The sequence below is a fragment of the Salmo salar genome, chromosome ssa20, assembly GCF_905237065.1.
Source record: "Salmo salar chromosome ssa20, Ssal_v3.1, whole genome shotgun sequence".
Lineage (NCBI taxonomy): Eukaryota > Metazoa > Chordata > Actinopteri > Salmoniformes > Salmonidae > Salmo > Salmo salar.
In genome coordinates this window covers 69041017-69099202 of record NC_059461.1, presented here as the reverse complement: position 1 = coordinate 69099202, position 58186 = coordinate 69041017, and the positions used below count along the sequence as shown (strand labels likewise).

General features: G+C 42.1%; 1 long non-coding RNA gene across 1 annotated transcript; it reads right to left on the bottom strand.

Moving 5' to 3' along the window:
• Positions 1–18674: 18674 nt before the first annotated feature.
• On the bottom strand, positions 18675–19829 carry LOC106581079 (uncharacterized). Its single transcript, XR_001323013.1, has 3 exons — positions 19644–19829; positions 19328–19548; positions 18675–19248 (listed from the first exon to the last, which is right to left on the bottom strand). It is a non-coding gene; the product is annotated as an uncharacterized lncRNA (long non-coding RNA).
• Positions 19830–58186: the final 38357 nt, after the last annotated feature.

Sequence of the window (58186 nt, the reverse complement as noted above, 5' to 3'; positions counted from 1 at the left end):
GGCACTGAGATCGTCCCATTCTTTCATGTGACAGGTCACTGTCACTTTTAATTACTACAGAGGCCCCTCTACTTTCCCTGCTTGCACTTTTTAAGACAAAAGATAGATATACACAGTCCCCTGCTGATTATTGGTTCCCTTTGTCCTCTAGTCCAGAAGGAGCTCTATCACTTCTCTCCTAAGAAGACAATGGATCTCACTCTCACGCAGCATGCACCAGCTCACTCTCCTGGGCTTTCAATGGGCTCCAGCTCTTTGAAGATTCCTGCTTCTGCAGCATCTGCTCTTTTCATTCCCCCAACCCACTGATGCCTTTATACTTTGATTGCATATCTCTCATCGGAATCGTACAGCTAATTGCATCATTCAAATGGTTCTTTTTATGATCATATTCTCTGGTAAGTTGATGATTTACAGTATGTAGCTTATTATAAAAAATGTTGAGGAAAGAAAGTGGAGAGAAACCACTGATCTCAAGTTTGAATGAACAAATTGAGATTGTCTGGGTCCTGAGTATTGAGAGCAGAGTGAAATCAGGTTTAGAGAAGCTTTTCAATGAGTTTGTAATTCACAATAAATGTTCTTCATGTTAGGGACTATGAGAATTTGTACTGCAGAAAGATATTTATACAGTATCTACAAAGCATACTATTAATTATACGAAAATACTGAAGAAGCGAATGGAGTGCACTAATGTACTGTATATTCTATTGACGTCATGTGATTTGGCTGTAACTATTATCCAGTCAGTAAAGGAGTTTGGCCTGGTTTGGAGAGAGTAGGTGTCTCCATCTTCTTCTGGCAGACACACAGCAGTGGCACTGGAGTCTCCTCCCCCAGCTAGAAGGCTCAGTGCATCTCTCTCAGTCACTCCTAGACGCCACGTCAGTGCAATTTAACAGCTCTTTGATCCACGTCCTGAAAGTGAATGGCAACAAATTAAGCAAATTATCTGCACCACCCATGGGCATAGGGGGACCGTAATCATCAAAACGAGGTTTGAGTGTTGGGTTGTTGGAGTCTCGCCGGAAAAAATAAATAAATAACCACAGTGAACCGAATTAGGGAGTGTGTTATACCTCAACGCTCTCCACCTGTTCCGAATAAGCTGAGCTGGTCCAGTTGTCACCAGAGAGCCAGCTGAGCCACTTGCCCTTGCTGTTGTGGCTGGCATTGGATCTTGGTAAACAGTATTATAAAAGCACGGCACCGCCACAGCCTTATCAACAGGTAGAAATGAATTGAGTGTGATAAGAAGTCCAGTCTCTTTCCTTTTTGAAAGAGCTAACAATACTTGAGTCTGTTTTAGATGGTACATAATCACCCTCTCCAGCGGATATTGATGGAGTCGTTCAAGACGGAGACGGAAAACAAAATAAACAAATACATACCAATACCTGTGAGCATTACTTCAAGAGAAATCAGTCTGAAAGGGCATTTGTTTCAAATGTGCTCAACTCCCCATCAAATAAAATCAGACAGAACATAACATGCTGTCGAACAATTTAAAAGTTGCCCACATTGTGGACACATACTTGGTCTCATGTTCTGTACTTTCTGTAATGTATTGTTAAAGTATAATAATTGAAATGTTGGGATTTTGCCAGTAACTTTTCAGCCCAGAGTGAAATAATGAAAGACAGGTGAATCCTAGTGAATCCCTCCAAGAAGAGCCCTGTCTGACCGCATCAGTCAGAATTCACTCTGCTTAATGTCAATCATGTGCTGCCATCCCCATTCTTCTCATGCTCCAATTGCCCACCTGAAACCCTGCCTATTTAGGGAAGAGGGAAGCCAACCAAGGCTATCCACACATACAGTAAATTTCAAATCTCAAGGAAGTTGTTAAATTTGAACAAAAGCAGTTGTGTAAGCTACCAAATCCACATGGTATTGTCTCCTACTCATTCACCTACTCATTCAAGTACCCCTCACTCCCCTCATCCTATAGTCAGTTTCATAGCACTAGGCTCCAAGGCAATCTCAGCCAACTCTTTGCTTTATGTAATTTCAAAGTTCCTTAGCGGCCTAGATCCACTCCTCTGATCTGGTATGAGTGCAGGCACTGTACTTATTGCCCACTGCCCATTGATTGCATTGGTCAGTTCAACAAATATATTGAATTACAATATTAAATGAGCTGGACTAGTCTACATGAATATAGTATGTGACCTTAAGTGGTTGTAGATGCTTAAATAATAGATTCAAATGACATGGGTCACAAATGACATTTGTCTGAAGTCTTATGTATGCAAAAGTAATAAACAAAGTAATAAATTACATCAGTGTAATGAAAATTAATTCAGCTTTTCCAGAAATGAATTCAGCAGCAACCACGGGTGCACTAATATAGAGTTTTTAATAGGTGTATCTTCACCGCTGAATCTTAGTAATGATCATTAAATGTTCAGGCACTGATAAACGTTTAGATCAAAGAAAATATTCAGGACAAAAACAAGATAACATATTTGTGTGTGTGTGTGCATCTGCATGTGCATGCATGTGTGTGTCTACATATACTTTCTTCTAGTAAATGTCATTTTACCACCTGCTGCTGCTGGGTTGCAGATAACACACAGTAGATCTCAGGATCAAATGAACTAATTCAGGAAACATTGAACCAGTTTATTCTTTTGCATTACCCTTTGACCTGCTGGTATTTTCCTCTCCTGCAAAAGGCACGGAGCACAGTCACCCATACTCTGGAGAGGTTTAGCTCTCCCCTCTCCCCACTTACTCCCTCCCACCACCCTTTTGGATGGTGGGTGGAGAGGGCCATTTCGAGTGGTCTCCCGCCATCAAACCAGAGATGCTTGCCTTGTCTGAGGCGGCGCCACTTCAATTCATTTCAAAATGACCTCTACTTAATGTCCTTGTGTCCAATCCTCCCTCAGTCCTAGTGATGTCAGCCTGATTACTGCCAATCGTATCACCATTACATTCTCCTCACATTTGTCCAGAGTATTAACGTATGACATATCTCAGAGATTACGAAAGGTGGCTGTGCAACTATCACTTGATAAAATATCCCATTAACCTTGTGGGATTGAGAGTGCTTCTTGCTTTAGTGGTTAGGGAGCAATTGTTTCATTAGGCCATGCAGGACGAAAAACAGGAGCGGGGCATCACGCAATCCCAGAGAAGCATATGGTCTGGGTAATTCGGTGAGCAAAAGGTCTGTCGACAGCTTACCTGCCTGTATGGTTAACTTCTTCTCTTTTAATATACTGCAGGACATGAGAGGAAAGCTCTCCCTTTGAATTAATAATACAAGTCTGATTGATCTGGAGAGTGGAGCACATCTTACACGGCACTGGCACAACAAAACACTCCTCGTCTGACGTCTACCGAGGTGCTCTGGTTGGCTTGTGTAAAACTCTGCCTCTAAACTTCAAGGCTTAAAAGGGGCTGTTCACAAAATGCTTTTAAAAAGGCAGCGGAAGAATGGGACCTCCTGGTGCTGAGAAATACAGACAGGGTTTGTGAAAAAGAGTAATATAGTGTATGGGCAGCCATTATTTGAGAAGTTGTTGTTCACTTCTTTCGACCACCTTTATCTATGGGTTCAATTGAGGCTTACATCTCCACATCTTTCCTTCGGATTATTCAATCAAACACCGCAGGCAAACTGCAACGTAAGGAGAAAAACTAAATTTTTAAACTGTATTCAAAATCCCATTAACTTTTTGGACCAGCAGCGTTAGAACTACTTTACTGTTAGGGCCAATTTTCGAGAAGCTTAATAAAGTAGGGATGTTTATTCAGAAGTGAAAAAAGTATCACTACATGAACTCGCTTCATGATCAAAGCACTCAAGTTGGTTTATGCCATTAAACTAATTTGTTTTTGTTCAGAAAACCAACAGGAACCTTCCACGCCCCTCTCCTCATACCCTCTCATTGGGGCTTAACAGAGGATTATGGGAAGGCAGTAATTACATGCACACAAACTGAAGGAGTTCTGAAATATTCTGTTTAATTTGAATTAATCTGTGCAACACTACTCAAGCAAGTAAACACAGATGCCCTTTCTGTGAGTAAAGGCATGCAAAGTGTAAATATTGTCCAGTGACTGGCAGTGCCACAGGTACCACTGTATCATAAACAGAGAGAGAACGGTTGGAGTAATGAAGCGTGTCTAACTGTTCATGACAGAGGCTGTCTGCTGCCACATCTCATCTGTTCAACCAGCAGTGTTCATTCTAAAGCATTAACACACATTGTAACACTATTACTCTAAAACTATTACTCCTCATCTTATCCACCTCTAAAAGGGGTCCTAAAGGACCTGTCAGCTGGCAGAGAGGTAAAGAAGATGTGTTGTATCCCCAACGGATCTTAGACATCAATAGTCTGGTGGAGGCCCAATCATATGTTGTATAAAGAGCTACCAACACTTCATAAGGAAGGTGTTTCCGTCTTATACAGGGAAAACAGTATTTTCAGTAATTTAATCAAAATTGGGTTGATTAATTAAGAAGCTACTGAACAGTCTTTGGCAGGGCTCTCCACCACTGATCATGGAGAGCTACCCTCCTGTAGGTTTTCACTCGAACCCCAGTTGTAACTCACCTGATTCAGTTTATCAGCTAATTATTAGAACCAGGTGTGCTAGATTTGGGTTGGAGCGAAAGCCTACAGGGCGGTAGATCTCCAGGAACAGGGTTGGCATAATAATTGTCAATCTAATAAAGGGGAATGGCAAAAAAATAAAATAAATGATGCCCTCACTTCAATTTTACACGTTTCATTATTTCAGTTTTTAACAGCAGGACACAGGTACTATTAAAACGTTTAGATATGTCTCATGATCAAAACTCCCCTTTACATTTGTAGGGCTCAGTTTACTTGGATGGTTTGAACTTGATAACCCACAAATATAATACTAAGGGATACCATCCCTTTGTACCGGTCGACATGCCCAAAGAGGATCAGTCAGGAGTGGGAGACGATAGGATTACTGCAGGTCAGGAAATTGTCTTGAGAAGATTCGACCCGTTAAGTTCTAGTGCAATGCGTCTGCAGTTGAAATCACTTTCTCAGGTTCAAATCCCCATGGTTGCTGTGGGATCCTATGTCTGCTGCTTCAGACTTAGAGCAATACATAGAACACAAGCAACACACTCAGAGCTGAGGGCTTTCCTTAGAATCCAGTCTAGCCACTTTGAGCCATGTGTTGGTCTAGGTGTATTACTGTCTCAACACATGTAACGGCCTGGATCACAGGCAGTCCTTCATTCATAGTTTAACTACATGGAGATGTAGGTCTGGGAACCTTTCATACTGTAGAACATTCAAAAAAGAATTTAGCTATTAATAATTCAGCTTCATACAATCAATTTAGAGAAGGGAATGTTATAGAGCAGCAACGTGGGAGTACATTTGTCTGTGGTTTTAGTAGTATTTCCTTTGAGGAGTGGACAATATACTGTAAGGATCTGATCGTTGTTCGACAAGAAAATGTATTTGTTTTTGTTCATGTGTATTTCCTTTTGGAGACTTCCAATTGGTTTCCGATCTGGCAATGTAGAGCCTACTACCTAAGAATAGGTCAACATACCAAACATTACAATAGCAAACAGTTTCTGTTCAGTCGTCTTTCTGATCACATCCACACTTGCTTCAAATATCAATAGCGAAATCCATTGATGCATGATGAAGTATTTCTGTTGACACCTGCAGTCTTTTTTAATTAGTCCACACAGACTAATACGGTGTAGATATCGAAGGCAGAGGGACTGGAAGTTGACGTTTGAACATGGAAATGTGACATTACACTGTGAAAAAGATGGCATTTGGAGAGGCCGCAACCTGAATAGAAAATCACTTCATTAGGAAAGTCAAAGAATAGCTGCGTGAAAGACAGATTTTTGGGGAATAAATCAACCCAGATAATGTAATGTCATAGAATTCTATCATTAGTGGAGATCCTGTGAGGGCCTGTCCAGACTTCACATCCCGCCACTGTTTGACTGACGTAAACTATACCTCAGGGTGACAAAGTACTGCCAGAAGAAGTAGAAGAATTCAAATCAGTAGTGGTGATGAACGTTGAAGGTTTTCATCCAGAGAAGGATGAACTGGTTGTTGTTAAAAAGTCAGGATCGTTGTTGACATACTGAAAGCTTGACAGTCATGTCTGTCCATTTTTTGATTGAAAGTATTGCTATGAATGTGTCTTCAGAAAATCTACTCTCTTGACTTTCGTGACACTTACAATTATCTGAGAAACAACAACTGTCGGGTATACTCTATTTAATTATGCTATTTCTGGCGTATTACATATTAAAACTATAATAATTCATGACTAAGTCAATCTTAGCCCACTGGTGCACATGGAGGTATCCCTTGGTAAATAAACTCATGAAATTGATAAAGTTTTAAAGAAGGATTAGGAAATGCCAGATGCATTCCGTGATGTCAGCACTTTACTTTCTCTAACCCTACAGCGACATCATAACAACATCATGGAGAGGAGAAAGGCCCGTGGCAATTCCCTGGACAGAGAGGAAGTTTTTAGAAATGATATAAGCTCCACAAATTGATGACTAGCAAGATCACTGATACAGAACTTCAAAGCGGGCTGGAATCAGGTCACCTGCAAGACTGCATTTCCATTAGAACCTCCTGATTAGAGAGGGAAATACTGATCTGCATCATTCAGCTCTGTGAGTTTGTCATATTCCCTCTATGTGACCGTAGCATAACGTCTTTCAAAAAGGAAAGCACCATATCATGCACCAGTGAGACTGAAATACTAACAGTAACTCCTAGAGGACACAAGTTTTCAACAAGTCTCATTAGCTTTGTTTTTCCAATTTAGTGACCAAACTATGCTCCGTGTCTTCAGATTACTTTTGTGTACCGTATGCAAGCTTGTTCGTTTGCACTGATGGCTATCCATTGCTCATGTTCATGGTTTACAACACTGCTCCAGGGAGCTGCTGGACCAACAGGCTTGTAGTTAGCATTCATTTCCAGAGAAGGATACATTCACAGATAAGGACAGAAAGTTGTAATTTTAGTGAAGAAATGCAGAAGGACAGCAGCGCAATTAGCATGACGGGATGCTTTATTTCACGACTTGCTGTATTCAATCTAAGTATGACAGCAAATTGAGAGCTTTTCCCTCCTCATTTGTCACTCCAACACATACTTTTTGCTTACTTTGCTAAGCATATTGGGTATCTGGCCTAGAAAATGTTGTCTGTAATAAGAGTGTGTAGCGGGTTTCTTATGCACCACAGGAGAACCAAGAAATGAAGAGCGACACCACGGCTGTTTTATAGGCTTTTATGTTGATCTGCAATAGTATTATGAAAAGACAGGACAGGAACACATCAGTCTCCAATGCACCACCTGACAAGTTGTTCTTTCTCTCTCAGTGTTTTCTCAGACTCTCACAATCACACTCATACATAAAGCCATAATGTATAGTATAAAATAACCAGTCCTTAATACAAAGAATGTATAATCTTAATTCTTAGACAATAGAACCATACCTGCAATAGTATTATGAAAAGACAGGACAGGAACACATCAGTCTCCAATGCACCACCTGACAAGTTGTTCTACATTTTTACATTTTACATTTTAGTCATTTAGCAGACGCTCTTATCCAGAGCGACTTACAGTAGTGAATGCATACATTTCATACATTTTTTTTTTTTTTGTGCTGTTTCTACACAGGAGCATGAAGAAAGGTAAAACACATATCCTGTCTCACATCCCCAATAGATTGCTAGGTGCTTTCAGTGTTGATAGTAGCAAAATACAACAACTCATGTACAAAACCACTGCAACACAAACAAGTTACAACGTAAAATCGCCTTAGAGGGCAAAAACTACATCCCCCATAATGCAACACCATGACTAGTCGGCAGCTCAGCTAGCCGTCTGCATCACAGAAAGAAAGTCATGCTAGCTAGCAACACTTTTAGCACTCTGTAACTATATTAATAACAACAATAAAACTCTGAAAGTTACGTGTTTCGATAGTCTCACATCCCCTTATAACAATATCTACAGCATTAACCTTGGGACGTTTATTTATTTCACGTTACGGACTTCTACAAAGGAGTAATCTGCAACCCGTACCTTTCTCTCTCAGTGTTTTCTCAGACTGAGGAGAGCGGGATCTATGGGTAGTACCAGGGTGTTAGTAGGTGACGTAAGCACCCAGATAAAATAAAATACATTTAATGAAACAAAACCTGAAGATGTTAACATCATTCAGCTACTGTAGCTGCCTACCTAACATCAACAGGCATCACCAGTAGTGCAACAATTAAAATTAGAAACCAAAAGTAAAGTTCCTGGCGATCTGACTCCCCCCTTCTGTCTGAACTTGGAATATTCCTGTTCGCGGGCTTTTGGCCACTGACCCTCAACCTGATTGTTCTGTTCTGCGTTGTGTTCTATTTTAATAATTTGAAGTTTGCTGGAATAACCATTTTAACTCTACTACAAGTGGATGAAGACATTAATAACATGTTGGAGATTTACTTTTTTTATTACATTTTTATTGATTTAACAAAAATTGTCTTTTTTTTCTAAGTCTACCTTCTCAATCATAACCATCATTTTACCCAGTCACTGGAGTGTGAGAGTGGTAGAGTGTTATTATTTTCACTCACTGGAGTGTTAGAGTGGTACAGTATTGCTATCACTCTACCTGATATCATAACACTATGTTCCAGCTACTACTTAACATGCAGGGCAAGTTTGCCTGAGATGCTACCAACACAATATATCCAATAAGAGCAAGCTATACATTATACTCTATCCAATGAGAATATAACATACAAACTTTCACAGACTTTGAAACAATCTCTATACAAGGTCGCAGCTTAGTGAAGCCTGTTTAAAGTGAAGATAATTTAAAGGGAATGCTTCTTTACATTTGTGAAAATAGATTATTATGCTAAAAACATGAATTTTCCTAAATCTGTGTACTCAGGCTAGATTGAGAACAAGCCATATACATGTGACTTGGTCATGGCCACTGAGCTCTCATGACCTGTTTTCCACAGTGTTTCCACAGTGTTTCTACATTCCAAACCCACTCTGCTGTTGTTGATAGCACTGAGGAAGACACACAAGATCAATCAAGGCACTGGCTTGTGGTTAATCAATGTCTGAGCGTAAGGTCTGAGCCACTGTTTATATTAGTCCTATGTCCTCTTTGAAAATTTCCCAAACCCACTTCTGAGTGGATTGCTCTCACACAATAGAGTTGATGGGGGTCTTTCCTTTTGAGTGTGAAGCGTGATTTGGTGCGGGAGGGAAATCTATGTGGAGTATGCAGTGGAGTTGTGGAGTGTTGAATTTCAGATTAGTGGGCCTGTCTGCTGCTGCCCGGACTAAAAGTCCTCTCTCCATGGTTTTCCCTTCACTACTCAGCCATGACTGTCGGCCACACACAGACACATGCTCAGAAGATGCCAGTAATATAGAGCTGGGGAGAGGGACATCGAGAACAAAGACAGCTTCGGTATGGCACAGCCACGGGACTCCACATTGTGGAAGGAGCGGCTAGTGTTTCATTTCCCACATTACCCAGAGGTCTTAATTAGTTTAGGTTAATCATGCGCTGCCATAATTGACTACTGTTGTTTCTCCTTTTCATCTATTATTTTACTGCCTGGAACCAACTTGCAGTGAGGGGGACCTCATTTCACGTAACAACAGCGACAGCCCAATTCCCTAATATGATGTATGATGTATTTCTTTATATATTTATTTCTCTCTCTCTTTATATTTTGTCTTTTGTGGCTCTTCTTTCTTACGCTAATTGGTTCCACTTTACTTGACCAAAACGTCCAGTGTTACAACTACAACTAGTTCAAGTGTGATGGAAAGGGACATTTTTTCCGCTGAAGAGAGTTGTGCCTTGGACCAATCAAAGGCTATCTTACTAATATTTGCAGAAGAATAAGCTGCATTAGAGGAGACCTATTAAAATGATTAAGAAATCAATACTGTGTGGTCGTGATTGACTGACCACTGTTTCAAGGATTAATCTACTGTTGCTTGACATTGTAATTTGATTCCTAAGAATAATCGTGGTTTGTGTAACGTTGTGTACGGCAAGGTATTTTCCCCATATGGGGCGCCATATCGGAGTTGGGAAATTGAGCACATTTGTAGTTTAAACTATGTTTTTTGAGGCAAACAGAGAGCCAAAATGATGTAAATGTCTTCCTTTTGACTCTCACCTTGCTCCCATAGATCTTGTTAGAGGCAATCTCACAAGCATACCAACACATTCTGCTCTAATGCATCCTAATCAGAAGATACTGTATATCTTAAAAACAATAATCAGAGCTGCTAATTACAATTGGTTTTATTCCTCTCTTATTTTTTTTGTTGATCTACATTTATTTATTTATTTTCTTGCATGGATGGAGCGAGGGAAGGTGACTAAAATATATCTTCTTTGGTTCTTTGGTCAATATAAGTTACAAGATTACTTTTTGTTGTTTCTAAATGCTGAAGTTTAAACTATGCATTTGTACAAGGATATTTAGCATAGATTACACATGTTACTCCAGTTTGAGTGGTTCTATTACACACTCAAAGAGCATTGGTATGGTCATGTTATCAGAATCGCCAGCTTCTTCTATGAATTTCTTTGTCATCATTAGTCCTTGAATGTATGTGATCCATCAAGCAGTATACTGAGAGGCATTATCTAGGGAACAGTCCCCTTTATTGAAGATCATGTGCTGACAGAAATATATATTTTACATTGTTTTATTACCTGGACTAAATGTAAATCTTGGACACTCCATTAGTATGATATGTTACGTTTCATATGGTATGTATTATTTTGTGAATGTCCATAATTCATTTTGTACGATATGTTATGAATTATAATTCATACAATATGTTATGAATTGCAATTTTTAGAATATGTTACGAATTTGCTAAATGTATGATATGTTACGAAATCCAATTTGTTGTGGCTAATGATAGCTAGTGGCTAACGTTTACTAGGCTAGGAGTTAAGGTTTGGGTTAAGGGTCGGAGTTAAGTTAAAGGGGAAGGGTTAGCTAACATGCTTAGTAATTGCAAAGGTAAAAAGTAGTAAGTAGTTGCAAAGTTGCTAATTAGCTAAAATGTTAGAGTTGTCTGTGATGAGATCATAGACATTAAAACCAGTAGATAGTCATGGCACTGATGTCATCCACATATTCCTGTGGAGAAATCCTGATGGCGCATGAAGCTGGAAGTATTTGAAGTTGAAGCGTGCCATATTGGTGAATGGGTCTGAATGGCACCAAAAAATCCCTAAGGATCATGGTGAAAGTGGCCGTAACTAGCAAAGGATCATGGTCGATGTAATTGTTTTCATCCTGCCTGTCTACGGAGCCTCCTTGTAGCCTGCCAGCTCGTGATTGGTCAGTGTCAGCACGTGGTCCTGTGTGATGACAAATGTAGAGTCAGAATGGATCACTATTTTATACAATATCTCGATTTGCAGCAAACTTCAAAATAATTCACTGTGGGTATCAAACTTGATCATAATAAACACATTTTAGAGCCCTAAAAGGCTTGTCTAAAAATTGTTTGTTCGGCCTTTCTGACGATCGTAATTTACATTTCTAGGGCAGACCAGGGCTTTTGGCACCCCTAGGTTGCTACGCAGTAACCGACCAGCAGAGCTTGTAACTTCATGCTCCAGACAGGACACTGGGAGCCCGGATGAGATTCGAACACCCAACCTTTGGGTTGCTAGACCAACCAACCTACTTTCGTTTTTGCCTTAAGTAACCTTCTGTTTTATATAACCACACGTAACATATCATACTCATTTGAATGTCTCAGATTTACATTTACTATGTTACTGTGAGACCAGGCTGTGTGAAGGAATGTACGCTACTATAGCCATGACAGATATGACTGTTTCTTTCATCAGTATTTTAAACATCTCATATTCCATGTGCTGTTTCTTGATGCATATTGTGCAGTGCACTTGGTGCAGTTCTTAACATGTCTTGATCATGATTTTCGCACATTCATGATTTTCGCACATCAATGATTTGAACACATGCATGTCACCACGACCTGAAATTGTTCACATGCTTTTTTTCAATTGACACTAACAGACAAAATGGCTTTCCTAAGGACTTAGGAAGAATTTATCAAGATCAAATCAAAATTGTATTTGTCACTTTCTTTGTAAACACAGGTGTAGACAAACACTGAAATGCTTACTTACGGGCCCTTCCCAACAATACAGAGAGAAAGAAAATAGAGAAATAATAGAAAACTAAAACACATACTAATAAAAGTAATAATAGATACACAAAGAGTAACGATGACTTGGCTATATACAAATGGTACCAGTACCGAGTCGATGTGCAGAGGGTACAGTATGTGTCACACCCTGATCTGTTTCAGCTGTCTTTGTCCTTGTCTCCACCCACATCCAGGTGTTGCACATCTTCCCATTGTCCCCTGTGTATTTATACCTGTGTTCTCTGTTTATTTGTTGTCAGTTCATCTTGTCTTGTCAGGTCTTACCATCGTTCTATCCCACCTTCCTGTTTTTCAACTTCTGTTTCCTAGTTTTTCCCCAGTTCTGACAATTCTGCCTGCCCTGACCCTGAGCATGCCTGCCATCCTGTTCCTGCCTGACTCTGATCACGAACCTCTGCCTGCCCTCAACCTGCCCTTTGCCTGCTCCGTGTTTCTAGTAAATCATCTGAGAACTGTACTATCTGCCTCCCATGTCTGCATCTGTGTCATATCCTGAGTTGTGATAGTATGAGGTAATTGAAGTAGATAAGTAGATATAATTAGGCTGACAGATAGAAAACAGTAGCAGCAGAATATGTGATGAGTGCAAAAAAGGGCCAATGCAGATAGTTAAATAGTTAACCAAATAGTTACCCGGACGAACTATTTCATAGTTTTATGGCTTGGGGGTAGAAGCTGTTCAGGTTCCTGTTGGTTCCAGACTTGGTGCATCGTTACTGCTTGCTGTGCGGTAGCAGAGAGAACAGTCTGTGACTTTGGTGGCTGGAATCTTTGACAATATTTAGGGCCTTCATCTGACAACGCCTGGTATAGAGGTCCTGGATGACAGGAAGCTCAGCCCCAGTGTTGTAACCAGTGACCCCACACATTGACTCTATATTGGTACCCCCCTGTATATAGTCTCGCTATTGTTATTTTACTGCTGATGTTTAATTGCTTGTTACTTTTATCTCTTATTCATATCCTTATTTTTTTTAACAGCATTGTTGGTTAGGGGCTCGTAAGTAAGTATTTCCCTGTAAGGTCTACACCTGTTGTATTCGGCGCATGTGACTAATACAATTTGATTTGATTTGATTGTTTTTAGTCCCATCCTTCAGCTACCTGCAACCTCTCCCATCTATCTCTGAAGACCATCCAGTTTTGATTTCTATTGGCCATATATTTTTAAACTGTGCTGTTCCACAAAAGTTCTGAACCTATATACATTTTAAGGACACAGTATATTTTACATTAGTTCTCTTGTTATTTTTAGTCCCACGTTTCAGCTCCACTGAACCCCTCCCATCGATCTCTGTACATCATCCAGTTTTGATTTCTATTGTGCTGTGATGTTTCACAAAAGTTCTGAACCTTTCTATTCTCATAGTTTCGACACATTGTAAATTAAAGATAACATTTTTGCTAAGAGTATAATAATATTATTGATTGATTGACTATGACTTTTTAAATCACCCAGCAGTGCTTTTAGCAGAGTTAGCTCAAGGTAAATGTTGCAATTCTTCAGCCATTCATTAACCTGCAACCATTAACAAGCTACACATGGACAGTACCAAAACAAATGATTTAATGATTCTGTCTCTTCGCTGCAAAATCTGCAGAGCTGGGATGGTTGTATCCCCCATAACAGAGCATTCGGAAAGTATTCAAAACCCTTGACCTTTTCCACATTTTCTTACATTACAGCCTTATTCTAAAATAGATTACTATTTTATTTCTGTCCATAAATCTACACACAATACCCCATAATGACAAAGTGAAAACTGTTTTTTAGATTGTTTTGCAAAGGTACTAAAACTAAAAAACAGATATACCTTATTTACATAACTTTTCAGACCCTTTGCTATGAGAAATTGAGCTCTGGTGCATCCTGTTTCCATTGATCATCCTTGAGATGTTTCTACAACTTGATTGGAGTCCACCTGTGGTAAATTCAATTGAATGAATATGATTTGGAAAGGCACACACCTGTCTATATAAGTGACTCGTTTCAGGAAACTAGGCGTATGTCCCGCGTCACTACTTCACAGGAGAGCCATTTGAACATAAACTTTGTGCCTTAATAACTTGGCTTTATACAAATGGTACCAGTACCGAGTCGATGTGCAGGGGTACAGTATGTGTCACACCCTGATCTGTTTCACCTGTCTTTGTCCTTGTCTCCACCCACGTCCAGGTGTCGCCCATTATCCCCATTATCCCGTTTGCCTTAATAACAAACTTGTATGCCATCTGTAAATATGTATAGAATTGATAAATTACGAGCCTAGTTGGTTTAGCCACAGAAAAAGGGAGCAACCTTCATGCTAGCCATAATTGGCTGAGATAATGAGTGGGCTGGACATGATGAGAGATGAGTTCGGATTGGTCTGCAATGTAGCATGCTTCTGTCTATTTGAGCTGGTCAGTATGTGTATATAATCCTCTCTGACACTGCTTTTAAAAATATATATATATTGCGTAGTAGAACTGCATAAGTGTTACTCTCCACTTTCTGGAGGAATGCGTTTTGAAATCAGTGGAATTAGAGTATGATAGCTAAGGAGATAGAGAAAACACCTATCTCCAGATTACATAATCAAACTAAGGGCAACCATGGCATCCGTGAGAGAGGGAGAAGCGTCCACCCATGTATATGGGTAAGATAGCTACATTTTCAGATATTGCACGTTTCTAATTTTGTCAGAAAGTTGTATTCATTTCAAGTTATTGTGTACTGTTAGCTAGCTAGCTAATATTAGCTGGCTGGCTCGCTATCTAACGTTACGTGTATAATCTGTGTAGTAATATTATTTGTATCTCAGAGTCATTTGCTTTGCTAGTTATAGCCTAATGTTAGCAAGCTAACATTGAAACTGGTTGGTTAACTACCTGCATATTCATGCAGGGTAGTTACGTCAATAGTTGGGATTATGGTTCATTGTTTAGCTATCTAGCTACATGCCTTAACGTAAGACTCCACTATGCAAGTAACCATTTCAATAGAATGTTAACCTGTTGGGGCTAGGGGGCAGTATTTGCACGGCCGGATAAAAAACATACCCGATTTAATCTGGTTACTACTCCTGCCCAGTAACTAGAATATGCATATAATTATTGGCTTTGGATAGAAAACACCCTAAAGTTTCTAAAACTGTTTGAATGGTGTCTGTGAGTATAACAGAACTCATTTGGCAGGCCAAAACCTGAGAAGATTCCTTACAGGAAGTGGCCTGTCTGACCATTTCTTGCCCTCCTTGATCATCTCTAACAAATACAGGGGATCTCTGGCATGACGTGACACTTCCTACGGCTCCCATGGGCTCTCAGAAGGCGGGAAAAAGCTGAACGATGTAATTCCATCCCCAGGCTGAAACACATTAGCGCGTTTGGCAAGTGCTCTATCAGAGGGCCATTAGACTGAGGCTCGTGCATGAGGGGATAACATGCTTTGACTTTCACTCTCTTTGTAATAAAAAACGATTTTCTGGTCGGAATATTATCGCTTTTTTACGAGAAAAATGGCATAAAAATTGATTTTAAACAGCGGTTGACATGCTTCGAAGTACGGAAATGGAATATTTAGAATTTTTTTGTCACGAAATGCGCCATGCTCGTCACCCTTATTTACCCTTTTGGATAGTGTCTTGAACGCACGAACAAAACTCCACTATTTGGATATAAGAATGGATTATTTGGGACCAAACCAACATTTGTTATTGAAGTAGAAGTCCTGGGAGTGCATTCTCACGAAGAACAGCAAAGGTAATAACATTTTTCTTATAGTAAATCTGACTTTGGTGAGTGCTAAACTTGCTGGGTGTCTAAATAGCTAGCCCTGTGATGCCGGGCTATCTACTTAGAATATTGCAAAATGTGCTTTCACCGAAAAGCTATTTTAAAATCGGACATATCGAGTGCATAAAGGAGTTCTGTATCTATAATTCTTAAAATAATTATTATGTTTTTTGTGAACGTTTATTGTGAGTAATTTAGTAAATTCACCGGCAGTGTTCGGTCGGAATGCTAGTCACATGCTAGTCACATGCTAATGTAAAAAGCTGGTTTTTGATATAAATATGAACTTGATTGAACAAAACATGCATGTATTGTATAACATAATGTCCTAGGGTTGTCATCTGATGAAGATCATCAAAGGTTAGTGCTGCATTTAGCTGTGGTTTGGGTTTATGTGACATTATATGCTAGCTTGAAAAATGGGTGTCTGATTATTTCTGGCTGGGTACTCTGCTGACATAATCTAATGTTTTGCTTTCGTTGTAAAGCCTTTTTGAAATCGGACAGTGTGGTTAGATTAACGAGAGCCTTGTCTTTAAAATGGTGTAAAATAGTCATATGTTTGAAAAATTGTTTTTGCATTTTTGAGGTATTTGAATATCGCGCCACGGTATTACACTGGCTGTTGAGTAGGTGGGACGCAAGCGTCCCACCTAGCCCATAGAGGTTAATGTTGTCACTGTGACAACTGTTTATAGACGTAAATGGTAAATTCGCTCTGGCTATCTACTCCGATTTCAGAGCACTCTTGTGTGCCAGAGCACAGACTAATTGACAAATTTAACGCTCAACACCCGTTGAATATGGCCGGTGTCAGGAAATGTTGGCAAAAAGGCGTAAATTGTTGCCAGCAGCACATTTGCAGTCACCAACACTCTGGATACCACAAAAACAGCCTAACTAGCTCTGCTAGAGCAAGTAAAATGGTCAGTGTGCTCTCATTTATGTTTGGAAGTAGCTAGCAAGCCAGCCAACGTTAGCCAGTTAGATTGGGTGATTGACTGCTTTTGTTAGGAGAGAACGCTCAGATCAGAGATGGGTGGGACTAAATATTAAGAGGGTGTGAACAATGCTGAATGGGTGTAGACAAAGAGGAGGTCTCCAGTAGGTGTACCAAAATATTCAAAGGCCATTTTCTCAAAAGTGAGTTCACAAGTTTATTAACTTTCGAAGCAGAATTACTTTATCATTGTTCCTCGACTGTAGTGTATGACAATTTTTTATCCAATGTAAAAAACACAATTTCAAATTTTGCTACAAAAGACTGAATCGAGCTGGTCAGTCAAATAAGTTCCCACAGTTCAGTGGGTTAGGGTTAGGGTTAGGATTTAAAAGAAAACATGAATAATTAGTGTACAATGACACCTGTCTTTTTAAGCCCTGGATTTCTAGACCCTTGATTTTATTGTTGGATCTGATTTTAATAGCTAGTGTTTCAATGGCCATAATAAATAGATATGCCCGATAGTGGACAACCTTTTTTACTCCTCTTGACAGGATTTTTACACCTAGGGTTACTATACTTAAGCAATAAGTTCCGTGGTGGTGTGGTATATGGCCTATATACCACGGCTAACAGGCTGATTACACCGCTCGCATCGCGTGTGCAAGCGTTGCAAAATACATTTTGAAATCTATATTATTCAATTATTGCACCCTAACTGCTCGCGCGCACCAACGATATATTTCTGATATTTTAACCTGCGTGTCTTGATCGCTTTTGGTGTGGGGGGACAAAATACATTTATGCACGATGGCACACGCGCACAGCCGGTTTGGGTTCCGTGTAAGGGTTGTTCTTACACATGACGCAACGCTTACACGGAACCCAAACCGGCTGCGCGCATGCGCCATCGTGCATACCTTTATTTTGTCCCCCCACACCAAACGCGATCATGACATGCAGGTTAAAATATCAAAACAAACTCTAAACAAATTACATTAATTTGGGGACAGGTCGAAAAGCATGAAACATTTATGGCAATTTAGCTAGTTGGCTTGCACTTGCTAGCTAATTTGTCCTATTTAAATTTGTCCTGGGATATAAACATTGAGATGTTATTTGACCTGAAATGCCCAAGGTCCTCTACTCCCACAATTAATCCACATATAAAATGGTCAACCGGATCGTTTCTAGTCATCTTTCCTCCTTCCAGGCGTTTTCTTCTTTGAACTTATATGGTGATTGGTATCTAAACTGTCATAGTATTACCACGACGACCGGCAACACAGTTCATCTTTCAATCACCCACGTGGGTATAACCAATGAGGAGATGGCACGTAGGTACGTGCTTCTATAAACCAATAAGGAGATGGGAGAGGCAGAACTTGCAGCGTGATCTGCATCAGAAATAGAACTGACTTCTATTTTAGCCCTTGGCAACGCAGACGCTCGTTGGCGCGCGCCAGCAGTCTGGGTGCAATAATTGAATAACATAGATTTCTACCTTTATTTTGCAACGCTCGCGCACGCGATGAGGCGGTGTAGTCAGCCTGTCAGTGCCTGGATACAGCCCTTAGCCATGGTATGTAGGCCATATAGCACTAATCCCAGAGGTGCCTTATTGCTTTTATAAACCGTTTGCCAACACAGCAAAGGCAAGGAACAACACATCTAAATTGAAAATGTTGCTTTAATAAATAAATTCATGAATACATTCTGCCAGAAAGAGCGTCTGCTAAATGACTAAAATGTAAAAAAATGTAAAAAATGTAAAGAGCAGTCCGGACAAAAGTCGTGTTGCTAGACTGGTTGCTATGCAGCATAACCACAGGCAAGCTACATTAAATGTATTCAAAAACCTAGCATTAGCGTCACTTCAACAGTGACTAACACACACCAATTATTTATTCATGTTGATTTGAATGTTGCCATTTATTGTGCACTTGCCCATGTTGTCGTTAGTTGGAAATGGAAGCCATTATTTTAGCTGGGGTAGCTGCTGCTGCTGCTGTATTGTCAGATAGAATAGTGCTCCACCGCTTCTTTGATTTCAGATTTGGCCTCCAGTAACTTTGAAGAGACGTTTTGGATCTGTGTCCACTGACAGACATTATTTCTCGTCCCTCTAGTCCGGCATCCGACAGTTTCTGGATCATGGTGGTCCGGAGTTACTGGTTTGTCTAAATCAGCGACGTCCCAGCTATTTTGCTGATATTTGGCAACATTGTTGCAAGGGTGTACTCTCCAATCGGCCCTTTTGTGTACCTGAAACATATGTGACAAAAGCTATCGGTTACATTGCCAGAGTAAATTATATTTAGCTAGCCAGCTAACAGTTACATACCATATGTATCCATTAACTGCATTCCGTTTCAGGTGGAGGTACAACGCCGAGGCGTCGGAGGGAAGGAAGGACAGATACTTCTTAAGGGAAGCTACCGGGCAGAGGGAATCACCCGGGAGTTCAAACATCCCCGTCCACTCTCCCTGTTCTTCTCCTGCGGGTCCTTGTGGTTTTTGTGTGTTCGATGAACTAGAGAGTCGCATACTCTAGGCCGTTCTCGTCTGTACATATTTTAAATGAGTCAGTTTTTTAAAAACGATTTCCCTCCTTCCCCCAAAATGAAATTGAAAATCAAACAACACTTTGTTCACCAAACCTTCAGGTGTTTCAGTGTACAGGGCCTTGGATTGTTTGATGAGCTGCATGTCGTGTTCAGTTATGGCTGCGTGGTAGGCAGTTTTGTCGCACACCTCTTTAAATTATGCCTACAAACACATTGTTGCTCGTTGTGAATTCGGTGTCCTTCTGTATAGTCCATGCCAAACTGAGAGGGGGGTCTTTGATACAGTACCAGTCAAACATTTGGACACACCTACTCGTTCAAGGGTTTTTATTTACTATTTTCTACATTTTATAATAACAGTGAAGACATAAAAACTATGAATAACACATATGGAATCATGTAGTAACCAAAATAGTATTAAACATATCAAAACATATTTTATAATTTAGGTTCTTCAAAGTAGCCACCCTTTGCCTTGATGACAGCTTTGCACACTCTTGGCATTCTCTCAACCAGCTTCATGAGGTACTCAGCTGGAATGCACTTCAATTAACAGGTGTACCTTGTTAAAAGTTAATTTGTGGAATTTCTTTCCTTCTTAACGCTTTTGAGTCAATCAGTTGTGTTTTGACAAGGTAGGGGTGGTATACAGAAGATATCCCTTTTTGGTAAAAGACCAAGTCCATATTATGGCAAGAACAGCTAAAACAAGCCAAGAGAAATGACAGTCCATCATTACTTTAACATTTATCATTATTATTGTGCTGTGAAACCCATAGGCGAATGGCTTCAGACTGAGAATTTCTCACAGGAAAATGCTGCTGACATTGAACATAGCTTAGGGTTGAGATAATTAATTGATTTCAAACTCTCCTATGCCACTATTCCAAACATCTTATACCCCATAGGTTGTAAATAAAACTTTTTTAAGATGATATAACTTGTATCACTATTATAGGGTTGTGAATTCCATAGACGAATGCCACTATTCCCAACATCTTACACCCTATAGGTTGTAAATAAACTGTTTTTAAGTCAGTCAATCCTGAACATTTCAAGAACTTTGACAGTTTCTTCAAGTGCAGTCACAAAAACCATCAAACGCAATGATGAAACTGGCTCTCATGATGAACGCCAAAGGAAAGGAAGACGCAGAGCTACCTCTGCTGCAGAGGATAAGTTCATTAGAGTTACCAGCCTGAGAAATTGCAGCCCAAATAAATGCTTCACAGAGTTCAAGTAACAGACACATCTCAACATCAACTGTTCAGAGGAGACTGCGTGAATCAGGCCTTCATGGTCGAATTGCTGCAAAGAAACCAGTACTAAAGACACCAATAAGAATAAGAGACTTGCTTGGGCCAAGAAACACGATCAATGGACATTAGACCATTGGAAATCTGTCCTTTGATCCGATGAGTCCAAATGTGAGATTTTTGGTTCCTTTTTTTTGGTGTCTTTGTGAGACACAGAGTAGGTGAACGGATGATCTCCGCATGTGTGGTTCGCACCGTGAAGCATGGAGGAAGATGTGTGATGTGTGGGGGTGTTTTGATGTTGACATTGTCTGTGATTTATTTAGAATTCAAGGCACAGTTAACCAGCATGGCTACCACAGCATTCTGCAGTGATACGCCATCCCATCTGGTTTGCGCTTAGTTGGACTATCATTTGTTTTTAAACAGGACAATGACCCATAACACACCTCCAGGCTGTGTAAGGGCTATTTGACCAAGAAGGAGATTGATGGTGCTGCATCAAATGACCTGGCATCCACAATCATCTGTCCTCAAGCCAATTGAGATGGTTTGGAATGAGTTGGGCCGCAGAGTGAAGGAAAAGCAGCCAGCATATGTGGGAACTCCTTCAAGACAGTTTGAAAAACATTCCTCTTGAAGCTGGTTGAGAGAATGCCAAGAGTGTGCAATGCTGTCATCAAGGCAAAGGGTGGCTACTTTGAAGAATCTTAAATATAAAATATATTTAGAATTGTTTTACACTTTTTTGGTTACTACATGTTTCCATATGTGTTATTTCATAGTGTTGATGTCTTCACTATTATTCTACAATGTAGAAAATAGTCAAAATAAAGGAAAAACCAAAACTTTTGACAGATTTTTGATTTCAGAATAGCTGCCCCATTCCCATATTCTTCGCCATTCATAAATATACTGAACCATAAATGTACCGAAGAATGACGTTCAACTCCGTTTTTATTGTATTCCCAAAGTCACAATGTCACCCTTTTTCTGCACACCAGTCAGTGAATCAGGTAAGTGCCCACTTTGTTTGTTTTACGGTGTTCTTTTCATTTCGGTTTCTCTCAAGTTCATCTAAACGCTTATTTTATATATCGGCATGACAAACTGTTGTTGATGTAGCCATTTTATCGAGGTGAAAGGGCGCAATGATATCAAGGTGAAAAGGCTAAACATAGTTATGGTATACGGTCTCACATAAACATGGCTAAATGCTGTTTTAGCCAATCAGCATCCAGTATCCAATCTACCCGGTTTAACTTTAAACCATTGTTTAAAACCTGTTAGGGATAGGGGGCAGTATTTTCACGGCCGGATGAAAAACGTACCCGATTTAATCTGGTTATTACTCCTGCCCAGAAACGAGAATATGCATATAATTAGTAGATTTGGAAAGAAATCACCCTAAAGTTTCTAAAACTGTTTGAATGGTGTCTGTGAGTATAACAGAACTCCTATGGCAGGCCAAAACCTGAGAAGATTCTATATGGGAAGTGCCCTGTCTGACCATTTCTTGTCCTTCTATAGCCTCTTTATCGAAAATACAGGATCTCTGCTGTAACGTGACATTTTCTAAGGCTTTCATTGGCTCTATGAAGGCGTCAGAACGTGGAATGATAGCTCTGCAGTCTCTGGGCGAAAAACAGCAGGGGTTTTGGTGAGTGGTCTTTCTGAGGACAATGACACTGGTGCGCACGTGCATGTGATGACTCCATGTTTTACTTTCAGTGTTTGAACGGATACAACGTCTCCCGGTTGGAATATTATCGCTATTTTACGAGAAAAATCGCATAAATTTATTTTAAACAGCGTTTGACATGCTTCGAAGTACGGTAATGGAATATTTTGATTTTTTTTGTCACGAAACGCGCCGGCGCGTCACCCTTCGGATAGTGACTTGAACGCACGAACAAAACGGAGCTATTTGGATATAACTATGGATTATTTGGAACCAAAACAACATTGGTTGTTGAAGTAGAAGTCCTGGGAGTGCATTCTGACGAAGAACAGCAAAGGTAATCCAATTTTTCTTATAGTAAATCTGAGTTTGGTGAGTGCCAAACTTGGTGGGTGTCAAAATAGCTAGCCCTGATGGCCGGGCTATCTACTCAGAATATTGCAAAATGTGCTTTCACCGAAAAGCTATTTTAGAATCGCACACCACGATTGCATAAAGGAGTTCTGTATCTATAATTCTTAAAATAATTGTTATATTTTTTGTCAATGTTTATCGTGAGTAATTTAGTAAATTCACCGGAAGTTTTCGGTGGGTATGCTAGTTCTAAACAAAACATGCTAATGTAAAAAGCTGTTTTTTGATATAAATATGAACTTGATTGAACAAAACATGCATATATTGCATAACATAATGTCCTAGGAGTGTCATCTGATGAAGATCATCAAAGGTTAGTGCTGCATTTAGCTGTAGTTTTGGTTTTTGTGACATATATGCTAGCTTGAACAATGGGTGTGTGATTATTTCTGGCTGGGTACTCTCCTGACATAATCTAATGTTTTGCTTTCGCTGTAAAGCCTTTTTGAAATCGGACAATGTGGTTAGATAAAGGAGAGTCTTATCTTTCAAATGGTGTAAAATAGTCATATGTTTGAGAAATTGAAATTATAGCATTTTTGCATCAAAAAAACATTCGGATCAAAATTGTTAATCAATGTCCTCACCCCTTTTGAGTTTCTTTGCCTATATGAGAAGTATGTCCCGCCAGTCCTTTTTCTACACAACTTCATCTAAAGTTGTTGAATGAGTTTCCTGAAAACAATAGATATTATATTCCTTCTCTTTTAGCCAGGTACATATAAATACTGATCATCTTTTCTTATTGCCATTACAATTATAACTGTCTATACTTATTTCAACATTTACCATAATGAGTTACAAGTTTCAATTATATTTATCATAATATATGTTTGTAAACTTACCATTAAAAAGTACCATAGTGTCCATATAGCTGTACCATGGTATTTGCACTGCTACTGAGTAAACCAATTGTTCATCACTATTCCACCCTCTAAAACCTCCCCCCATCCCAAATTGGATTGCCATCCCAGTGACTGGCAGACACCCCTGTCCACCTAGATCCTAGAGGAAAGGGAGATGCCTAGTCAGTTGTACAACTGAATACCTTCAACAGAAATGTGTGTTCCCCATTTAACACAACCCCTCTGAATCAGAGAGGTACAGGGGGTTGCCTTAATCGATATCCACGTCTTTGACACCCGGGGAACAGTGGGTTAACTGCCTTGCTCAGGGGCAGAATTACATATTTTTACCTTGTCAGCTCGGGGATTCGATCCAGCAACCTTTCGGTTACCAGCTCAATACTCTAACCACTAGGCCTTTGAGAGATTGGCCCCCATCCTTTAAAAAGAGCACACAGCTCCACCCACAGAACAGAAGCAGATTAACTGCCAAAAGCATTTCCAATGCCCTCACCTCGACTGTATTGTATAGTGCCTTGCAAAAGTATTCACCCCCCCTTGGCATTTTTTTCCTATTTTGTTGCATTACGACCTGTAATTTAAATGGATTTTGATTTCATGTAATGGTGTCACGTCCTTACCCTAGTAAGATGTCATTTTCTATAGTAGAGTAGGTCAGGGCGTGACAGAGAGTGTTTTGTGTTTTTCTATGTTTTCTATTTCTATGTTTAAGTTCTAGTTTTTCTATTTCTATGTTGGGGTTGTTTGGTTTGATCTCCAATTGGAGGCAGCTGGTCCTCGTTACCTCTAATTGGAGATCATATTTAAGTAGGGGTTTTTTCTTCTTGTTTTTGTGGGTTATTATCTTTTGAGTAGTGTTTTTTTCTCTCTGTGTCACGGTTTGTTGTTTTGTCAAATTCAGTTATTTATGTTTTGCAAGGTTTCACGGATTTAATAAAATGTGGAACTACAAACACGCTGCACCTTGGTCCGCTCCTTTTGACAGCCGTGACAAATGGACATACACAAAATCGTCCAAATTGGTGAAGTGAAATGAAAAAAATAACTTGTTTCAAAAAATTCTACAAAAAAAATCTGAAAAGTGGTGCGTGCATATGTATTCACCTAACCTTTGCTATGAAGCCTCTAAATAACATCTGGTGCAACCAATTACCTTCAGAAGTCACATAGTTAGATTGCACACAGGTGGACTTTATTTAACTAAGTCTCACATGATCTCAGTATACATACACCTGCTCTGAAAGGCCCCAGAGTCTGCAACACCAATAAGCAAGGGGCACAACCAAGCAAGCGGCACCATGAAGACCAAGAAGTTCTCCAAACAGGTTGTGGAGAAGTACATATCAAGATCCGAAACTTTGAACATCCCACAGAGCACCATTAAATCTATTATAAAAAAGTTGAAAGAATATGGCACCACAACAAACCTGCCAAGAGATTGGCCACCCAACAAAACTCACGGACCAGGCAAGGAGGGCATTAATGAGAGAGGCAACAAAGAGACCAAAGACATCCCTGAAGGAGCTGCAAAGCTCCACAGTGGAGATTTAAGTTTCTGTCCATAGGACCGCTTTAAGCCGTCCACTCCACAGAGCTGGGCTTTATGGAATAGTTGCCAGAAAAAAAGCCATTGCCCAAAGAAAAAATAAGCAAACACGTTTGCTGTTGGCCAAAAGGCATATGGGAGACTCCATAGACATATGGAAGAAGGTACAATGGTCAGATGAGGCTAAAATTGAGCTTTTTGGCCATCAAGGAAAACGCTATCTGGCACAAACCCATCACCTCTCATCACCCCGAGAACATCATCTCCACAGTGAAGCATGGTGGTGTCAGCATCATGCTGTGGGGATATTTTTCATCGGCAGGGACTGGGAAACTGGTGAGAATTGAAGGAATGATGGATGACGCTAAATACAGGTAAATTCTTGAGGGAAACCTGTTTCAGTCTTCCAGAGATTTGAGACTGGGACGGAGGTTCACCTTCCAGGAGGACAATGACCCTTAGCATACTGCTTAAGCAACATTGGAGTGGTTTAAGGGGAAACATTTAAGTGTCTTGGAATGGCCTAGTCAAAGCCCAGACCTCAATCCAATTGAGAATCTGTGGTATGACTTAAAGATTTCTGTACCCCAGCAGGAACCCATCCAATTTGAAGGAGCTGGAACAATTTTGCCTTGACAATAGGCAAAAATCCCAGTGGTTAGATGTGCCAAGCTTATAGAGACATATCCCAAGAGACTTTCAGCTGTAATTGCTGCAAAAGGTGGCTCTACAAAGTATTGAATTTGGGGGGGTGAATAGTTATGCACGCTCAAGTTTTCTATTTTTTTTCTTATTTCTTGTTTGTTTCACAATAAAAAATATTTTGCATCTTCAAATTGGTAGGCATGTTGTGTAAATCAAATGATACAAACCCCTCAAATATCTATTTTAATTCCAGGTTGTAAGGCAACAAAATAGGAAAAATGCCAAGTGGGGTGAATACTTTCGCAAGGCACTGTTACACAGTTGAAATCGGAAGTATACATACACTTTGGTTGGAGTCATTAAAACTTGTTTTTCAACTACTCCACAAACTTCTTGTTAACAAACTATAGTTTTGGAAAGTCGGTTAGGACATCTACTTTGTGCTTGACACAAGTAATCTTTCCAACAATTGTTTACAGACAGATTATTTCACTTATAAATCACTGTATCACAATTCCAGTGGGTCAGAAGTTTACATACACTAAGTTGACTGTGACTTTAAACAGCTTGGAAAATTCCAGAAAATGATGTCATGACTTTAGAAGCTACTGATAGGCTAAATGACATAATTTGAGTCAATTGGAGGTGTACCTGTGGATGTATTTCAAGGCCTACCTTCAAACGCAGTGCCTCTTTGCTTGACATCATGGGAAAATCAAAAGAAATTAGCCAAGACCTCAGATTTTTATTTTAGACCTCCACATGTCTGGTTCATCCTTTGGAGCAATTTCCAAATGCCTGAAGGTACCACGTTCATCTGTACAAACAATAGTATGGTGCGAAAAGTGCAAATCAATCCCAGAACAACAGCAAAGGACTATGTGAAGATGCTGGAGGAAACAGGTACAAAAGTATCTATATCCACAGTGAAACGAGTCCTACATCGACATAACCTGAATGGCCGCTCAGCAAGGAAGAAGCCCCTGCTCCAAAACCACCATAAAAAGCCAGACTACAGTTTGCAACTGCACATGGGGACAAAGATTGTACTTTTTGGAGAAATATCCTCTGGTCTGATTGAACAAAAATAGAATTGTTTGGCCATAATGACCATCATTATGTTTGGAGGAAAAAGGGGGAGGCTTGCAAGCGGAAGAACACCATCCCAACCGTGAAGCACGGGGGTGGCAGCATCATGTTGTGGGGGTGCTTTGCCGCAGGAGGGACTGGTGCACTTCACAATATAGATGGCATCATGAAGAGGGAATATTATGTGGATATATTGACGCAACATCTTAAGACATCAGTCTGAAAGTTAAAGCTTGGTCGCAAATGGGTCTTCCAAATGGACAATGACCCCAAGCATACTTCCAAAGTTGTTGCAAAATGGCTTAAGGACAACAAAGTCAAGGTATTGGAGTGGCCTTCACAAAGCCCTGACCTCAATCCTATAGAACATTTGTGGGCAGAACTGAAAAAGCGTGTGCGAGCAAGGAGACCTACAGACCTGACTCAGTTACACCAGCTCTGTCACGAGGAATGTGCCAAAATTCACCCAACTTATTGTGGGAAGCTTGTGGAAGGCTACCCAAAACGTTTTACCCAAGTTAAACAATTTAAAGGCAATGCTACCAAATACTAATTGAGTGTATGTTAACTTCTGCCCCCTGGGAATGTGATGAAAGAAATAAAAGCTGAAATAAATAATTTGCTCTACTATTATCCTGACATTTCACATTCTTAAAATAAAGTGGTGACCCTACCTGACCTAAATGTTTTTTTTACTTGGATTAAATGTCAGAAATTGTGAAAAACTGAGTTTGAATGTATTTGGCCAAGGTGTATGTAAACTTCCGACTTCAACTGTATATATTTAAAAATCTTGCATATCTTAATTTATTTCCAAAATTAACTAATTATATGAGTAATAATGTAGGCATTTCATATGAAGGATTCTTACCTATATCTAGGATTGGCATTACAAAAATGACATTTTTGGCAATCAATTATTATTTTGGCAAACTATTATTGGGATTCTTCCTGTATTGTCCTTAATATCATTACCCCATAGCAACAATTGTGGGATACATACTGTACACACACACACACACACACACACACATACACACACTCCTTACCCTTCCCCCATCATTGACCACATGCTCAGATGTTCAACGGTTGTTCCATCCCCGAGCCCACCTCAAGAAAAGACTTGTGCAAATCCATATGCAGTTGTAGCTATTTGGGGAGATTTGATTAACGAATGTCAAGTCCTAGCTGATGTAGCTCAGATACACCCTCCTACCCTGAAACACACACACGCTGGTCCCCCATTGTGACCATTTTAACAACCATCTCTGTGCAGTCAGACCTTTTGATTATTTTGTGCCACCAGGGCCACAGTAATTTGCCCGCTCTCTGACACTGAGTGTTTGTTTACCAGTTGAATCAAACCCATACTTTGTGTCTGTCTAATTTTAGCTTACCACTTTCTTTCTGTGGTGGCTTTGGGTCTCTCAGTCCAATGCTAACAGACAGACAGCCGTGGCCCTGGCAGGCTGCAGGCCAGAGGGAAAGGGTGGTGCCAGGCCATCTGTTCCTCTGGAGGCTCCAGGAGAGAGGAGCCTTGGTGCGGCACAACAGGAAGTCTCAGTTATTTCTGGGGTTTAGTGAGTGTGGCGCTCCACTTGGAAATACAGGAATTAAGATGTGACAGGACAGCCATTGGAGGAAAATAGAGGACAATGACACACAGTATTATTACAATGGAATCAAGGCCAGAACCACTGCTTTATTATTTTCCACCAATCATTGAGCAACCTAGAATGCCAAGGGGATACTCACATGGCACTACATCAGGAGTCTCATTGGCCTGTTAATTGCATTTGTATTGATAGAATCAGTATGATAATTATTGCTATTCTTAATTGCTTTCTACATCTGCCACATCTGAGCTGCTTTGTTTTTCAGGTGAAAAGGGTAATGGAATAAATCAAATGAACACACAGACACATACATTGTGGCACTTGGTTGATGGGATGGGGTGGGGGTTATCAAAAGCGACAGAAGTGAGGTTGCAGTCTAGCTCCGCAGTGAAAACACCATCTTTTTATATTGCTGCAGGACTGAAAACAACACCCCGTTTATAGGTAACATGTCTTCCCCCGTAATGTTGCTCTCCTCTCTACTTTGCAGGTATAGACACAAACAAGAGGTGCTCATCACACTTGGCAATGTGTTGTGTTGTGTCGGTGTGTTGTTCGATTCTGATCACTGATTTGTTGATCGAGCCGAAGACTCTGGCTTTCATTACCTTAACGTTCTTAAAGCCAATGTCCATGGAGCAAACTAGGCTATCAATTATCTCCATTGCTCTCCTGCTCCTCTCTTTGTTCCTCTGCCAGGGAACAAACAATGACTTTCAGACGACTGAAGTACAAATTCAATGAAGGTGACAATGACAGTCAATAATAACACGTATAAAACAAATGCGCCAAAGCAGAACAATAGTGCAGCGCTAACAGAGAGCGACGGTGACTACTGGCTTCCACTGAAGAACTTTTCCATTGTTAAATATAATCATTCTCTGTTCTCTGCACAGCGCACACTGGAGGAATTCCACAGGGAGTTCATTTAGATGAAACTTTGCTTGGCAATTTTAGCAACTTCTCTTTTGCTCACTGCTTTGTTTTTCAGGCTAATAGATCCTGCTGTGTGTGAAGTTTCTGTGAGCAGGGACCTTTTTTATTCAACCTGATTGATTGCCATGCACACTTTATTCACAACAAAGAAACAGACTGAGGTTATTGTTTTGTGTGCGCGAGGTACTAAGAAAGACTTTATTTATAAATATAAAGAATACATTTGTTCATGTGTGCAGTGCACGAAGATTGTTGTTTCGTCTTTCCCTCTGGTTGACCCATCATTACAATTTGAGTAATTTCTTGCTCACTGACAAAACCATTTTAGCTTGGCATGTTGTGAAGTTCAATTTTCCTTTTCAATTAGCCATCGTTCAAATTATTACTTATTTTCTACCATCTGCATTTACATTTTCCGAGAGAGTATGGACATTATCTGTCAAAAAGTGCCATGTGTGATTGCATCATTTAAAGACACATCAATCTCAGACATTCTTGCATTATCTCCCTTAGCACTCAGAAATATCAAAACTTGTCCCTATTATGCTCCATTCCAATAGCCAAAAGTCAAACAGAAAAAAAACTGACAGCTTGACAAAGTATCTTCTCAGTAAAAGCATGCTTCTGATTATGGTCCTTGACGGCACAGAATTATATTTTACATATTTTATATTATGTTTAAGTATAAAAGAAAGGTACATCAAAACATAAAAATTAGCTAGTTAATAAAATGAGAGTTGACATACAGTACCAGTCAAAACGTTGGACACACCTACTCATTCAAGGGTTTTTCTTTATTTTTACTATTTTCTACATTGTAGAATGATAGTGAAGACATCAAAACTATGAAATAACACATATGGAATCATGTAGTAACCAAAATAAGTGTTAAACAGAACAAATCAAAACATAATTTATATTTTAGATTCTTCAAAGTAGCCACCCTTTGCCTAGATTACAGCTTTGCACACTCTTGGCATTCTCTCAACCAGATTCATGAGGTAGTCAGCTGGAATGCTTTTCCAACAGTCTTGAAGAAGTTCCCACATATGCTGAGCACTTGTTGGCTGCTTTTCCTTCACTCTGTGGTCCAATTCATCCCAAACAATCTCAATTGGGTTGAGGTTGGGTGATTGTGGACGTCAGGTCATCTCATGCAGCACTCCATCACTCTCCTTCTTGGTCAAATAGCCCTTACACAGCCTGGAGGGGTGTTGGGTCATTGTCCTCTTGATAGTCCCACTAAACGCAAACCAGATGGAATGGTGTATCGCTGCAGAATGCTGTGGTAGCCATGCTGGTTAAGGTTGCCTTGAATTCTAAATAAATCATAAACAGTGTCACCAGCAAAACACCCCCACACCATCACACATCCTACTCCATGCTTCACGGTGCGAACCACACATGCGGAGATCATCTGTTCACCTACTCTGCATCTCACAAAGAAATGGAGGTTGGAACAAAAAGTCTCACATTTGAACTCATCGGACCAAAGGACATATTTCCACCGGTCAAATGTCCATTGCTCGTGTTTCTTGGCCCAAGCAAGTCTCTTCCTCGTGTTGGTGTCCTTTAGTAGTGGTTTCGTTGCAGCAATTCGACCATGAAGACCTGATTCACGCAGTCTCCTCTGAACAGTTAATGTTGAGATGTGTCTGTTACTTGAACTCTGTGAAGCATTTATTTTGGCTGCAATTTCTGAGGCCGGTAACTTTAATGAACTTTTCCTCTGCAGCAGAGGTAACTCTGGGTCATCTTTTCCTTTGGCGTTCATCATGAGAGCCAGTTTCATCATAGAACTAAATGTTTTTTGCAACTGCACTTGAAGAAACTTTCAAAATTCTTTCAAAGTTATTTTCAGCATTGACTGACCTTCATGTGTTAAAGTAATGATTGACTGTCGTTACTCTTTGCTTATTTGAGCTGTTCTTGCCAAATAGGGATATATTCTGTATACCACCCCTACTTTGTCACAACACAACTGAAGGAAAGAAATTCCACAAATTAACTTTTAACAAGGGACACCTGTTAATTGAAATGCATTCCAGGTGACTACCTCATGAAGCTGGTTAAGAGAATGCCAAGAGTGTGCAAAGCTGTCATCAAGGCAAAGGGTGGCTACTTTGAAGAATCTCATATCTAATATATTTTGATTTGTTTAACACTTTTTTGGTGACTCCATAGTTTTTACAATGTAGAAAATAGTAACAATAAATAAAGAAACTCTGGAATGAATAGGTGGTGTAACTTTGGACTGGTACTGTATATTTCCAAACATTAAACAGGAGATAGGAATTGACAACAATGACACGTACATGGGACCTTTTCAGACTCACTCACAGATCAATTAGTTCATCCTTTTGAACATTTACAGCAGAACTATTCCTAAGGGAGATAGGACAATGTCATACTTCTAAGATGTGCTTAAAAGAAACATGACGTGTGTTGTGAAATACTTTCTGCATGAATAATTCAGATTAAAATGGAAAGAGCCTCAAACAAAACAGCTCAGTTGCTCTTGCTCAAACATTCCTTATGAGGAGACTGAGTGACTGCACAGCCAAATGCCCAACAGCTATCAGTGTTGGACCATTAAAGACACTGTAATATTCATGGAGCTCTCACCTTGCACTCACACACACAAGTGCTTTTGAGTGTAATCATTATGTTATGATGACAGTGATTGTGTCTTCTGCAATTGTGGGCAGGATCTTCTCCTGTTACCTCAGACACTTCACCAGCAAGTAAAGGGGTTCACTGTTTACATTGTATTCTAAGGTTGTCCTGTATGTACCCTCCTCTCAGCCCTTCTGACTGTGGTCCAATATTGTCTTTATTCCCAGGGTCGGCCCTCCCATTAGGCAGGATTAGAGGATTGACCAGGGCAGGATTTTCAGAGCTAAAATGACCAAGGCGCAACCTCCAATAACACATAAAACCTCACATAATTCTGCCCAAAAACAATGATATTTTCTCTCAATCTGTGGCATTTGGGTTTTTTAGGTGAGCGCTGATGCCGTCCTGTGATAAGAAGTGCCTACTTTGTCAAATGCAAGGGCGCAAAATATTCCGCTTGTCCATTCCCAGTGCGCCTCACTGCGGTGCTCCATCAATGTTCCGTCCAAAAAAACAACTAACATACAGTAAATCATGTAGCAGATATATCCTCTATGGGCTAGGCGGGACGAATTCGTCCCACCTACGTAACAGCCACTTGAAGCCTGTGGCGCGATTTTCAAAACCTTAAAAATCCTATTACTTCAATTTCTCAAACATATGACTATTTTACAGCTATTTAAAGACAAGACTCTCGTTAATCTAACCACACTGTCCGATTTCAAAAAGGCTTTACAACGAAAGCAAAACATTAGATTATGTCAGCAGAGTACCAAGCCAGAAATAATCAGACACCCATTTTTCAAGCCAGCATATAATGTCACCAAAACCCAGAAGACAGCTAAATGCAGCACTCACCTTTGATGATCTTCATCAGATGACAACCCTAGGACATTATGTTATACAATACATGCATGTTTTGTTCAATCAAGTTCATATTTATATCAAAAAACAGCTTTTTACATTAGCATGTGACGTTCAGAACTAGCATACCCCCGCAAACTTCCGGGGAATTCGCTAACATTTTACTAAATTACTCACGATAAACGTTCACAAAAAGCATAACAATTATTTTAAGAATTATAGATACAGACCTCCTCTATGCACTCGATATGTCCGATTTTAAAATAGCTTTTTGGTGAAAGCACATTTTGCAATATTCTAAGTACATAGCCCAGGCATCACGGGCTCGCTATTTAGACACCCGGCAAGTTTAGCACTCACCATAATCATATTTACTATTATAAAAGTTTGATTACCTTTTGTTGTCTTCATCAGAATGCACTCCCAGGACTGCTACTTCAATAACAAATGTTGGTTTGGTCCAAAATAATCCATCGTTATATCCGAATAGCGGCGTTTTGTTCGTGCGTTCCAGACACTATCCGAAATAGTAAAGAAGGGTCGGGCGCATGGCGCAATTCGTGACAATAGAATTCTAAATATTCCATTACCGTACTTCGAAGCATGTCAACCGCTGTTTAAAATCAATTTTTACGCCATTTTTCTCGTAGAAAAGCGATAATATTCCGACAGGGAATCTCCTTTTCGGCAAACAGAGGAAAAAATCACAAAGGCGGGGGCGGTCGGGTCACGCGCATAAGCCCAGAGTCCCTTGATCGGCCACTTGAGTAAGGCGATAATGTGTTTCAGCCTGGGGCTGGGATGATGACATTCTGTTTTTTCCCGGGCTCTGAGCGCCTATGGACGACGTAGGAAGTGTCACGTTAGAGCAGAGATCCTTAGTAAAAGATAGAGATGGAAAAGAAGTTCAAGAAATGGTCAGACAGGCCACTTCCTGTAAAGGAATCTCTCAGGTTTTGACCTGCCATTTGAGTTCTGTTATACTCACAGACACCATTCAAACAGTTTTAGAAACTTTAGGGTGTTTTCTATCCATATGTAATAACTATATGCATATTCTAGTTACTGGGTAGGAGTGGTAACCAGATTAATTCGGGTATGTTTTTTATCCAGCCGTGTCAATACTGCCCCCTAGCCCTAACAGGATATCCTATGGTAGAAAGATTATGCAGCATCGCAGTGGGCTAAATTGTCATGATCAGTGATTTCAAGTTTATATACGTAAATGTTTGACGATCTGATCAGCAAAAAAGAAAATTGTCTTTAAACACATTGATTCTCATTGCAAATAGGCATCTTGATAACTCCTGATGAAGTTGGGTAGCTGATATTCAGAGATTAAATAGCCAAATTGATTAGTCACAGGAATTAGGACTAATAAAGCCAATGCATCTGCCTGTTTTACAAACAATAGACCTACCACATGAATGGGCATTCATTAAATGTCATTGCGGGCCGACACTGTAAGCTACACCCCAGTAAGCATGGACCGACTCTGATGTCATTTGGACTTCTTTTTTTGGTCCTGTCCGGACCGGCCATCTATTTTTGGTGCGGCCCCGATCGGCCTTGATTTCCACGGACATTGATTTTTGGTCTGGTCCAGACCAAATCTGAACCTATTATAGACATATGTTTTTGGTTCAGATTTGGTCCAGTCTGGACCAGCATTGATTTGGGCCGAACACAGACATCTATTTTTGGTTCAAATTTGGTCTAAACGTAGATGTCTATGAATTACGTATTTTCAACTTTCATTCAGAACCGAAAATGAACCTGATTCAACGTCCGGAAAATACGTATTTTCAACTTTCATTCAGAACCAAAAACGAACCTGATTTCAACAGTATCATTTTTGTTGTTGTTGCAATGTCCGGAATGGATGTCTTTTCAACATCTGCAAAATACATCTTTTAAATATCCGGAAACTACATATCTTCACCTAACCTCTACGCATGGAAAATACGTATTTTAGACGTCTTTTCAACGTCAATTTGCTTACTGGAACTATTCTAGTTTTGCGGGATGTAGGAGGTGGTCAGGTTTTTTGTTGTCACCTAGAGAAGCAGAACCTAGGGCAGCACCTAGGACAGTGTCCAAATGAACTATGTAGTCTTGTGCTGAGATATTGATAGTTTCTCAGTGGGCAGCATAATATCTTAAGTTAAGGTAAAGTAACACACTAAGTACTTACATTTTCATCAAAATATCACAATGTGGAACACAGGTGAGGTGCCCTTTGACCTTCCTCCAGTGAGGTGTCTCCTCAGCTCAGGACACTAATGAACCTCTTTTCAGTGATTTGAGTGATTTAATTAATTAAAACGATAAGAATCACTAATTGTCCCATTAAGAGGATACATAGATCAACATGTCCCCACTATTTATTCAGAATCACACACTCACACAGCCATATACCTAGAAAACTCACTCACAGACGCCCGCACACACACACACACACACACACACACACACACACACACACACACACACACACACACACACACACACACACACACACACACATTTGATGGATACATTAAAATATATTATCCTTATCTTCCATCCATTAGCAGAATGCTGTAACATTAGCTGGAATCAGGAGGATGAAGGGGAGCTGAAACCTAAGGCTTTTCACTTTCCCTCCTCATAATTGACCCTGTCTCGTGTGGTAATTATAACAAGAGGTTTAGTCATTGAAAACAATAACAAAGGATAATAGACCTTTCTTTCAAGCATTCAGTTGATTCTAGTTTTGTGTTACCACAACGATAAGCCTTTTTATAGACACCACTAGTGATGTGAATTGTTTCAAACTGTACTTACTGGCTTTCTTAATATGATTACTAATAATAATTAATAATGATTGGCATGACGAAATAACACCTTTACTATCATTCACACCTGTAATGCTGCAATGCGAATTGAAAATAACATATTGAAAACTTGTTAATGAAATAAAGGAAAGGTTTTTGAAACATTATGCAAAATGGTTCAACCTGAAATCAAAATATTATTCAGCGATAAGTTATCATTGTATTTTAGGATGCTAACTAACTGTTAATGTGTTTTTATGTTGAGAGAAAACATTTTGGTTTGACGGGATAACACACTCATGCTAACACGCACGAAGAAGGTTACACACAATGAATGCATCCGGATCCCTTTTGCTTTTAACTAGTGTGGGTTGACACAAAGGGGTTTCTTCCTCCCACTTCAACCTGAAGAGAAAGGAAATCAAAATGACAGAAAGAACTGTTGGTATTCAGCTGGGGAAGAACTAATTTCTTTCTTCACTGCCATGCAATGTGAGATTACTGTGGGGACCCATGACCCTCTTCTCCCCATCCTTGGGTGTTTGTGTTGTGATGAAATGTACAAGCCTCCTCTTTCAGAGGTAATGGCATCTACATGTTGGATATTGACTTCTTCATAGACATGAGGGAGGGTGGAGAGTAGAGACACACCAGTAGCCAAGTAGGACAGCTGACTAGCTTTTCAGGAACTAGGAATATTGTTGTTGGCTGTGACATGGGCCAACCTCCAATGTGAGATCAAATGAGTTGGGACCTAAGTGGGAGCAAATGGGATTGTGGGTCGTGACGTTGGTCTATTTGTTGGTTTATTCTTGGGAATAAAACCAGATGATTGAGAGGTCCTTGTCTGGGTTGAGAAGAGAACACTCGTTTGCCAAGAGGTAAGACGTGTAAATACGAAAGCATGTTTTCGTGCTAAGTGTAAAGTGGCAGAAAATCCTAATTTGAAAAATAGGGGACTCTCCTAGCTCTCTGATCAGCCACAATGGTGCCAATTCCTCCCCCAGAGTGCATGTGTCTTGTTTTTGATTAGATCCAGGGCATACGCCGCCACACACACAAAAGTGAGGGAACAAACGACAAGGAAATCTTTCAATCTGTCGCTACGGCGTGATAATAAAACGCCATCAATCAGAACCAAATTGGCAGGGACAAATTGGATAGGTGAAACAAAAGCAGCCGGGGGTGTGTCCCGTTTTGGAACAGTGTGAAAGAGGAAAAGCGGAAAACATCTCCTGTCAGAGCAGGAAATGCTGCACTGCGCTCAGCTGAGGGGAGAGAATGCAAACTGTTCATGGTGGCTTAGACATTTGTCGAGGTGAGCCCCGAGCATAAAGAGGAGGATGGAAATGTCCTTCTGTCACGCAGTGTAGATCTAATATGTTGAGGCAACGCAAGGCATCGACCAGCCACGAAATCCCAAAACTTGAAGTTAGGTTCCAAACACCAACCACTCCTCCTGAATAGTAATGTAAGTGAAGCTGGTGGGATATTTGAGATGGTGTCATAACTGACGCACATTTGCAACGTCGCAAGGGATAGGAAGAAATCTATAATCACATTTTAAGTGCAATCCATACAAACTGGTACACAGACAGTTAGACATGCATTTTTGGGGGGGATTTTACCAACTAGGTACATCTATTTCAGATAATCACGCATTTTAACACCACCTTACATGCACTGAAATACACAATAGGAAATAAACACATGCCCATTTTTACGCAACTCAGAGCTGTGCTTGTGTTATTTAATGTCCCTTGATAAGCAATGTGCAAATATGAAAAAGTATTATGCTCAAGAAATCCAGAGAATGAGCAAAGGCATTCACTTTCTAATCCTCTTTCAAATGTTCATAACTCCTTTAGCTTTGCCCACTGTGGCCATGTATGTCTAATCTACTGTAAATGGTATTCATGCTGTTAGACAGCGTCTTCCCCACCCTCCATGGTTCACACACAACATTTTCTCAGTGGTAATCCCACAACTCTCACTTCTCGACCGTGCGTTCACCTCGAAGCCCAAACCCTGCTACGGTTATCAGCCTCCGCCACATTGCATTGGACCGCAGCCATACCAACTACATGCCAACAATCCCGCTTCCCAACACAGCCGCCCCTTCCTATTTACCAGTGCTGATTGCAATCTCACGGGCCAAACTCAGATACAGAGTGGTTCCAGCTCTGCAGAAGAGTTGCCATTCCGAGCTACACCCCTCGAACAACCCCTTACCTTTCATTTGGGCCACCATGTCACCTCAACTGAGAACAGAGGCCTCTCATTACCACAGCAATTTGAGCTAATCCATTGCTGTCCAGAGGAACAAAGGAAAAAAAGAACAGCCCAGGTTTAAAGAAATATGAGTGAGCTAATGCAATTATGGGAAGTTTAACCTGGATGATATAGAACAATTGTCATATTTGATGGTTTATCAATAAGGCTATAAATGGGTGAGCAGGGAGGAAGCGATGGGCTATTCTTTGAAACCGAGAGATGGCCATCAATGATTTCCATTTCACGGCAAGGTGAGCACATTCACAGAGGTCGTGATAAGGACAGAGAGAGAGGGGCTCAGTGTCACCCTGGGCACCTGAGAGAACCGGTGACAAAGACATGGTCGGCCTGATTCATCCACTTCATCCTTAGAGGCAGCATTGCAGTGTAGGCATCCAAAAAAAACTGTTCTACACCACTATGTTGCATTTGTCTCATAGATAATGAAGTCTACAGCAGCGAGGACATTTATTTGAGTGTCAGATTTTATATGTTTGCTGTAATAGGATGATGTTATCTGTGGAAGTGGATATGGATGTGTAAATAGATGAGGTGGTTCTGTGGTGGTATTGACAATATGTCAACAATATCAAGGTCTTCCTATGATATAGCCTAAGCCCTAGTTGACAATTATAAACTGGGTGGGTCAAGCCCTGAATGCTGATTGTCTGACATATCAGACCGTATACCACTGGTATGACAAAACATTTATTTTTACTGCTCTAACTACACTGGTAACCAATTACGCTGGGGCTCCCGAGGGGCGCCACGGTCTAAGGCAATGCATCTCAGTGCTAGAGGCGTCACTACAGACACCCTGGTTCGAATCCAGGCTGTATCACAACCAGTCATGAGTCCCATAGAGCAACGTTGTCTGGGTTTGGCCGGTGTAGGCAATCAATGTAAATAAGAATTTGTTCTTAACTGACTTGCCTTGTTAAATACGTTTTTTTTTCCAAGATGGCGTAGCAGTTCAGACGTCCTCTACCCTCCTCTTGTCGTGTCCCGTGTATATATATATTTACATATTTTTTTTTTCTTCACTTATCTTTATATATATATATATATATTTTTTTTTTAATTCTAAATACTCAACCTCAAAGCACTCTCCTGCAACCCGCCTCACCAATTTAAAAAAGAAAGTATTATTTACCTCATCTGAATTCCACAACAGAAGCTAGCAAGTGTTTAGCCATTTTCACTGGCTAACGTTGAAGTTCAGCTAGCCACGGTTAGCTGTCCTCAGCTATCCATTAGCTCGAAAAGCTATCGCCAGTTTTTGTACAGCGCGATTCAGACCAGAGCATACCGGACCTATTCTCTCTCCTTTCCCCGATTTCTACCGCAGGCTCTGGACATTTACACCTGGATCTTGCAGCTAACTAGCTGCTACCTGAGTGACTATTGGCAACGTCGGTCACGGAATTAACACACATTATTACGGAGCTAGCCAGCTGAAGAGTTCCGTCAGCCACTCCTGGGCTATTCATGAGCTAGCCAGCTGAAGTGTCTCCTGGGCTACAACTCACCTATCCTGACCCGTTTTACTGCCGATGCGGAGCCCCATCGGGTCTTCACGACTGGACCACCGACGTTATCTGCCCGAGGGAGTTATCCAACTGGCCCCTCCGTCGCGACGTAACCTGATCGCCCATCTGCGGCCCGCTAATCGTTAGCTGTCTTTTCGGCTGCGATCTGAATAGGTCTATCGGACACTTTTCTTGGGCCACTATAACTAACTATTTTGCCAACTTGGACTGGTCCCCCTTCCACACGGAACCCCACTAACCCACAGACGGAAACGCACGAGGTGGCTAAAAACAGACCTCCCTCCCATCTTCCACCAGCTTGCTACCTATGGCCCGGCTAGCTGTCTGAATCTCACTGGACCCTTTGATCACTCGGCTAAGCATGCCTCTCCTTAATGTCAATATGCCTTCTCCATTGCTGTTCTGGTTAGTGTTTATTGGCTTATTTCACTGTAGAGCCTCTAGCCCTGCTCATTATACCTTATCCAACCTCTCAGTTCCTCCACCCACACATGCTATGACATCTTCTGGTTTCAATGATGTTTCTAGAGACAATATCTCTCTCATAATCACTAAATGCCTAGGTTTACCTCCTCTGTACTCACATCCCACCATACCTTTGTCTGTACATTATACCTTGAAGCTATTTTATCGCCCCCAGAAACCTGCTCCTTTTTCTCTCTATTCTGGACGTCACAGACGACCAATTCTTATAGCTTTTAGCCGTACCCTCATACTTATTCTTCTCTGCTCCTCTGGGGATGTAGAGGTGAATCCAGGCCCTGCAGTGCCTGGCTCCACTCCTACTCCCCAGGCGCTCTCTTTGATGACTTCTGTAACCGTAATAACCTTGGTTTCATGCATGTTAACATTAGAAGCCTCCTCCCTAAGTTTGTTTTATTCACTGCTTTAGCACACTCTGCCAACCCGGATGTCCTAGCTGTGTCTGAATCTTGGCTTAGGAAGTCCACCAAAAACTCTGAAATCTTCATCCCTAACTACAACGTTTTCAGACAAGATAGAACGACCAAAGGGGGGCGGTGTTGCAATCTACTGCAGAGATAGCCTGCAGAGTTCTGTCCTGCTATCCAGGTCTGTACCCAAACATTTTGAACTTCTACTTTTAAAAATCCACCTCTCCAAAAACAAGTCTCTCACCGTTGCCGCCTGCTATAGACCCCCCTCGGCCCCTAGTTGTGCTCTGGACACCATATGTGAACTGATTGCCCCCCATCTATCTTCAGAGCTCGTGCTACTAGGTGACCTAAACTGGGACATGCTTAACACCCCAGCCATCCTATAATCCAAGCTTGATGCCCTCAATCTCACACAAATTATTAATGAACCCACCAGGTACAACCCCAAAGCCGCAAACACTGGCACCCTCATAGATATCATCCTAACCAACGTGCCCTCTAAATACACCTCTGCTGTTTTCAACCAAGATCTCAGCAATCACTGCCTCATTGCCTGCACCCGTAATGGGTCAGCGGTCAAACGACCTCCACTCATCACTGTCAAACGCTCCCTGAAACATTTCAACGAGCAAGCCTTTCTATTCGACCTGGCCCTGGTATCCTGGAAGGATATTGACCTCATCCCGTCAGTAGAGGATGCCTGGTTATTTTTTTTAAATGCCTTCCTCTCCATCTTAAATAAGCATGCCCCTTTCAAGAAATTTAGAACCAGGAACAGATATAGCCCTTGGTTCTCCCCAGACCTGACTGCCCTTAACCAACACAAAAATATCCTGTGGCGTTCTGCATTAGCATCGAACTGCCCCCGCGATATGCAACTTTTTAGGGAAGTTAGAAACCAATACACACAGGCAGTTAGAAACGCCAAGGCTAGCTTTTTCAAACAGAAATTCGCTTCGTGCAACTCCAACTCTAAAAAGTTCTGGGACATTGTAAAGTCCAGGGAGAATAAGAACACCTCCTCCCAACTGCCCACTGCACTGAGGACAGGAAACTCTGTCACCACCGATAAGCCCACTATAATTGAGAATTTCAATAAGCATTTTTCTACGGCTGGCCATGCTTTCCACCTAACTACCCCTACTGCATTCAACAGCACTGCACCCCCCACAGCTACTCGCCCAAGCCTCCCCCATTTCTCCTTCTCCCAAATCCATTCAGCTGATGTTCTGAAAGAGCTGCAAAATCTGGACCCCTACAAATCAGCTGGGCTTGACAATCTGGACCCTTTCTTTCTAAAATTATCTGCCGAAATTATTGCAACCCCTATTATTAGCCTGTTCAACCTCTCTTTCGTGTCGTCTGAGATTCCCATAGATTGGAAAGCAGCTGCTGTCATCCCCCTCTTCAAAGGAGGTGACACTCTTGACCCAAATTGCTACAGACCTATATCCATCCTACCCTGCCTTTCTAAGGTCTTCGAAAGCCAAGTCAACAAACAGATTACCAACCATTTCGAATCCCACCGCACCTTCTCCGCTATGCAATCTGGTTTCAGAGCTGGTCATGGGTGCACCTCAGCCACGCTCAAGGTCCTAAACGACATCGTAACCGCCATCGATAAGAAACAATACTGTGCTGCCGTATTCATTGACCTGGCCAAAGCTTTTGACTCTGTTAATCACCACATCCTCATCGGCAGACTCAGTAGCCTTGGTTTCTCAAACGATTGCGTCGCCTGGTTCACCAACTACTTCTCTGACAGAGTTCAGTGTGTCAAATCGGAGGGCCTACTGTCTGGACCTCTGGCAGTCTCTATGGGGGTACCACAGGGTTCAATTCTTGGGCCAACTCTTTTCTCTGTATACATAAATGATGTCGCTCTTGCTGCTGGTGAATCTCTGATCCACCTCTACGCAGACGACACCATTCTGTACACTTCTGGCCCTTCTTTGGACACTGTGTTAACCTCTATGGGCTAGGTGGGACGAATTCGTCCCACCTACGTAACAGCCAGTCTAATCCAGTGGCGCGATTTTTGAATCGTTTGAAATCCTATTACTTCAATTTCTCAAACATATGACTATTTTACAGCTATTTAAAGACAAGACTCTCGTTTATCTAACCACACTGTCCGATTTCAAAAAGGCTTTACAACGAAAGCAAAACATTAGATTATGTCAGGAGAGTGCCCAGCCAGAAATAATCAGACACCCATTTTTCAAGCTAGCATATAATGTCACCAAAAACCCAAACCACAGCTAAATGCAGCACTAACCTTTTATGATCTTCATCAGATGACACACCTAGGACATTATGTTATACAATACATGCATGTCTGTTCAATCAAGTTCATATTTATATCAAAAAACAGCTTTTTACATTAGCATGTGACGTTCAGAAAAAGCATACCCCCCGCAAACTTCCGGGGAATTTACTAACAGTTTGCTAAATTACTCACGATAAACGTTCACAAAAAGCATAACAATTATTTTAAGAATTATAGATACATTACTCCTCTATGCACTCGATATGTCCGATTTTAAAATAGCTTTTCGGATGAAGCACATTTTGCAATATTCTAAGTACATAGCCCAGCCATCACGGCTAGCTATTTAGAAACCCGGCAAGATTAGCCTTCACCATAATAACATTTCCTATAAGAAAAATGTTCTTACCTTTCCTGTTCTTCGTCAGAATGCACTCCCAGGACTTCTACTTCAATAACAAATGTAGGTTTGGTCCCAAATAATCCATAGTTATATCCAAATAGCGTCGTTTTGTTCGTGCGTTCTAGACACTATACGAATGGTAATCCACGGTCGTACGCATGGCGCAATTCGTGACAATAAAATTCTAAATATTCCATTACCGTACTTCGAAGCATGTCAACCGCTGTTTAAAACCAATTTTTATGCCATTTATCTCGTAGAAAAGCGATAATATTCCGACCGGGAATCTGCAATAAACTAAACAGCCGAATTAAAATACTCCACGGGGGCTAATCGCGCACGCGCCTCATTCCATTGTCACCTAATGGGACACTTGGATAAGGTGATAATCTGTTTCAGCCTGAGGCTGCCTCGTCAACCTTCATGATTTTCCCGGGTCCTGAGAGCCTATTGGAGCCCTGGGAATTGTCACGTTACAGCTAAGATCCTTACTCTTCAATAAACAGATGCAAGACGCACGACTCCTTGTCAAACAGGCCACTTCCTGCATGAAACCTTGTCAGGTTTTTGCCTGCCATAGGAGTTCTGTTATACTCACAGACACCATTCAAACAGTTTTAGAAACTTTAGGGTGTTTTCTATCCAAACCTGAACAATAATATGCATATTCTAGCTTCTGAGTTGGTGTAGGAGGCAGTTAAAAATGGGCACATATTTTTTCCAAAATTCTCAATACTGCCCCCTAGCCCAAACAGGTTAACAACCCTCCAGACGAGCTTCAATGCCATTCAACTCTCATTCCGTGGTCTCCAACTGCTCCTAAACACAAGTAAAACTAAATGCATGCTCTTCAACCGATCGCTGCCTGCACCTGCCCCCCTGTCCAGCATCACTTCTCTGGACGGTTCTAACTTAGAATTTGTGGACAACTACAAATACCTAGGTGTCTGGTTAGACTGTAAACTCTCCTTCCAGACTCACATCAATCATCTCCAATGCAAAGTGAAATCTCGAATTGGCTTCCTATTTCGCAACAAAGCATCCTTCACTCATGCTGTCAAACATACCCTCGTAAAACTGACCATCCTACCAATCCTCGACTTCGGCGATGTCATTTACAAAATAGCTTCCAATACCCTACTCAACAAGCTGGATGCAGTCTATCACAGTGCCATCCGTTTTGTCACCAAAGCCCCATATACTACCCACCACTGCGACCTGTACGCTCTCGTTGGCTGGCCTTCGCTTCATAATCGTCGCCAAACACATTGGCTCCAGGTCATCTACAAGACCCTGCTAGGTAAAGTCCCCCTTATCTCCGCTCACTGGTCACCATAGCAGCACCCACCTGTAGCACGCGCTCCAGCAGGTATATCTCTCTGGTCACCCCTAAAGCCAACTCCTCCTTTGGTCATCTCTCCTTCCAGTTCTCTGCTGCCAATGACTGGAACGAACTACAAAAATCTCTGAAACTGGAAACACTTATCTCCCTCACTAGCTTTAAGCACCAGCTGTCAGAGCAGCTCACAGATCACTGCACCTGTACATAGCCCATCTATAATTTAGCCCAAACTACTACCTCTTCCCCTACTGTATTTATTTATTTTATTTATTTTGCTCCTTTGCACCATATTATTTATATTTTATCTCTGAACTTTCTTCAAACTACAAATCTACCATTCCAGTGTTTTTCTTGCTATACTTTATTTACTTTTCCACCATGGCATTTTTTTGCCTTTACCTCCCTTATCTCACATCATTTGCTCACATTGTATATAGTCTTATTTTTTTTTTTTTTTTTTCTACTGCATCATTGATTGTATGTTGTTTTACTCCATGTGTAACTCTGTGTTTTTGTATGTTGTCGAACTGCTTTGCTTTATCTTGGCCAGGTCGCAATTGTAAATGAGAACTTGTTCTCAACTTGCCTACCTGGTTAAATAAAGGTGAAATAAAATAAATAAATAAATAAAAAATAAAGGTTAAATAAAAATACAATTAATAGCAATAATGCAACTTGGGGGTTTATGATAGATGGCCAATATACCAATGCTAAGTGCTGTGTCCAGGCACTCTGCGTTGCGTTGTGCGTAAGAACAGCCCTGAGCCGTGGTATATTGGTCATACACCACACCTCCTCGGGCCTTATTGCTTAAATAGAATTTGGACAATTTATTCACCATAATTACACATGGCTTCATTCGAGTAAACATTTTTTTTATGAATATGTGTAAAGGTCCTGTGTGTAGCTGGTGTAGAGAGTCAGGCGCAGGACAGCAGATATGAGTAATCAATGTATTTTACTCAAAATACACAAATAAAAAGCAATGTAGCGAGCCCACAATAACGGAACGATTTACAACGAACAATTAATCACAAACAAACATGGGGGAACAGAGGGTTAAATAATAAACAAGTTATTGGGGAATTGAAACCAGGTGTGTAAGATAAAGACAAAACAAATGGAAAATGAAAAGTGGATCGGTGATGGCCAGAAGGCCGGTGACGTCGCCCGCCGAACGCCACCCGAACAAGGAGAGGGACCGACTTCGGTGGAAGTCATGACAGTGCCCCCCCCCCTTGACACGCGGCTCCAGCAGCGCGCCGACACCGGCCTCGGGGATGACCTGGAGGACGAGGCGCAGGGCGATCCGGATGGAGATGGTGGAACTCCCGCAGCAACGAAGGGTCCAAGACGTCCTGCACCGGCACCCAGCATCTCTCCTCCGGACCGTACCCCTCCCACTCCACGAGGTACTGAAGGCCCCTCGCCCAACGCCTCGAGACCAGGATGGCTCGAACATGCCGAGGCCCCCTTGATGTCCAGAGGGGGCGGAGGAACCTCCTGCACCTCAGACTCCTGGAGTGGACCAGCCACCACAGGCCTGAGGAGAGACACATGGAACGAGGGATTAATACGGTAATCTTGGGGAAGCTGTAACCTGTAGCATACCTCGTTCAGTCTCCTCAGGACTTTGAATGGCCCCACAAACCGCGGACCCTAGCTTCTGGCAGGGCAGGCGGAAGGGCAGGTTTCGGGTCGAGAGCCAGACCCGGTCCCCCGGTGCGAACACCAGGGACTCACTGCGGTGGCGGTCGGTGCTCGCCTTCTGCTGCCTCACGACCCGTTGCAGGTGCACATGAGCGGCGTCCCAGATCTCCTCCGAGTGCTTAAACCATTCGCCCACCGCAGGAGCTTCAATCTGGCTCTGATGCCAAGGTGCCAGAACCGGCTGATACCCCAGTACGCACTGTAAGGGGGAGAGGTTAGTGGCGGAGTGAGTTTTGGGCCATCTCTGCCCAGGGGATGAACGCCGCCCACTCCCCCAGCCGGTCCTGGCAATATGACTGCAGAAACCTACCCACATCCTGGTTTACTCTCTCCACCTGCCCGTTACTCACAGGGTGAAAACCTGAGGTGAGGCTGACCGAGACCCCCAGCCGCTCCATGAACGCTCTCCAGACCCTGGACGTGAACTGGGGACTGCGATCAGAGACTATGTCCTCAGGCACCCCGTAATGCTGGAAGACGTGAGTGAACAGGGCCTCAGCAGTCTGTAGGGCCGTAGGGAGACCGGGCAAAGGGAGGAGATGGCAGGACTTAGAAAACAGTTCCACATCGACAAGGATCATGTTGCCCTGTGAGGGAGGAAGATCAGTCAGGAAGTCCACTGACAGTTGCGACCACGGCCGTTGTGGAATGGGTAGGGGTTGTAACTTCCCTCTGGGCAGGTGCCTAGGAGCCTTGCACTAGGCGCACACTGAGCAGGAGGAAACATAAACCCTAACGTCCTTGGCCAAGGTGGAGCACCAGTACTTCCCACTAAGGCAACGCACCATCCGACCGATGCCAGGGTGACCAGATGAGGGTGACGTGTGGGCCCAATAGATCAAACCGTCGCGGACAGCAGACAGAACGTACAGGCGCCCAGCTAGACACTGGGGGGAGTGGGCTCTGTGCGTAACACCCGCTCGATGTCCGCGTCCAGCTCCCACACCACCGGTGCCACCAGGCAAGAGGCCGGAAGTATGGGAGTGTGATCCATGGACCGCTCCTCTGTGTCATACATCCAGGACAGTGCGTCTGCCTTAGAGTTCTGGGAACCTGGTCTGTAGGACAGAGTGAAAACAAAACGAGTAAAGAACATGGCCCACATTGCCTGGCGAGAGTTCAGTCTCCTTGCCGCCCGGATGTACTCCAGATTGCGGTGGTCAGTCCAGATGAGAAAAGGGTGTCTCCACACCTTCAGAGCCTTGACAACAGCCAACAGCCCCCGCTCCCCCACATCATACAGTAGTTTCGCTCCGCCGGGCTGAGCTTCTTCGAAAAGAAAGCAAAGGGGCGGAGATTTGGTGGCGTGCCCGAGCGCTGAGAGAGCACGGCTCCTATCCCAGCCTCGGACGCTTCCACCTCCGCTATGAATGCCAAAGAGGGATCCGGATGAGCCAGCACGGGAGCCGAGGTAAACAGAGCCATCAGGTGACCAAAAGCCCTTTCCGCCTCAGTCGACCACTGCAGTCGCACCAGTCCCCCCTTCAGCAGTGAGGTAATGGGAGCTGCTACCTGACCAAAACCCCAGATAAACCTCCGATGGTAGTTGGCAAACCCTAGAAACCGCTGCACTTCCTTTACCGTGATGGGAGTCGGCCAATTACGCACCGCTGAAATGTGGTCACTCTCCATCTCCAACCCTGAAGTGGAAATGCAGTACCCTAGGAAGGAGACGGACTGTTGGAAGAACAGACATTTCTCAGCCTTGACGTACAGGTCATGCTCCCACAGTCTACCAAGCACCCTGCGCGTGTAGCGGAGTATATCAGAATATTGTCGATATACACCACTACACCCGTACGGCATGACAAGGTATTCATAGTGCCCTGAGGTGTTACTAAATGCCGTCTTCCACTCGTCCCCCTCCTGGATACGCACCAGGTTGTAAGCGCTCCTGAGATCCAATTTTATGAAGAAGTGCGCCCCGTGCATTGACTCGATCGCACTGGCGATGAGAGGCAGGGGGTAGCTGTACCTCACAGTGATCTGATTGATACCTCAATAGTCAATACACAGGCGCAGAACCCCATCCTTCTTCTTCTTTAAAAAGAAACTCGAGGAGGCAGATGAAGTGGAGGGCCAAATGTATCCCTGCCCCAGGGATTTGGAGACATATGTTTCCATAGCCGCCGCCTCCTCCTGTGACAGAGGATACACGTGCCTCCTGGGAAGTGCTGTGTCTACCAGGAGATTTATCGCACAATCCCCCCATCGATGGGGTGGTAATTTAGTCGCCCTCTTCTTACAGAAGGATGGAGCCAAATCGCCGTATTCTGAGGGGATGCGCATGGTGGAGACCTGGTCTGGACTTTCCACCGAAATGGCACCGATGGAAACCCCTACACACCTCCCTGAGCACTCTCGTGACCACCCCTTGAGAGCCCTCTGTTGCCACGAAATAGTGGGGTCATGACAGGCCAACCAGGGTAGGCCCAGCACCACGGGAAATGCAGGAGAATCAATAAGGAAGAGACTGATTCTCTCCTTGTGTGTAACCACGTCTAGTGGAGCGGTGGCCTCCCTAATCAGCCCTGACCCTAATGGTCGACTATCTAGGGCATGCACAGGGAAGGGCATATCCACAGGAACAAGGGGGATCCCTAAACTATGGGCAAATGAATGGTCAATAAAATTCCCAGCTGTGCCTGAATCTACGAACGCCTTATGCTGGGAATGCTTGGAAAATTCTGGAAATTTAATAAACACATACATGTGAGCAACAGAGGGCTCTGGGTGAGCCTGGTGCCGACTCACCTGGGGTAACACGATAGTGCCCTGCCTGCTGCCTCGACTCACTGAGGAACCCCCCCCAGCACCGACCAGCAGTGTGCCCTCTGCGGCCACAGATGGTGCAGGGAATGACCCCTCCTCCGTTCGCCCTAAGTGCAGCACCTCCCAGCTCCATGGGCATCGGATCAGAGGTGCTGGGGGATGGAACTGACGGGCCTCGATCCGGACGTCCGAGGATGGCCAGCAGGTTGTCCAGCTGGATAGACAAGGCCACCAGCTGGTCCAACGTGAGGGTGCTGTCTTGGCAAGCCAACACCCGACGGACGTCCTTGCGCAGACTGCACAGGTAGTGATCGATCAGGGCCCTGTCGTTCCATCCCGTGCTGGCGGCCAGGGGTCCGGAAGTCCAAAGTGAAATCCTGCGCGCTCCTCGTCCCCTGCCTCAGGTGGAACAGACGTTCACCCGCCACTCGACCCCCAGGCGGGTGGTCGAACACTGCTCGAAAGCGGCGGGTGAACTCTGCTTAATGGTCCAACGCCGCGTCTCCCTCACTCCATACGGTGTTGGCCCACTCCCGGGTTTTGCCTGAGAGGCAGGAGATGAGGGCAGACACGCTCTCACGTCCCAAAGGAGCCGGGTGGACGGTCGCCAGGTAGAGCTCCAGCTGGAGTAGGAACCCCTGGCATCCGGCAGCCGTCCCTTCATACTCCCTCGGGAGTGCGAGCCGGATCCCGCTGGGACTGTGTGAAGGATGGGTGGACCGTGGAGCCTGCTGTAGTGGGGCTGGTGGAGATGTTGGAAAACCTCCTTCTCTCTCCCATCTTTCCATCGTCTGCAGCACGCGATCCATGGCAGTGCCCAGACGTTGTAACAAGGTCGCGTGCTGCTGGACGCGCTCTTCAACCGAGAAGAGTCTGCTCCTGCTGACTCCATTTCAGGTGAGTAAGTCCTGTGTGTAGCTGGTGTAGAGAGTCAGGCGCAGGACAGCAGATATGAGTATTCAACATATTTTACTCAAAATACACAAATACAAAGCAATATAGTGAGCCCACAATAACGGACTGATTTACAACGAACAATTACTCACAAACAAACATGGGGGAACAGAGGGTTAAATAATGAACAAGTAATTGGGGAATTGAAACCAGGTGTGTAAGACAAAGACAAAACAAATGGAAAATGAAAAGTGGATCGGGGATGGCTAGAATGCCGGTTGATGTCGACCGCCGAATGCCACCTGAACAAGGAGAGGGACCGACTTCGGCGGAAGTCGTGACAATATGAATATTTTGCATTCAATTAAATGATAATCCATGCATACACTACGCACACATTCCTCTCCAAATATCTATTTTTCCATTGAACGGTGTCCTAATTAGCGCCATCCATTTGTTGCTTCAATCACTAGTGCCATCTGCATTGCATGCATTACTATCGTCATTAACCAAACAAACTCCCACACCATTCGAGGAATGGAACTTTATCATTGCATCATGGAACACAGTTCACTGGATCACTCTCTGGAGTAGCTTTATCTTCTAGAACCAAAATATGTAAATAAAATTCCAACAATAACGTAAGAGGGAATGGATTGGCATGTTGCTGAGATAGTGTGATTGTATGTCTGGGGTCCTATGCTTCACCAATCCCTCCAGGAACACAGCTTTATCCGCTGTTTACTCTGCTTAATTAGACAAATTCCCCTGTCTGGGATTTCATGAGAGCCACCTGTACGACACACCTAATAACAGACGTGGAGTAGTATGGTAGTGGATCCCAGGGGTTCCTCAAATCAACATCTACTTATGCCTGCTCAGATGGGACCATGTGGCATTTACTCAGGGAACTGGCAAAACAACAGCAAACAGGCATCATGACATATATGCACCACAGGAGGTTGGTGGCACCTTAATTGGGGAGGACGGGCTCATAGTAATGGCTGGAATGGAATTAACGGAATAGTATGGAACTCAAAGACATTGTTTCAATGTGTTTGATACCATTCCAGTTACTCCATTTCTGCCATTATTATTCAGCAGCCTCCTGTGATACGCACATAGGCCTACGTGCAGGCATACTCTCACACACACACACGCACAAACACATGCACATGCACACACACACACCTGCGGATTATAATTAACAAAAAACAATAATGTAAGTCACTGATCTTCATAATAATATCAGATGACGATCATTTACAGTGATGAAAACCTTAATCATGTTATAGTCTTTTTACACCCAGATTATGAATTTGAAGAGATTACAAACCATACTATGAAAAAAGAACAGCTTGTCTTTTAGGAGAAGATGATCCTGCAGAGTAAAGTGTGTGATATAATTCAATACTTTAATGCTTGGAGGAGATGACGGGCTCTAATTCTGGTCAGAATACCATATGTTTATTTGATTTCCTTTGCCCTATAAACCAGGGGAGGCTCAAACAGATTAAAGAGCAGCTAAGCGGCCTAAATTGCATGTCAAGGAGTCCATTACCGGGCAGGGAAAGGGTTGGAGAGTTATATGTGATGCAGTGAATGGATCGATAACAAACTAACATAGCGTAGCAGGCGTGAAAGAAACGCCTGAGCGGGGTCTAACATCCGGTTTTCAGAGGAAAAGGAAGCTAGGTTGAAGGTGGACCGTGGAGCCTGCTGTAGTGGGGCTGGTGGAGACATTGGAAAACCTCCTTCTCTCTCCCATCTATCCATCGTCTGCAGCACGCGATCCATGGCAGTGCCCAGACGTTGTAACAAGGTCGCGTGCTGCTGGACATGCTCTTGAGTCCCGTGTGGCTCAGTTGGTAGAGCATGGTGTTTGCAACGCCAGGGTTGTGGGTTCGATTCCCATGAGGGACCAGTACGGATTTAAAAATAATGAAATGTATCCAGTCGCTCTGGATAAGAGTGTCGTGTCTTTGGGCACCATTAAAACCTCTTGACGTTACCCTAGGATAGGGGGCGCCACAGCGCATTTTGGAAAAAATTCGTGCCCATTTTCAACGGCCTACTAATCAAACTCAGAAGCTAGGATATGCATATAATTAATACCTGTGGATAGAAAACACCCTAAAGTTTCTAAAACTGTTTGAATGGTGTCTGTGAGTATAACAGAACTCATATGGCAGTCAAAACCCCGAGACCGATTGAAACAGGAAGTGGAATTCTGAATTGTGGACTCAACTTCACGTCGTTGCCTATTATTCACACCGTGAACTATCGTTATTTGAGCACTTCCTATTGCTTCCACAAGATGTCGCCAGTCTTTACAAAGTGTTTTGAGCCTTCTACTGTCGAAACTCAGTGAATGAGACGCGTTGGAAATTGGTTACAGCGGGAGGTCCATCACCATTATGACGTCGCCCTGTCTACCCCCACCTTTGGAAACGTTTTGAAACACATTGAAATCGTCCCCCTCGAATCTTATTGGCTCTCTTGTTGAAACAGGCCCTGAAGATTTATGTTATACAACGTTTGACATGTTTGAACGAACCTAAATGGGAAAAAATTGTTTTTTTCCGACACGGCTGTCCCGCGGCCGGCAGAGCTTTTGGATACTGCCTTCAGACGCGCTAACAACAGCAAGCTAATGGAACATAAAGGATGGACTTTTTCGACCGAAAATACATCTGTTGTGGACCTGGGATTCCTGGAAGTGCTTTCTGATGAAGACAACTAAAGGTAAGGGATTATTGACAATATTATACAACATTAGATGTGATATGCGATTGTTCCAAGATGGCGCCGAGCTGTATTTACTAGCTCATTTTCTGAGTATCGCATCCCCTTTTATCGCTAAGTGTGATTACCCAGTAAAGTTATTTTTAAATCTGGTATGACAGGTGCTTTCAAGAGATATTCATCTATAAATCTTAGAATGACAATAATACATTTTAAACATGTTTTCGAATAGTAATTCAGTAAATTGTAGCACTGTTTCATCGGATGCTTTTGACGGGAATATAGTTAGTCAACGTCAGACGCCGATGTAAAATGCTGTTTTCATATATAAATATGAACTTTATTGAACAAAAGAATGCATGCATTGTGTAACATGATGTCCTAGGTGTGTCATCTGATAAAGTTTGTAAAAGGTTAGTTAGCATTTAGCTGTTTTTTGGTTATTTGTGATGCATGTGGTTGGTCGGAAAATGGCTATGTTGCTGCTTTTTACGATGGACTCCTCTAACATAATCTAATGATTTGCTTTTCCTGTAAAACCTTTTTGAAATCGGACGACGTGGGTCGATTCAGGAGAGGTGTATCTATAAAACGGTATAATTTGAAAAAAAAAAAAAAAAAAAGGATTAAATTTTGTTATGCTAATGGCGATATGATTTTTCGCTGGATTTTGATCCCTCTAACGGGACGAGACGCTGAAGAGGTTTTAACCTGTTGAGGACAGACGTTCCGCTAGCGGAACCCCGTTGAGGGTGATAGCAAACAGAACTGTTTACAACCCTCTTAATGGCTCGCTGTTCTAATCTCATTCTGACACCACAGGATACCTCCAGTTTGTCACTCTCTCTAATGTTATCATTGCTTTCCCACGGAAGATTTGTATTTTTCTAATTACGTAAGAATGCTCGCTGTGCGTGAGTCTGTGTTTGTGTCGGTGTGTGTGTGTGAGAGAGAGAGCAAGAAAAAGTAATTCAACGTCAAGAGATTGCTTATGTAATTCAATCCTCACAGAATTGTGTGACCTTACCCCTTATCAGAATTAAAATGAAAATAGCATAAATATGTATATTTCATGAAATGGTGTAATACTGGGTAGTACATGTAATATTCACATGTCGTTCTACTATAGCACAGTTAAGTTGAGTTTACTGGATACAGTAGGACAATATTGATGTTTAAAGACTACTTCTTTACTCTCAGCATCCTTCAATACCAGTAGGAGTTAGATAAGAATCCTTTTTGTATTTCATTGTCAATTGTGTTCACGGCATGAACCATTATATATAGAGTACCAATGCATGACTTTCCTGTGTCCGTATTCGACCGATGGAGTTTTGCATGGAAATTGGAATGCCTTTCTTTCAGAACAACTAAATTGACACATTATGATTTCCTGTCTTTCCTTAACCCCCTTCAGTCTTATTCTCAGAAAGAGGCTTTAAGGCTTTCTCTTCATATGCCATTACTGGATTTATTTAGATGCATGGAACTCAATCAATTCTAGGCGCCTCAATCTTCTTAGAAATGATGTCCTTGGGAAGCATTTAGACTAAAGACATCATAGAGCCTTGTGTTATAAGACAATTAAGAAAAAAACACGTACCTTACCTTTTAAGCAGCTAACTCCAATAAACAAAGCCAATTCAAATGGCACTCATTTGCTTTTGTGAAGAAAGTGTCAAGACAATAAATTTAAAAAAAAAAAATATGCACATCCAAATTATCAGGTGCAGTACAGAAGAACGTATCAAAGAAAAAGTAATGTCCGCAACTCTTTTATGCTCCCATGTTGATTTAATCAGACGCACAAAAAAAAATATGTTTCGATCTGACACGGATCTTCGTCATGTCAACTTGATCCAACTAGGATCGAAACCTTTTGTGCGTCTGATTATGGGAGCATACCAGAGTTGCGGACATTCCTTTTTTCTAAGACAGTCAAGTAAACACTGCCAGTGGTTTTCTGTTGGACAAGCAAAGTCATCCAGTTACTGATGTGTACTGTAGCATCCCTGAGCTGTGTGTGTGTGTGTGTGTGTGTGTGTGTGTGTGTGTGTGTGTGTGTGTGTGTGTGTGTGTGTGTGTGTGTGTGTTGGTTTGAAGAAGAGATTTTTCACGAGGGGGCAGAGGACAAATATCAAGTTGCTGTGGAAACCATATTGACCATCGTGCTGTGACTCCACGTCAGCTATGCAAACGGCTCGATACGGCCCGTCTCATCAGACCTAGGCGTTAAGCCCTTCAAGGTGCACAGGGGACATTGCAAAGCCACACTGTGTTTATCTGCCCTCACTTAATTCCACAGGCACACATCCTTGAGTTCATTCAGTGGGAGAGGCTGTTTTCTTAATTTAGCCAATTTTTCATACTTTTTAACTCTGCATTGTTGGGAAAGGACTCCCAAGTAAGCATTTCATGGTAAAGTCTACACCTGTTTTATTCGGTGCATGTGATCAATAAAATGTCATTTGATTTGCCGGAACGACCGAACACAGCAAGTAATTTGTTCATTTTGCCACCTAATCAATGTCCCCTGAGCTACAGACAAACTGAGGGGCTGCTCCCAAAAGGTCACCGCATGGCACTCTGTGTGCACTGAATTAAAGGCCACAGTGGCTCCCTACCATTGTAACCCTTCCACTCCTAAAAATACCCAAACACACAGGCGCACGCACACGCACACGCACACACATGGACACACATAGAATTTAGTCTTTGTGATGTGACCTTGCCTCCAACGAATGTTATCTGTGCCAGCATCTATCTTGTTAAAGGTGAGATGGGCAGGCTAGGCAGTTTACTGTCGGATTATTCAGTCAACTATAAATACACTGCATAAAACTCGGCAGACTAAAACTCAGAAAGGAAAACACATTTTCTCTGCATCTGCCAAGATTATGCCTTGGCAGGAATGACATATGGGATTTAGTGTCAATAAAAGTTCAAAACAAAGCATCTTTCTCTTGTCATCATCTTCAAAGACAGGAAGGAAAATTCCTTTTCCCACATTGTGAAACAAACGCTAAATAAATATAGCAAATCATAAATGACATTTGAATCCAATAAGATTAGTCATTCATGTCAATTTTTCCTTGTGTTGTATTGAATCTAACTATCTTAAAGTTATCCAATATTTAAGCAAAGTTCAACTGAAAACTTGAGCACAAGTATGAAGGTGATCTACAAAAACTCTTGTATAAAGTGTCTTTTCCCGTCCATTTTAGCCAATGCTTAATCCACTGCTATACAATAGATTTAAGTGTCAAGAGCTACTTTTCCTCTGACACACACTAATAGATTATTGGGTCCAAGTGCAGTGATGTCAGTTGCAGTGTGATGGAGTGTTATCATTCCTTCATGACCCATGATCAATCACCACATTCAATTTGAGGCTGATAGTCAAGGAAGGCACCGCGAGCCAACAATGAGACAGGGCAAATTTAGGACAGCGCTCCACGCTGGGTGAATACAGATGACCCGGCGGAGGTAATGTTGGAGTCAATGTTTAGATTACTGCTGTAGATTACTTCTGCCATTACAGGGGAAATAGCTAGCCGACCTTTCTGACTTTTTCTGTCCAATTTGTTCACCCTGTAAAATCAAAGCAACTATTTTAATCTTTGACTGAAACTATTTTTTATTTGTGATTGATATTTCTCACTGTTACTGCACCGCATTACCTTCATTTGGAGCATATGTGGGCCTATTAGATCATGGGAGAAGTAATGCAGTCAGGTGTTGACAGGATGTATGCAGCACAGCCAACCATTAGAGCAGAGTGAATGGTGATCAGAAGCAGCCCTCACAGTTTAATTAGACCATGAGGTAATGAGAGGAGGGCAGGGCGTGGTGTGGGACAGAAAGATGGAGTGCTAATGGAGGGCACACAGAGCCTGTCTACAGCATGAGGCCTGCTCTCTCTCTCTCCTCTCCATCTCCTTTCCCTCTCTCTCTCTCCCTCTCTCTCACTCCCCAGCTCTCCTCTTTTTTTCATTCTCTCTAGCTCTCCTCTCTCCTCTTTTTATTTTTCTTTCTCAACATTCTCCCTCTCCTCCCTCTATCTCTCCTTCACACTCTCTCTCTATCCCTCACTCTCTCTCTCCCTCACTCTCTCTCTCTCTCTCTTTCTCCCCATCTCTTTCTCACACGTTCTCTCTCCCCATCTCTCATGTTCTCTCTCCCCATCTCTCACACTCTCTCTCTCCCCATCTCTCACTCTCTCTCTCTCTCTGCCCCCTCTCTCTGTCTCTCTCTCACCATGTCTCTCGGTGTATCTCTCTCTCTCTCTCTCATTGTTCAAATTAATTTAATTTTAAGGGCTTCATTGGCATGGGAAACACATGTTTACATTGCCAAAGCAAGTGAAATAGATTTTTAAAAAACTATAAAATTACACAAAGAATTACATAAAATTACACAAAAGTTCCAAAAGAATAAAGACATTTCAAATGTCATATTATGTACATATACAGTGTTGTAATGATGTGCAAATAGTTAAAGTACAAAAGGGAAAATAAATAAACAAATATAGGTTGTATTTACGGTAGGTAGCCTAGTGGTTAGAGCGTTGGACTAGTAACCGGAAGGTTGCAAGATCAAATCCCTGAGCTGACAAGGTAAAAATATGTCGTTCTGCCCCTGAACAAGGCAGTTAACCCACTGTTCCTAGGCTGTCATTGAAAATAAGAATTTGTTCTGAACTGACTTGCCTAGTTAAGTAAAATGTACAATGGAGTTTGTTCTCCACTGGTTGCCCTTTTCTTGTGGCAACAGGTCACAAATCTTGCTGCTGTGATTGCAAACTGTGGTATTTCAAATCAAATTTTATTGGTCACATACACATGGTTAGCAGATGTTAATGCGAGTGTAGCGAAATGCTTGTGCTTCTAGTTCCGACTATGCACTAATATCTAACAAGTAATCTAACAAATTCACAACAACTACCTGATACACACAAATGTAAAGGGATGAATATGTACACATACATATATGGATGAGCGATGGCCGTGCGGCATAGGCAAGAATACAGTATATACATATGAGCTGAGTAATGTAGGATATGTAAACATTATTAAAGTGGCATTATTTAAAGTGGCTAGTGATACCTTTATTAAGTCCATTTATTTAAGTAGCCAGAGATTTGAGTCTGTATGTTGGCAGCAGCCTCTATGTTAGTTTTGGCTGTTTAACAGTCTGATGGCCTTGAGATGGAAGCTGTTTTTCAGTCTCTCGGTCCCAGCTTTGATGCACCTGTACTGACCTCGCCTGGATGATAGCGGGGTGAACAGGCAGTGGCTCGGGTGGTTGTTGTCCTGGATTATCTTTTGGGCCTTCCTGTGACATAGGGTGCTGTAGTTGTCCTGGAGGGCAGGTAGTTTGCCCCCGGTGATGCGTTGTGCAGACCGTACTACCCTCTGGAGAGCCTTGCAGTTGAGG